This window comes from Pyrus communis, chromosome 10 (assembly GCF_041283825.1).
Source record: "Pyrus communis isolate YQ-2024b chromosome 10, ASM4128382v1, whole genome shotgun sequence".
In the NCBI taxonomy this organism is placed as follows: Eukaryota; Viridiplantae; Streptophyta; class Magnoliopsida; order Rosales; family Rosaceae; genus Pyrus; species Pyrus communis.
In genome coordinates this window covers 4,637,595-4,708,359 of record NC_142574.1, presented here as the reverse complement: position 1 = coordinate 4,708,359, position 70,765 = coordinate 4,637,595, and the positions used below count along the sequence as shown (strand labels likewise).

At 37.5% G+C, this 70,765-nt stretch overlaps 6 protein-coding genes and 3 pseudogenes across 7 annotated transcripts; 4 read left to right on the top strand and 5 right to left on the bottom strand.

Annotated features, from left to right (window-relative positions):
- Positions 1-11,962: 11,962 nt before the first annotated feature.
- On the top strand, positions 11,963-16,775 carry LOC137728089 (non-functional NADPH-dependent codeinone reductase 2-like; annotated as a pseudogene).
- Positions 16,776-17,503: 728 nt separating this feature from the next.
- LOC148693401 (uncharacterized) lies at positions 17,504-20,303 on the top strand. The gene is made up of 2 exons (XM_088678187.1): positions 17,504-19,459; positions 19,837-20,303. The coding sequence occupies exons 1-2, from the start codon at positions 18,007-18,009 to the stop codon at positions 19,875-19,877; spliced, it is 1,494 nt and encodes a 497-aa protein (XP_088534313.1). The 5' UTR covers positions 17,504-18,006; the 3' UTR covers positions 19,878-20,303.
- A 3,834-nt stretch (positions 20,304-24,137) lies between these two features.
- Positions 24,138-25,565, bottom strand: LOC137728088 (anthocyanidin 3-O-glucosyltransferase UFGT pseudogene; annotated as a pseudogene).
- A 5,283-nt stretch (positions 25,566-30,848) lies between these two features.
- LOC137728879 (NAD(P)H-dependent 6'-deoxychalcone synthase-like) lies at positions 30,849-32,387 on the top strand (annotated as a pseudogene).
- A 155-nt stretch (positions 32,388-32,542) lies between these two features.
- Positions 32,543-36,705, bottom strand: LOC137728878 (GATA transcription factor 24). Its single transcript, XM_068467672.2, has 7 exons — positions 36,258-36,705; positions 36,036-36,119; positions 35,786-35,919; positions 34,494-34,604; positions 34,237-34,342; positions 33,054-33,125; positions 32,543-32,931 (listed from the first exon to the last, which is right to left on the bottom strand). The coding sequence occupies exons 1-7, from the start codon at positions 36,525-36,527 to the stop codon at positions 32,824-32,826; spliced, it is 885 nt and encodes a 294-aa protein (XP_068323773.2). The 5' UTR covers positions 36,528-36,705; the 3' UTR covers positions 32,543-32,823.
- A 2,884-nt stretch (positions 36,706-39,589) lies between these two features.
- LOC137728880 (costars family protein) lies at positions 39,590-41,090 on the top strand. Its single transcript, XM_068467675.2, has 2 exons — positions 39,590-39,771; positions 40,732-41,090. Exons 1-2 carry the CDS (start codon positions 39,691-39,693, stop codon positions 40,942-40,944), a joined length of 294 nt encoding a protein of 97 aa, XP_068323776.1. The 5' UTR covers positions 39,590-39,690; the 3' UTR covers positions 40,945-41,090.
- Positions 41,091-41,707: 617 nt separating this feature from the next.
- On the bottom strand, positions 41,708-48,579 carry LOC137729862 (KH domain-containing protein HEN4). 2 transcript variants are annotated; one of them, XM_068468909.2, is made up of 7 exons: positions 47,563-48,579; positions 44,488-44,919; positions 44,131-44,406; positions 43,691-43,987; positions 43,542-43,606; positions 42,759-42,873; positions 41,708-42,212 (listed from the first exon to the last, which is right to left on the bottom strand). In XM_068468909.2, exons 1-7 carry the CDS (start codon positions 48,202-48,204, stop codon positions 42,075-42,077), a joined length of 1,965 nt encoding a protein of 654 aa, XP_068325010.2. In that variant the 5' UTR covers positions 48,205-48,579; the 3' UTR covers positions 41,708-42,074. The 2 variants fall into 2 exon arrangements, with proteins under 2 accessions (XP_068325010.2, XP_068325011.2); XM_068468910.2 differs by having other exon boundaries at positions 42,759-42,870; positions 47,563-48,562.
- Positions 48,580-50,427: 1,848 nt separating this feature from the next.
- Positions 50,428-57,905, bottom strand: LOC137729247 (protein EXECUTER 1, chloroplastic). The gene is made up of 12 exons (XM_068468116.2): positions 57,315-57,905; positions 57,061-57,177; positions 56,897-56,962; positions 56,620-56,726; positions 55,745-55,826; positions 53,479-54,198; positions 53,261-53,384; positions 52,387-52,556; positions 52,041-52,115; positions 51,808-51,900; positions 51,545-51,692; positions 50,428-50,724 (listed from the first exon to the last, which is right to left on the bottom strand). The coding sequence occupies exons 1-11, from the start codon at positions 57,702-57,704 to the stop codon at positions 51,600-51,602; spliced, it is 2,037 nt and encodes a 678-aa protein (XP_068324217.2). The 5' UTR covers positions 57,705-57,905; the 3' UTR covers positions 50,428-50,724; positions 51,545-51,599.
- Positions 57,906-58,907: 1,002 nt separating this feature from the next.
- On the bottom strand, positions 58,908-62,014 carry BETA-UP (beta-ureidopropionase). The gene is made up of 6 exons (XM_068467773.2): positions 61,508-62,014; positions 60,737-60,844; positions 60,254-60,442; positions 59,927-60,154; positions 59,620-59,844; positions 58,908-59,429 (listed from the first exon to the last, which is right to left on the bottom strand). The coding sequence occupies exons 1-6, from the start codon at positions 61,628-61,630 to the stop codon at positions 59,064-59,066; spliced, it is 1,239 nt and encodes a 412-aa protein (XP_068323874.2). The 5' UTR covers positions 61,631-62,014; the 3' UTR covers positions 58,908-59,063.
- Positions 62,015-70,765: the final 8,751 nt, after the last annotated feature.

Sequence of the window (70,765 nt, the reverse complement as noted above, 5' to 3'; positions counted from 1 at the left end):
GGAAAACGCTCTTTCTTCAAATATACTCACACTAGATCACCTTCATCAGATTTCTTCACACGGCGATGTTTATCGGCAGCTTCTTTGTACTTGATATTGCTGTCTTCAAGCTTTTTCCACACTTCTTCACGTATTCTGGCCATGGATACAGCAAAATCTTCAGCCTTTTTCGGTTTTGGTAATGAAGAGTTTGGAATGGGAGCAAGGTCAAGATAATGTGTTGGAGTCCTCCTATAAACAATCTCAAAATGACTCTTTCCGGTAGAACGGTTTACAACGTAATTATAAAAAAAACTCAGCTTGAGAAAGAGTCATGTCCCATTGCTTTGGTTTCTTGGCTGCCAATGCTCTGAGCAGATTGCCTAATGTTCTGTTAACCACTTCGGTCTGGCCATCAGTTTGAGGGTGATAAGCACTACTATACAACAAATTAGTGCCAAATCTACCCCCACAAGTGTTTCCAAATATGACTAAAGAACTTGGTATCCCTATCTGAAACAATAGATTTTGGAATACCGTGATGTTTAACCACTTCTTTGAAATATAGATCAGCAACATAGGAGGCATCCATAATATTCTTACGCGGAACAAAATGAGCCATCTTGGAGAAGCGATCAACAACAACAAAGATGGAGTCATTTCCTCTTTGAGTCCTTGGCAAACCAACCACAAAATCCTTGCCAATATCCTCCCATGGAGCATTGGGAGGTGGTAAGAGGGTGTAAGCACCAGTATTCTGTGATTGGCCTTTGCATATATATTTGACAAATTCTGCACCTTTTCACATAGCGAGTCACATTCCTATAGATTGTAGGCTAATAATACTTATCTTTTACAAGACAGATTGTCTTGTCTCTCCCAAAATGCCCACCTAAACCTCTCGAATGCAGTTCCTTGATTATATATTTCCCAAAATGAGCATTTAGGAATGCACATACATGCTTCCTTAAAAAGAAAACCATCTTGGACAAGGTAATCCTTATGATGTCCTTCCTTGCGAAACTCCCAAACCTTCCCAAAATCAGTATCACCAACATGCATTTCTTTAATGTTATCAAAGCCTTTCAGCTGAACACGGAAGGTATTGAGAAGTGACAACCGTTTGCTAAGAGCATCCGCAACTTGGTTGCATCTCCCATTCTTATGCCTTATTACAAAAGTATACTCTTGTAGAAATGCAACCCAATTGGCATGTTTTCTATTCAAGTTTCCTTGGTTGTTTATGTGTTTGAGAGCCTCGTGATCAGAATTCAAGATAAATGCCCTTTGAATAAGATAAGGCCACCAAGGACGAAGTGAATGAACAATGGAATAGAATTCCAGATCATAAATGGAACAATTCTTCTTTGCTTCATTTAATTTTTGGCTAGGGAAAGCTACTGGATGACCTTCTTTGCTGAGTACACCGCCTATTCCCACATGGGATGCATCATAATCAACTTCAAATACTTTCTCGAAGTCAGGCAAAGATTGTACATGAGCGTTGGTCAATTTTTCTTTCACAAGCTGAAAACTCTTCGCAACTTCCTTACTCCACTTGAATTCCTCCTTCATACAATCTGTCAAAGGGGCCGAAATAGAGCTAAAATTTCTAATGAATTGATGATAAAATGAAGGTAGCCCATGAAAGCTCTTTACATCCTGCAAGCTGTTTGGTGTGGGCCAATCTTTGATAGCTCTGATTTTCTCTTCATCCATTTTCAGACTTGTAGAAGTTACGACAAAGCCTAGGAAAACTAGGCTTTCGATCATGAAAGAACATTTCTTGAGGTTCACATAAAACTTCTCCTTTCTCAGAACAGTTAACACAACCTTCAAATGTTCCATATGGTTTCTTTCATCAACGTTATAAATGAGTATATAGTCAAAGTAGACAACGACAAATTTACCAATGAAAGAGCACGGTGCTTGATTCATTACCCTCATAAAGGTGCTCGGGGCATTAGAGAGCCCAAATGGCATAACAAGCCACTCGAAGAGGCCCTCACGCGTCTTGAAGACAGTCTTCCATCATCACCAGGTTTAATTTAGATTTAGTGGTACCCACTTCGAAGATCAATCTTGATTGCTTTGGCACCAACAAGCATGTCGAACATATCATCAATCCTCAAAATAGGGAACCTGTATTTGATAGTGATTCGATTGATAGCACGACTGTCTGTACACATACGCCATGTGTTATCGGTCTTTGGAGTAAGCAAAGCTGGTACCATACACGAACTCATGCTTTCTCTGATATAACCTTTCTCAAGCAATTCTGAAACTTGTCTTTTCAGCTCCTCGTGCTCTTTAGGACTCATGCGGTAGTGAGCTTTGTTTGGAAGGTTTGAACCAGAAATCAAATCTACTTGGTGATAGATGTCTCTAAGTAGGGGAAGACCACTAGGCAACTCATCCGAGATAAAATCTTTGAATTCGTCCAAGACAAGCTCTACTTTTCTAGAGACATTTGTGGATTTCCCTGCTTCCTTAGCAACCAACATATACATAATACCTATATCTTCACTTTCTTTTAAGAATTTGGACAAAGTAAGACAATGGTTACCTTTCTCTTGCTGGATTTTTGGAATAGCTGCTTCCTCCTTGCCAGGTAAGAGAACAATCTCACTTTTTCCCATTGGAAAGGTATAGGTGTTTTTGTGACCATCATAGGCAGTGCGCCTATCAAATTTCCATGGTCTTCCTAGGAGTATGTGACAAATATCCATAGAAACTACATCACACCAAACTTGGTCCTTGTAATTCTTCCCCATTGAAAATGAAACAAGACATCTCCAGGAAACTTTTACCTCATTTCCTTTCTTGAACCACGCGATTCGATAAGGTCGTGGATGTGGTCCCGTTTGGAGCTTCAGTTTATCTATCATGTCTTGAGAAACAATATTTTCACAACTGCCACCATCAATTACAAGAGTACACACCTTGCCATGAGATTTGCAACATGTCTTGAAAATGCTTGATTGGAGCCAGTCTTCATTTGATTCTGACTTGGGAATGGAAAGCACTTGAGCAATCACCAAACTGGAAAGCACTCGATCAATCACCAAACTCTCACCAATTTCAGGTTCAATTTCCTCACGTTCCACATCATTGTCCTCATCAAAATTAGGCTGAACAGAATCATCAAAGTATTCAGGCTCGTGGTCTTTATAGCCAAAACGCACTCGTGTATCAACTGGCCGCTTTGGGCAACTCTTGTATTGATGACCGGTTTGGCCACCCTTGTAACAAGAACTAGAGTCGTTGGTATTATTTCTTTGACTTCTCGCAGCTGCACCATGATTTGCAGTGAGTTGTTCCTCAGTTTCTTAGATATCATTACATGCTGACAACTTGTAAAACTCTTCGGTATACTCCATGATTCTTAGTTTCCTGACGAAGGTTGAATTGTGAAAAACTATATTGAGTGAAGTCTGGTGGGAGAAATTGCTCTTGCAATCTTGTTTTCATCTTTTCCCAAGAGGAAATCTTAGGCTTTCCTTTACATAGCCGCATCTCTTGGACCTTATCCCACCATGTAGACGTATAGCCACGAAGTCTTGTTGCAACCAACTTGACTTGTTGATGTTCAGGTATGTCCTTATAGGAAAAAAACTTCTCAATGACACTAAGCCACTCAAGAAACTCTTCAGGAATCAGCCGACCATGAAACTCTGGCAAATCAATTTTGATTGTGTCAAAGTCACGGGTGAATCTTTTAGCACGACCTCTTTCATGTCTGCCAAATGGATTTTGGTCAGATTCATCACTTGAATAACCTTGACTTGATCCTCCACACTTGCTGTGAGCATTTTGGCATTCAAGTTGCAAGGTTGCAACTCTTGAATTTCATCGTCTCTCTCATCCCTGTGATTTTCTAGACCATGGTTACCTTTCATTCCTCTACCTTTCCTTGTTGCCATTTAGAAACAAATGGGCATAAGCAAACCCAAAGAGCGTAATGAAGCTCTGGTACCAGATAATGGAGGTTGGTGATAGAGAAAGGACTTTACTGAAATCTGGAATACAACTTTGAAGGAAAAACAATTAAAGAATACTATCTGCTTACATACACTTCAAAATTCAAAATCCCCTGCTGTCTCTAATGTTCGGAGTACTTAGAAAGCCTAGCCACCAACCGTAATAACTACAAACACAAGTTCCTAGCCCACTATAGCATAGTAAATGACCATTACGAGATGACGGCACAATTCCTAATTAAAACACCACTTGTAGGAAATTAAGTTACTAGGAAGTATTAAATCGAATTTGAACCAGCCACCAAACTACATTAATGGCACTGCATCATTTTGCCTATAAAAGATTGAAGAGTAAAAGAAAGAAGAGAAGTGAGAAACATAAGGAGGAAAAGAAAGAAAAGATAAAATGAACAGAGAAAAGAAAGAAGAGCTAGAAAGAAAGGAAAGAAAGAAGATAGATGCAAAAGAAAATACCAGTGAACCAGGCTAGAGAGAAGAGAGAAAACAGTGAGAGTTATTTTGTATTTCTATTATTTCAAATAATGAAGCCCCAAATGCGTAGACATATTTGCCAAACCTCGTAAATACTATGTCTTATTTACTTTATTCCATTGCACACATGTTCTCAATTTCATAACAATCACTAGATTTTACAATAATTTTTTGGAATTTTAGATTTATTTCTAGTTTTTCCTTTTGATCTTGTACAGCACTCCATAGAAGCCCAGCAGCCTCTGCTGCAATCCTTTTGAAGGCTCTAGCCTTCTCCCTCATATTTTTCCTTGTTCACTTCCCAAAATCAGCTCCAAGCTCTTGAGCACTCCTGGCTTTGTGAGTATTCCACCCTCAATTTGAGATTGCTATTCAGGAGCGTGGGATTTATCTCTTGATAGGAATTCAAGACGAGCTGTCATTTGATGCAGCACTCGCCCCATTTAACTTAGTATTTGTGACAAAAGAAAATCACATGGAACTACTTCTTCAGATACGTCCGCAATGTGCATTGTGGACAGCCTTGGAACAATTTCCAAAGTATTATCTTTTTGCAAAGGGATCGTCGTCGTTACCATCACCATTAGCTATTTGGTTATCACTATCGAGGCCAACATAATTTGGAAAGAGCTCGTGGCGGATAAGACCAGTGTAAATGTGAGCAGAGAGGTTGCATGGCATGGGTATCCAAAGATGAATCCATGCAACACCCTAATTCTGAGCCATCTCTCTAGCAAAGACCAAGAATGCATCTGTAATCAAACAAGTAACCTTCTTGCCTGTCTCTGCCACCGCCTTCTCTATTCCAATTTTGTAATTTGCAAGTGTGGCCTTGAGGAATAACTCCAGTACTACCTCCATTGGATGCCCTTTCAAGACATGATTTTTTGGCACACCATCTAACACATTGTAGTGTTTTATGTTGCTAGGAATGTTGGATTCTGATTTTTCTAAAAAAAACAAGTTATTTGATCCTTTTGAGTTGAGGAACACATATGTTGGGATGTGCTGTTAGCTAGCCTGTAAAGATGAAGATGCCACATCATGACTATAGTTTGTTATTAGTTTGTTACAACTTAATTAGTTACAATGTAAATAGCCAAAGGCTATGTATTAGTGGTTGTATCATTCATTGATGACTTAATGAGAATATACACTTTTCTTCTTCACTAAGAAAAGCTCTCTGGAAAACTTGGGTTTCTATATGGTATCTTTCACCTTTTGCCTCATGGCCGATTCGATCGTCTCTTCCGCTTCGCATCTCTCATTCTCGATCGATTTCTTACATCAAATTGCAATGCCTTCTCCCTCTATTCTTTTTCCCCACATGAATCTCTTCAAAATTCATCCCCAAAGCATTCGTCAAACCCTAATTTGTTGAATTCGTATGCTTTTCTCACAATTCAAAACATCGGAAGCATGGTTCCAATTAAGCTCAAGTGGTCTAACTATCTCCCATAGTGTGCTTTATTTGCACTGATTCTCCAGTGGTACGAACTTCTCAACATTGTTAAAGGTATTGAATCATGCTCGTCGCCGTTTATTCCAAATCGCTCTATCAACCCTGCTTTCGAAATCTAGTACGAGAAAGATCAAAATCTTCTAATTTGGCTGAATTCTACATTCTCGGAAGATATAATTTTGTTTATAGTTGGTGTCTCTTCTTCTTGAGATCCTTGGATCAAGCTTGAGCAATGACTCGATGGTGTTTCTGATGCTCATGATCATCAGCTTCAATCTTGCCTTCAGTCAATTTAGAAAGGTTCTCAATCTATGGTGGATTATCTTCAATAATTGAAAGAAATCTCATATTCTCTCTCAGCTTCAGGTGCACTTGTCTCTGATCGCGATCTAATGACGGCTACAATTGCTGGATTGCAATATGAGTTCGAATCATTCATCGATTCTATCATGTTACGACTCTCCTCAACGCCTTTGGATGAGTTACATGGTCTTTTACTCACAAATGAGCCTTCAGTGTCTCGTCGTAAGAAGCTTTCTTCCTTTAGCATTGAGCCTTTTCAGGCGTTCTCTGTTTAAGCTAAACCGCCTCTTCTCCCAACTCAGCCACCTCAAGTCTATGCTGCTCAAAATCAGAATTCTTTTTTATTCAACTCCAATCGTGGAAGAAATCATAATCGGGGCAATCAATTCAACAATACAAATTGTTATAGAAACAATCGAGGTCACAGAGGCAATTATAGTGGAAATTCCTCCAATCGAAATCAAAATCAAGGGTTTCGTAACTCTTCCTCCTCTGCAAAATCATGTTCCTTGCCAAATATGTGGATCTACAAGCCATGAAGCAATCGATTGCTTTGATCGCATGAACCTTGACATTTCTGGTTGAATTCCTCTTGCCAAACTTGCAGCAATGTGTGCTCATTATAGCTCCAAGCCTTCTACATCTTGGCTTCTTGATTCTGGGGCTACCTCTTATATTACCAATGACATTGCCAACATTTCTTCACCAACACCCTACACTGGAAAGGACAATGTTTACATAGGTGATGGTAAAGGTTTGTTTATTCAACATATTGGGTCTTCTTCATTGCACTATTCTAATGTTGCTTTTAAATTGAGCAATGTGCTTCATGTTCCTCAAATGAAATATAATTTGTTATTTTCATACCAATTTCTTAAAGAAAACTATTGTGCCTTGACTTTTGACTTTGATGGATCAATTGTAAAAGGTCGTTATACGGGGATGACGCTTTTGCAGGGTCCAGTTAAAGACGGTTTCTACCTTTTGCAAAGTTGTCACTCCACTGGTTCATTTCCTAACTCCTCTCAAGCTTTTGTTAGTACTAAAGGTTCAATAAACCTCTGGCATAGCCGGCTGTGACATTATTCCTTAACCATATTTCGAAGAGTAGTAACTAGTAATAAGCTTGCCATTCATGGTACAACATTTGTTGATTTCTTTTGCTCTAAGTTTGTTATAGCTAAGAATCATAAACTGCCTTTTGGACCATCAACTTCTCATAGTTTAGAACTCTTGCACTGTGACTTGTGGGGTCCAGCTCATGTACCTTCAGTGAGTGGCTTTAGGTATTATTTTCTCATTGTTGATGATTTTAGCAAATATAGTGGGTGTTTTCCTTTGAAGGCAAAATTAGATGTGCATTATACTTTTGTATTGTTCAAAGCTTATGTTGAAAATATTGTTGGAAATAAAATCAAGACTTTACGTTCAGATTCAGGGGGTGAGTTTACTAGTTTGTGTTTCAAATCTTTTCTCAATTCTCATGGCATTGTTCATCAGTTAAGTTGTCCACACACACCACAACATAATGGTTGTGTGGAAAGGAAACATAGGCATCTTATTGAGAAAGCTAGAACTTTGTTGGTTGAATTAAGTGTTCCTCATCAATACTGGGTTAAAGCCTTGACCATTGCAATTTCCCTTATCAATAGGCTGCTTATATCTGGACAAACTAAGTCACATTGGGAGTTGTTGTTTCACAAATATCCAGATTATTCAAAGCTTAAGGTATTTGGTTGCAGCTGCTATCCATGATTAAAACCATATATTTCTTCTAAGCTTGATGGGAAAAACAAGAAATGTGTTTTCTTGGGCTATAGCTTACAACACAAAGACTATAGGTGCTTGGATTTGGAAACAAATTGTGTCTATATCTCCAGGCGTGTCATATTTGATGAAGTCACATTTCCATTTAAAGATGTCAAACCTATCTCATCATTTGTTGATCATTCCTCATCTCTTTCATCACATATTGACCTACAATTCACTTATCTCAATCCTTCTCCATCACAACCTTGTGTTCCACATCATGATCTGTCTTCAACTTCAAGTTTGTCATCATCTCAAGCTATGCAACCTGATTCTCCTATCCAACCCACTCAGTTTATATAACATGTGCACTCTTTCCAAACTGCACAAAATGTTCACCCTATGGTTACTAGATCCAAAAAAGGAATCTACAAGCCTAAAGCTTTAACTGCCACTAAGTATACACTACCTTATTCTACAGAAATCATTCCAAATACCTATCTTCAAGCTTCTAAATCTGAACATTGGAGGTTGGCAATGCACAGTGAGTTCATTGTTCTCTTGTCAACTGGCACCTGAGCTTTTGTACCTTCTTTCACTTCTCAAAATGTGGTTGGATGCAAATAGGTTTTTCGAATAAAAAAGAACCTTGATAGGTCCATTAAGAGATATAAAGCACACCATGTGGCTAAAGGTTTTCATCAAAATGAAAGTCTTGATTACCAAAAGACCTTTAGTCCAGTTGCAAAGCCAGTGACTATTAGGCTTCTATTAACATTTGCAGTTCATTTTAATTGGTTTCTAAACCAGTTGGATATAAGCAATGCATTCCTTCATGGTGGCTTAAAAGAATAAGTCTTTATGACACAACCTCCTGGTTTTCAAGATCCCAGCACGCCACATCATGTTTTAAGCTCAAAAAGTCCCTTTATGGACTTAAACAAGCTCCAAGAGCTTGGTTTGACAAATTATTTCAAACTCTCAAATCTTTGGGATTTAATCAGTCTTCATCTAATGCATCTCTTTTTGTGTTTCAAGCTCCAACATTGGTTATAGTTTTGGTTTATGTGGATGATATTCTAGTTAATGGACTTGATTCTAATATCTGCAAGCAGTTCATTCACAAATTAAGCACTCTATTTTCTGTCAAAGATCTGGGGCCATTGCATTATTTTCTAGGATTGGATGTTCAAAGAACCACTAATGCTTTGTTTCTTCATCAAAGCAAATATTTGCTTGATTTGCTCCAGAAAACTAACATGGATGGAGCTAAACCATGTTGTACTCCTCTTAGTTGTACAAAGTTATATCACAGTGGTGAATTACTTGCCAACCCAACTGAATATCAATCACTTGTAGGTGCTCTGCAATATTTACCTTGGACCAGACCTGATATTTCATTTGCAATTAACCAGGTCTGCCAATTCATGCATGCCTCTAATGTTCTTCATATCCATGCAACTAAACGCGTTCTTCGATTTCTCAAAGGTACACTCTCACATGGACTCTGGTTTAGAAAGAGCTCTATACACTTGTCAGCCTATTCTGATGCAAATTGGGCTAGTTGTACTTTTGACAGAAGGTCAACTAGTGGTTCTTGTATTTTTCTAGGCACAAATCTCATCAGCTGGAGTGCCAAAAAGCAATCCACATTAGCTCGTTCATCCACTGAAGCAGAGTATAGGTCCTTGGCTCACACTGCTACAGAGGTTAATTGGACATGCAAAGCACTCAAAGACTTTGGGTTTCTTTCCTCTCAAAAGCCTACTCTCTGGTGCGACAATATATATGTCATTTCTCTTGCATCTAATCCCATTTTCCATGCTAGAACTAAGCATGTCAAAATTGATTATCATTATATCCGGGAGTTAGTTCTTGCCAATTTGGTTAAGTTCAGTATGTTTGTAGTCATGATCAAATTGCAGATATACATGCAAAGTCATTGTCCAAGAATAGGTTTTTGTTCTTACAGTCCAAGCCTTCACTTGGAACCTTTGACTCTTCCAAGTCTAGCTTGAGGGGGTGTAAAGATGAAGATGTCACATCATGACTATAGTTTGTTATTAGTTTGTTACTTGTTTGTTACAATGTAATTAGTTTTAGTCAGTTACAACGTAAATAACCAAGGGCTATTTATTAGTGGTTGTATCATTCATTGATGACTTAATGTGAATATACACTTTTCTTCTTCACTAAGAAAAGCTCTCTGGAAAACTTGGGTTTCTATAGACTGCACACCAAGTTAAGCAGGGGCTCAATATGGCCACCAAATGGAAATGCAAGAATAGCAACATGCCGTTGCTTCGAGCTTTCGATCACGGACATAACTGATGATTGAATGAGGAAAGGTTAAGAAATTTGGATTGACATCCTACTAACAGATTGGATGGATTTTCAAGAAGAATGTTTTTTGAAATGTTCAACAAACTATATATAAGAATATTTTGGAGATTTATTTCTAACTAGTTTTGTTTAAGGGTTTTATGGCTTCAAAGAAACTCAAGAGAGACAAGAACATTTCAAATGATGAGATGAAACTCATACCATGAATCCAATCACTAGTAGAGGGAATATAGAATCAGTTTGCTATTAGTCTGAATTAGTTAGGAGAAATATATACACTTTTTATGTTTCAAATGCCATATCACATGTGTCATTTAGTTCATATCACTAATGGGTCTTTAATTTGCCGGGGCTTTTTTTTATTCTTTTTATTTTTGTGGCAGATGGAGATATTTCATTACTAACATGAAGGTGTCAAATTTGTATATCTTTTCGAATAACCAATTTCTTGATCTGAAGAGGAATTCGAATAACCAATAATTAAGGTAAACACATGCTACGTCGGTTACCACAAAAAATAAGCCCCGCATGCACATATTTACCACAAAGACGACAAATTTGTATCCGTAGCATTTCTTTACCATTACCATTGTCACTATACTAATGTAAATTACATATACCAATTTTTTCAATTAAATAAAAAAAAGGTTTAACAATTTGTCTCTTGGCAAATGATATATGAGTTCATTAGTAACACTTAACAACCAGTTTTTAGTTTAATGATAGTTATCTCTAGTTGACTAAAAAAGATTTAAGGTTTTAATTGATACGAATAGAATATTTTTATTTGTGACTAGTTCGATACCTAAGATTAAGAGCAATGACATTCATTTGACATATATAGGAGAGGATCAGAGTTGTTGAAGTGCAAGAGATGGCAGCCTCACTAGAAAATCACATAAAACTACTTTTTTTTTAAAAGCTAAAAAACTGAAAGAAATAAAATGGTAAATCGGAAACATTCACTTTTACTTTATTCAGCCGTTCTTAACTTAGCCTGAATAATAACATAATCAATTATCCTAAAGCCCTCGTTGGAGGAGAGTTTTTTATTTTTGGAAAAGACATAGTAGGAGAGTGTTTTTTTTATTTTTATTTTATTTATAGAACAATCAATATTATCTATATTAGGAGAAGGGGATGAGCTTATTTTTGGCTTTGTGTAAAAATATTATCCTAAACCTTTTATGTAAAACAGATGTGAAAAAAAAGCTAGTTTTTCAAAGCTGGGTTTTGCAACTTTGTGTCTTGGACTTTTTTTCACCCAAAACTGTAAAAAAAAACTGAAGTTGAATGTTTACCAAACATAAAAAAGCTCCCAATTTTTTTGATAGCCATTTTTTTTCAGAATCACCTCAGTACCAAACTAGGGCTTACATAATACTATTTTCTATTTCCAACCAAATTCATTTAGACATTTAAAAGCAACATTAATTAGTTTAATACTAAAATAATGAAAATTAGTGCAAAATGTCACTTGTAATAAAAAGGAGAAAAAAAATTCAAGGGAGGCTAAAATGCTTCTATGAGTCTTCCCAGCCCCCGGAAGAGATGGATTACCATGGTTTGCCACCAATTGTCCCTTTTTTTTAGAGAAAAAAAAAAGAGAAAAAAAAAAAATAAAAATGTACATTTCAAATAAAAGAAACAAAAGATGGCAAATGCACCAGATGTGTTGGCAACTACAAACAAAATCCCAGAGGTGGTGCTAGCATCGTTGACCAGCCCGAGGAGCATATGCCCCTCTATTGGCTTCGGCACAGCAACGAACAAGTTCGAGCCTCATGTTCTGAAAACAACGGTTGTGGAGGCCATTCTTAAATTTCAAGTAGACGGGTCATGGACCCACTCCAACAACATCGATACTGTCCTCACTTGGCCACCTGCTCAATCCGTTAGGTGTGGGGTTTTAATATAAAAGGTCTCGGTGATAGTTAGAGTGCAGCAATTCTATTTAAAGGGCTTGTTTTCAAGCCTTTTGGCCGATGTGGGACAGAGGAATTTTAACACTCCCCTGCATTTGAGACCCTATTTTATGGGTCATAAGTGAAGTTTCACACATCGGCAAACCACGTGGAGCCAAGCCAGGGCTCACCCGTTTGCTCTGGGCCAATGGCATGTGACATCTCTTGGCCTATGTGGAGCCATGTCGGGGCTCACCCATTCGTGCGGGCCAAAGGGGACCCACCCGTTCACGTGGATGTACAGACCCGTCTCCTGGCTTTGATACCATCGTAAATTTCAAGTAGACAGGTCATGGACCCACTCCAACAATACCAATATTGTCCCCACTTGGCCACCTGCTCAATCCGTCAGGTGTGGGGTTTTAATACAAAATGCCTCAGTAATAATTAGAGTGAGGTAATTTTATTTAAAGGGCTTGTTCTTAAGCCTTTTGGCTGATGTGGGACAGAGAAATTCTAACAGCCATCAAGCTCGGTTACAGACATTTTGATACGGCTTCTATGTACGGTTCTGAGCAGACTCTAGGATAAGCCATCCAAGAAGCACTTGGACTTGGTCTGATTGCTTCTTGAGACCAAGTCTTCGTCACTTCAAAATTATGGATTACCGATGCTCATCCTCATCTTGTTGTTCCTGCCTTGCACAAATCACTTCAATGAGTACTCTACTCTCACTATTTTTCATATTTCAAGCATGGGAGTTTTTGTGTTTTGCAGCAATGCAAAATCAATGTAACATGAAAGAAGCGCACTACTTATCTCAGTTGCAAGAGACATCGATATTGTTGTGCCTTGGCTGATTATCTTCACCAACATACAAACCCACAGTTGAATAGTTTAAAATACGAGAAATAAAGACATCGAGAAATTTACGAGGTTCGGCAAAAACCTGCCTACGTCCTCGGAGAGATATTGCTCTTCACTATGAGAAAAACAGTACAAGTTATACATGAGTTAAATCGACATAACCCAATCCCATATCCCTTGTACACCCACTCACAGAATTTTCCCAAGAGCCTCACTCTACCCCAAGAGTTCTTTCACAAGAGATCTTTCACTCTAGCTCTCTTGATTTCTCTCACCCGTGCCCATGGTAGAGCCAAATGCTCTCACCATCTCTTTGGATACTTTCCCTCTACCAAACCTTCTCCCTCAGCAAGCATTTAAATAAAAATCAGCTCCTTTTCTTCTACCCGAAAGCCAAATAATTATGGCTTTGAAAAAGCCACAAAACAAGGAACAAATCAAGCCACAAAATAAGGAACAAATCAAGCCACAAAACAAGGAAACATAATCCTCATCATGATGTTCCCTCATCAATATTGTTTTGTTTCCTAGCCTAATTTGGCCACTATCCAACAATCTCCACCTTGGCCAAATTCGAAATCATCACAGAGACTCGAATCAACACTCACCATAAACACCCAAAGTACAAACTAAGGACAATGGTAACTAAATCAAATTCCCCAAACTTTCTGGTACTCATAATGATCTCCACCTCGACTCAAACTGTACCAAAGTCCATTGGCCTTAAGTACCAGCATGCACACTCTGAATCAACCTCGTTGGTCCTGTTCCGATTCAGTCACTGCCAATGCATGTGCAGCTGCTGCAAGCAAAAAAAAAAAAAAAACATTTAGCTTCAGACAGGATCTCGACACATCCTCGTCTCCTCCAGCAGGTTTTCCTCCTCTTCATTGTCTGCAACTTGGAAACTTGTCAGTGCACCCATTTCCAGCAACACCCGTCGAGCCAGACAAACATTCCTCACACTTCTCATTCTTCAAGACCATCTCATCACCTGTGAATCCCATAGCTCCACCTGCTGCAAAACCCCTGCAACACTTGAGACTATACATCACCAGGAGATGTGTTGCTTCGAGTACCTAGAGGGCATACTCGAAGTCTTCCGCCACAAAATTGCTGCTACCTGGACCAAGATCATCCTTTCTTTTTCTCAAAGGACAATTTATCTTTTTATGCCCGAATTCTTTGCAGTCATAGCATTGTGGTCCCTTGCCTTTAGAGCTTGATTTGAACCTGCTGTCTCTCTCAAATCCTCCTCCCAATTTTCTTCCATGATTCCAACCTTGAACAGCTAAAGCAGTCTCGTGCCCACCATCAACAATGGTCTTCCTCTTTTGTGTATCATAAGACACCAAAGAAGCCTGCACCTGCTCCAAACTTACTGTATCTTTTCCATGCAATAAGGTTGTCACAAGATTCTCATACGAATCTGGAAGTGAGGTAAGAAGTAAGAGGGCTTTATCTTCTTCCTCAACCTTAACATCAACTTTCCTCAATTGATCCAAGTATCCATTGAACACATTCATGTGGTCCATGAGATTCCCGCCTTCATCCATCTTCAGCTTGTACAGCTTCCTCTTCAGATGTAACTTGTTGGTCAAACTCTTAGCAATATAGAGTTTTTCCAACTTCTCCCACAGTGCAGGCGCAGAATCTTCATCCATAACATTGTTGATAATGTTATCAGCTATGCAGTGTCGAATCGTGCTAACACAACGCGACTCCAGCTCCTCCCACTGGTCATCTGTCATTTCTTTAGGCTTCCCATCTTTTCCCTTCAAAGCTCTAACCAAGCCTTGTTGAGTCAAGACATCCTTTACTCTCATCTGCCAGAGAGTAAAACTGCCCTTCCCATTAAACTTCTCAACTGAAAACGACATGTTTGTAGTCATCATGGTGAATAATAAATCTGAACCTTCAATGAACCAAAGCTTCCAACAAAGCTCTGATACCAATTGTTGTGCCTTGACTGATTATCTTCACCAACATACAAACCCACAGTTGAATAGTTTAAAATACGAGAAATAAAGACACCGAGAAATTTACGAGGTTCGGCAAAAACCTGCCTACGTCCTCGGAGAGATATTGCTCTTCACTATGAGAAAAACAGTACAAGTTACACATGAGTTAAATCGACATAACCCAATCCCATATCCCTTGTACACCCACTCACAGAATTTTCCCAAGAGCCTCACTCTACCCCAAGAGTTCTTTCACAAGAGATCTTTCACTCTAGCTCTCTTGATTTCTCTCACCCGTGCCCATGGTAGAGCCAAATGCTCTCACCATCTCTTTGGATACTTTCCCTCTACCAAACCTTCTCCCTCGGCAAGCATTTAAATAAAAATCATCCCCTTTTCTTCTACCCGAAAGCCAAATAATTATGGCTTTGAAAAAGCCACAAAACAAGGAACAAATCAAGCCACAAAACAAGGAACAAATCAAGCCACAAAATAAGGAACAAATCAAGCCACAAAACAAGGAAACATAATCCTCATCATGATGTTCCCTCATCAATATTGTTTTGTTTCCTAGCCTAATTTGGCCACTATCCAACATATATGAAGAGCAAACATGACACTGAATATGGGTTATAAGGATTTCCCTTTGATTAAACCGGACAGCGCATTCATAATGGATGTGCACGTAAAGCCGAAATGTTATGGATAGAATCGCACCAAACCAACACATCGAAAGATCCCCGATCGAGCCACTAAAACACAACCTACTCGAGGCCCTAATGTAGATTGACCAGACATCAGCAAAAGCAACGTATCCATACAAAAAGCATAGTAAAAAAAAAAAAAAAAAAAAAAAAAAAAAAAAAAAAAAAAAGACAACTCTTCTAGGTAGAGAAGATGTAAATACTTTTAAGTTGTGTACAAGAATCTTCAACTGAAGTACCTAGACCTGTATCTCATTCACTGGCCCATCAGTGCTAAGTGAGGAACATTGGTGTACCCACTAAATGCAGGCTACCTTGTGCCCATGGACTTCAAGGCTGTGTGGGCAGCCATGGAAGAATGCCAGAGACTTGGCCTCACCAAATCCATTGGACTCGGTAATTTCTCTACCAAAAAGATTGAAAATATACTCTCCTTCACTACAATCCCTCCTTATGTGAATCAGGTCGAGATGAACCCGTTATGGCAACAAAAGAAGCTTAGAGATTTTTGCAAAGCCAATGGTATAATTGTGATTGCCTTTTCTCCTTTAGGTGGTATAGGGTCCTGTTGGGGCAGTAATCATGTTTTCGAAAGCAAAGTCCTTCAAGAGATCGCTGAGGAATAGGGAAAGACTATCGCTCAAGTAATTCTCTATTACCGCTTCATCATTTTCTTAATTTTTTTTGTTTTCGTGGAGGTGTCAATAACGATAAGGTTACTTGTTTTACAAGAATACAATGACAACTACGAAAAGAAATCCTAATCTAACAGTAAACAGACAATTGTGGTACTTTGGCAGGTACGTATTAGATGCGTGTATCAAGTAGGGGCAACACTTGCTGTTAAGAGCTACAACAAGGAGAGGTTGTAGCAAAATGTCGACATATTTGACTGGGAACTTTCCGAAACTGACATTGAGAAGATCAACCGAATCCTGCAACTCAAAATAATGCTTGGAGAAGACCTAGTTTCAGCAAATGGACCGTCACACTACAAGTCACTTGAAGATTTATGGGATGGAGAGCTATAAGCCTTTTGACCTCTGTTATGTTAGTACGCGTGGTGATGGGAGATTCGAATTTAGGTTATCTTTCAACATTAAGGAGAGAAATACTATCAGTAAACTAAGAGTTAGTTACAAAATAAACAAATTTTGAACGGGACAAGCATGGGGACTCCCTTGGCCATGGGAATTACAAAGATTGTTAGAACTGAATTCAAATTTCAAACTGAGAAATTTTGTAAAAGCTAATAAAATCCCTCTCACCCAACTGGACCTCCGCAATAAATATAGCGACCACATTTTATTTCGTACTCCATATAACTCAAAAAAGATTACATCGATAAACCCGAAAAGAATAAGATTGATCATTTGACCACTATACATCGATTACATTGATCATTTGACGAACCAAAAGGAAAATATTGCATGGATCACTTCACTAGTAATTAACTTTATGGATTATATTGTAGACAAGGAAGAACTGGCAAGAGAATTACCGCTGCTACTGCAAATGCTAGCTTCTAAATGGTCCCAATACTTAAGATTACACAAAATAAAGAGTTTTCAAACCAATTTATTTATAGCTCTAAGTCTCTAAACTGTATGTACTCTCGATTAGAGGATGCTATAGAGAAGGTATTGGATATACATGTGCCACATAAGGCAATTGCCACGTTAGCACTAGCTTTAGAGATAAGCTACTTTTAATATGTGGTATAAATAGGCTTTATATTTTTTCAGTCTGTAGAGTCGGTGCTATGTGTAAGAAGTGAATATCAGAGAAATACAATTCAGCTTTCTTTCTTCCTCTACAAGATTACTAGGGTTTATTTTTCTCACAGATTCTTCAACTCATACAAGAATGTTAAGATGGTATCCAGAGCCAGATATGCTTGCGCGATTGATTCTGGTTGTGTTCTTTCCGCTGCTCAGTGAGATTTTCTTGATTCTTTCTCTCGATTTAGGATTTCTGTTGTGAAGAAAATTTGGGGATTTTTTTTCGGATTTCTTGGATTCATTTGTGTTAAAGGCCGATGCCTCGATGAATCATCACATATTGTGTTTTTTTTAGTTGAAGATTTGATTGTTTTCTTGAAGGCCGATGCCAATTAATTTCATATTGGTTGATGAACTAAGGTCGATAACCAATTGTTCATCAAGATTGTAGATTCTTGTTGTTAAATTCTGTGTTTTGGAAGACGATTTCTCTGGGTTTTTTTTGTTCCCATTTTTGTGTGGTGTTCATTTCTACTCACGCATGATGACTGACTCGGTTAAACTTGAAAATCTTTTGGGAATGTTGACTATTAAGTTGAATGATGACAATTTCATCAAGTGGAACTTTCAATTCTGTTCTGTTCTTCGGGGGTATGATTTGTTTGATCATTTTACTGGTGCATCAGTTTGTCCTCCCAAATTTCTTATTACTCCTGAATTGGGGGTTACCAATGAAATTAGTACTGCCTATAAAGCTTGGGTTAAAACTGATATGGCTCTTTTGAGTCTTCTTATTGCCACTTTGAGTGATGATGCCATGGAATATGTTGTTGGTTGTAAAACTACTCATGAAGCTTGGACTGCCTTACAAGATAGATATATGTTTGTCTCGAGTGCTACTGTGAATCATTTGAAAGCTGAGTTACACACTATTCAGAAAGGCAGTGATAATGTTGATAAGTTTTTGTTGAGGTTGAAGACAATTAAAGACAAACTTATTGCAGTTGGTGAAAAGATTACAGACAATGATTTGGTTATTGCTGCATTGACTGGTTTACCTGCTGATTTTGATACGATCAGAATTGTGGTATTGGCCAGAGATACACCTATCTCGTTGAAAGAATTCAGGGCTCAACTCTTAGGGGCTGAAAAGATTATAGAAGCTAGGATGCAGTCTCTTGTTCACAGCATGGCAGCTATGTATGGTAATGGTTCTGTTCCATTTTCCTCTGGTGGTAATTCTGCATATCAATCAGTTTTACATGCATCCAGTTCTTCTATTGGTTCTGATTCTACGGTGCCACTTTCATCCAATGTTGGCTTTGGTCTTGTTGCTCCTGATTACTCTAATTCAGGTGGCTCAACTTCTCAAACTTGTCAGCCGTTTCCTCCTCCTAGTGCCAATGGTTTTAATGGGCCTAGAAATAGTTTTGGTAATCAGGGACCTCGGCCTTTTGGTCATAATACTGGCCATACTTCTTTTGGCAATACCTATAGTACTCAGTCTGGTCATAGTGGTTCTAATTCTTCTGGTCCTAACTATGGCAATTCATTTGGCGGTAATGGTTACAAAGGCAAAGGGAACGGTGGCTATCGACCTAAGTTCAATGGTAATCGCTCCGGTAATTACTGGTCAGGTAACACTACAACTAGACAGAATGTAGTTCCTGAATGTCAGATTTGTTCAAGGAAAGGACATACGGCAGTGACTTGTCTGTACAGAAATGAAAATCCTCCGGTTGTGCAAGAATGTCAGATTTGTGGTAAGAAGGGCCATATTGCCATTGATTGTAGACACAGGGGTAACTATGCTTACCAAGGGGCTCCTCCTCCTCCTTCTCTCAGTGCCAACTATGCTTTTCAAGATTATCCTTCTCAGTTCCAGTATCCTGTTGTTCCATCTCCAGTTCAGTTTCCTGACCTTTCTGGTTATCAAGGGGTTTCTCTCACTACTCCACAAGTTCCTCCAAATTTTCAAGCTTCTGTAAATCAAGGCCAGTCTTCTCTTATTTTATCTAGTTCTCAAGATCATGATGTTTCATCTGATATAACTGCTTTGAATGCACAAACTTCTTCTGGTGATGGTTCTTGGATTCTTGACACTGGTGCGTCACATCACATGAGTCCCAATGTTAATCTGTTAAATACAACTATTCCTTATACTGGAGATAAACGCATTATTGTTGGCAATGGTGAGGGTTTAACTGTCAACCACATTGGCACTGCCCTCTTACCTACATCTTCACATACTTTATGTCTTCGAAATGTCTTGCATGTGCCGATGTTAACGGTCAATTTGTTGTCTGTTCAGCAGTTGTGTAAAGACAATCACAATTGGTTTATTTGTGATGATACTCAGTTCTATGTGCAGGACAAAGCAACGGGGCTGATTCTTTACCAAGGAAAGAGTAACAATCGTGAGCTTTTTCGCATTCCTGTCCATATATTTCCCAAGGTGTTGACTCAAGATACTTCTTCCTGTTCTGCATTTGTTGGCAAAGCAGTTAAGTCATCTTTGTGGCATCACAGACTTGGACATCCTTCTAATGATGTCTTGACAGCAATGCTTCGGAGTTCAAATATTTCTTTTAGTCATGATGTACAGGATCAACCTTGTTCTCATTGTTTTAGTGGTAAAATGAGTAAATTACCATTTGTTGAACGACTAGATAGAGTTGAGATTCCTTTTCATAAGATTCACAGTGACGTTTGGGGTCCTTCACCAATAGCATCTATCGAAGGCTTCAGATATTATGTGTCATTTGTAGATGAAGCAACTCGGTTTGTATGGCTCTTTCCATTAATGAATAAATCAGAGGTTTTTGGTACATTTGTCAAGTTCTTTGCCTATGTTGCGAATCAATTTAACACAAAGATTAAGGTTTTACAATCTGATGGAGGAGGAGAATTTCTGAGCACTGCATTTAAGGATTATCTTGCTAATCATGGTGTTGTTCATTTTATTTCTTGTCCTTATACACCACAGCAGAATGGTTTAGTGGAAAGAAAGCATAGACACATCATAGAAACCGCTATTACTTTGTTGACAGCTGCCAGTCTTCCCCATAAGTTTTGGTATCATGCTGTGGCACATGCGGTGTTTTTAACAAATCGAATGCCTAGCAAGACTATTGGTATGGTTTCACCTTTTCAGAAGTTGTTTAATACTTTACCAGAGATTTCATCTTTAAAAGTCTTTGGTTCAGCCATTTATCCTTATCTCAGGCCATACAATGATCACAAGCTTCAACCAAGATCCACTCAATGTGTTTTTCTAGGTTACCTTTCTGGTTATAAAGGAGCTATTTGTTTTAACAGGTTGACACACAAGTTTGTTCTTTCTCGACATGTGCTACATGATGAGAATTGCTTTCCTTTTGCCACCACTCTTTCTAATACAAGGTGTTCTGATACTGGTGTGTCTTCCACTTCTAATTGTTCACGCCCTATTGTAGTTCATTTGGATGCCTTAAATCTGTCTCAATCTGGTATTGATTCTTCTGTTCAACCATCTAATGCATCTGTGTCCTCTTCATTAAGTCCACATGGCTTGGAGTCAACCTCTTCTCCTCATATTGTTGCTGGTGCTCCAGACCATCATATCAGCTCAAGTTCAGTTGCTTCTCAGTCTTGTTCTCTGTTACCTGTGCCTGCTTCCCTTCCACTGGAGGCTGATTTGTCTCAGTCTAGTTCTTCTATTTCTCAGGGAATTCAAACGAGACTCAAAACTGGTGCTATAACAAGGAGGGATTATTCTGCCCTTTCAGCAACATTTCCTGCAGTTCCATCACTCACTTTACATGAAGACACTCATTTTTCTGGCAGATTCACCTTCATTGCCGATATTACAGATTCTGCTGAACCTGCAACATTTAAACTTGCTTCTCAATTGCCTCAATGGCAATCTGCGATGCAAGATGAATATGATGCTCTTCAAAGCCAAGGTACATGGCTTCTAGTTCCTTCTCCTTCTGATAAAAACATCATTGGATGTAAGTGGGTGTATAAAATCAAGAGGAATCCTGATAGGACTATTTCTCGGTATAAAGCTCGACTTGTTGCTCAAGGTTTTAGTCAAGAAAAAGGCTTGGATTATACAGAGACCTTTAGTCCTGTGGTTCGGCACACAACTGTACGGATGATTCTTGCATTGGCTACAACTTATAAATGGTCTCTCCGACAACTTGATGTGAAAAACGCCTTTTTACATGGAGAGTTAAATGAGGAGGTGTACATGAAGCAACCTCCAGGGTTTGTCAATCCTCAATGTCCCACACATGTGTGTAAGTTGGTTAAGTCCTTGTATGGGCTTAAGCAAGCTCCACGAGCATGGAATGCTAAATTTACAGGTTACTTGGCAGCCGTGGGTTTTCATACTTCTTCCTCAGATTCTAGTCTTTTTGTTAAACGAGTGGGTACTGATGTGGTTATACTACTTCTCTATGTCGATGATATCATCCTTACAGGCTCCAATACTACTTTAATTCAATCTGTCATTGATGATCTTGCTGGGGTTTTTTCTCTCACGGACATGGGTCAATTAACATATTTTCTGGGTTTGCAAATCCAATACAAGTCCAATGGTGATATGTTTGTTCATCAGGAGAAGTATATTAAGGACTTGATTCATAAGGCAGGCATGGATAATTGTAAATCATGTGCTACTCCTTGCAAGCCTCATAGTTCTGTTTTGGTTGCTGAAGGGGAATTGTTGACAGACCCTACTTTGTACAGAAGCCTTGTTGGATCATTGCAATATCTAACCTTTACAAGGCCAGATATTGCTTTTGTGGTTAATACTGTGTGCCAATTTATGCATGCTCCTACTGATGTTCATCTTGGTTTGGTAAAGCGAATTATTCGGTTTTTACAAGGCACAATGAAATGTGGATTGACTTTTACTTCTAGTAGTGGGATTGATATCAGAGGTTATAGTGACTCTGATTGGGCTGCTGATGTTAATACCAGACGGTTTATCACAGGTTATGTTGTCTATCTTGGTGCCAATCCCATCTCCTGGCAATCCAAGAAACAAAGTTCTGTTTCTCGTAGTTCCACCGAAGCAGAATATAAAGCTCTTGCACATGCTGCTGCTGATATTGCCTGGGTTCGGATGATATTGTGTGATTTGTGTGCTACTGTTTCCAGTCCACCTCTTTTACTGTGTGATAATCAATCTGCCCTTGCATTGAGCTTGAATCCTATTCATCACTCACGGATCAAGCATTTAGAAACAGATTTTCACTTTGTCCGAGAGCGTGTTCAAAAAGGAGATATGGATGTGCAGTATGTGCCTACTCAAGACCAAATTGCAGATATACTTACCAAGGCTTTACATGGTCCCGATTTTCTTCGACATTGTAATAATCTTAATCTGGGATATCCCGGTTAAGATTGAGGGGGGATATTGGATATACATGTGCCACATAAGGCAATTGCCACGTTAGCACTAGCTTTAGAGATAAGCTACTTTTAATATGTGGTATAAATAGGCTTTATATTTTTTCAGTCTGTAGAGTCGGTGCTATGTGTAAGAAGTGAATATCAGAGAAATACAATTCAGCTTTCTTTCTTCCTCTACAAGATTACTAGGGTTTATTTTTCTCACAGATTCTTCAACTCATACAAGAATGTTAAGAGAAGGTAGATGCAGATTTCGGTCGTTTTTGCTTGCTGCTTGTGTTTTGTTCTGTTCTTCAGTTATTTAAGAGGCTTTTGCAGATATTTCTAGGGATTTAGGGGATGGAGTGCTTCATGTATCAAGTTTTTGAATCAGGGAAGTGATTTTGGATATGGGTTTTTCATGTTTAGCCGTTTCTTGCCAGTTTTCAACTTGTTGGGGTTGTTTTTGGTGTTTATTTTGGGGCTCAAGGTTTTGCAAGTTGGGTTCATTCGGAATTTTCTACGGAATTTTTATTTGATTTTAGAGGTAAATCAAGAGATTTCAGAAATCGGGTTTGTTCGAAGTGTGGTTTGGTGATGATGTCTGTTCTTCAAAGGTGGAATCATTGGAAACTTCGCCAAATGCAGATTGCTTGTTGTTAAGCAAAAATGTTAATGTAGAAGAGAGATCATGTCGGTATTAACGACGATGGTGATGGTGATGATATTGACAGTATTGGTTACGGCGAGGATGGGGAATTTGAAGAGTTTGCATTGAAAAAAAAAGTGATGAATATTGAGAAAGGTATGAATGTCATGATAATAAGCAATTAAGTATGATCATATCTGGACAATATTGTCAAAGAGAGTTGCTTAATAGGTTTGGTAGGTCTATTAGACCTTTTGCCTATCAAAGATTAAAGAATAAAAGAAAGAAAAGTGAGAAATGTACAGAGGAAAAGAAAGAAAAGATGAAAGGAAGAGAAAAGAAAGAAGAGATAGAAAGCAAAGAAAGAGGAGAGATGCAAAAGAAAATACTAGTGAACCAGGCTACACAGAAGAGAGAAAATAGTGAAAATTATTTTGTAATCCTATTATTTTAAATAATAAAGTCTCGAAGATGTAGGCACACTTGTCGAATCTCGTAAATATTGTGTCTCATTTACTTTATTTCGCTGCACACATCCTCAATTTCATAATAATCACTAAATTTTACAATAATTTTTAGAATTTTAGATTTATTTCTAGTTTTTCTTTTTGTTTGGATATCTATGAGACTTGTACCGTGCGCTAATGCAAAGAAATTACGTCCACGAAAGTTGTAAAATCTTGTACAGCACTCCCTAGAGGCCCAGCAGCCTCTGCTACTATTTCTTTGAGAGCTCTGGCCTTCTCCCTCATCTTCTTCCCTTGTTCACTTCCCAAAACCAACTCCAAGCTCTTGAGCACTCCACTCTTTGTGAGTATTCCGCCCTCAATTTTCACTCCGATCCCCCACACATCGTCCACCATCCGCCCGTTCATTCTTTGGTCTCCGAATAATGGCCTGCAGATCATTGGCACCCCATTTGCAACACTTTCATACACCGAATTTGTCCCGCTGTGCGTAATAAACACACCGATTGCAGTATGAGCCAACACTTGAGCTTGGGGTGCCCACGGCACTAGTTTTCCATGCTTGTATGTGATCTTTTCTACAAATGCGCTTGGCAATAGGTCCTTAAAATTGTCTTTGAGAGACCAAAGAAATGATACGCCGCTTACTTCCAATGCCTCTGCCAAGGCTATCATCTCATTCGGAGATGGAGCGCCGATAGTCCCAAAACAGATATATGTCACAGACGAAGCTGGTTGCTCATCTAACCACGAAAGGCAACCCGTGGCATCCGAACTTGATGGTGCAACCATTGGGACTGCTGGTAACGAGGCTGTGAGAAAACCTACGTTGAGTAACTTGGGGACCTTCGATTTGAGATCGTTATTCAGGAGCGTGGAATTTATCTCTTGATAGGAATTCAAGACAAGAGCTGTCATTTGATGCAGCACTCGCCCCATTTGACTTAGCATTTGTGACAAAAGTGAATCACATGGAACTACTTCTTCAGGTAAGTCCGCAATGTGCATTGCCGACAGCCCTGGAACAATTTCCAGTGTATTATCATTGTGCAAACGATGGTCGTCATTACCAATCTGGTTATCACTGTCGAGGCCAACATGATTTGGAAAGAGCTTGCTGCGGATAAGATCAGTGTAAATGTGAGCAGAGAGGTTGCATGGCATGGGTATCCAAAGAGGAATCCATGGAACACCCCAATTCTGAGCCATCTCTCCAGCAAAGACCAAGAATGCATCTGTAACCAAACAAGTAACCTTCTTGCCTGTCTCTGTCACCGCCTTCTCTATTCCAATTTTGTAATTTGCAGGTGTGGCCTTGAGGAATAGCTCCACTGCCTCCATTGGATGCCCTTTCAAGACATGATTTTTAGGTACACCATCTGACACATTGTAGTGTTTTATGTTGCTAGGAATGTTGGATTCTGATTTCTCCGAAAATAGCAGGTTATTTGATCCTTCTGAGTTGAGGAAAGAAAAACACATATCTGGGGATGTGCTGCTAGCTAGTCTGCACACCAAGTTAAGCAGGGGCTTAATGTGGCCACCAAATGGAAATGCAAGAACAGCAACATGCCGTTGCTCCGAGCTTTCGATCACGGACATAGTCGATGATTCAATGAGGAAAGGTTAAGAAATTTGGATCGAAATCCTACTAACAGAATGGATGGATTTTCAAGAAGAATGCCCCTTCAAGTGTTCAACAAACAATATATAAGAATGTGTTGGAGATTTATTTCTAACTGGTTTGTTTAATGGTTTTATGGCTTCAAAAAATTAAGAGAGACAAGAACGTTTCAAATGGTGTGATGAAACTCCTACCATGAATTCAATCACTATTAAAGGTGAAAAAAGTTGAGATTCTACCATAAAATCAATTAGTAATCGCCATAAGAGCAAAGTACAATACCCCGATGGACTGTAGCAAATAAAAAGTCTCAACTATATAACTACTTTCAGAAAAACTAAGGATTAATTAAATGCTAAATAAATTAATCAGTTCAAGAATTTAATAGTATTAAATTCCAACCCTTTAGTTTAGTCTACCCGCCGAATACTTTATGGCTCCGCCATTGTTGACAGTATTAGAAGTAACTCAACTTACTTATAAGCCCAGACAAGGTTCCTCATCCCATCAATGTGGGATCCATTTCGACAAAAAAAATAAAATAATGTGTGATCCATTCTCAACACATCCCCTCACATGTGGCAAATTTTCAAGTCTAACACATGGATAACACAATTCGAATGACATAGAGGACTTGTGGCCGTTAGGCTTCACACATAGGACAACTTGCTCAGATACTATGAAGAAAGTTGAGGTTCCACCATAAAACTAATTGGCAGTATGATGAGTAACTCAACTTACTTATAACCTATGCAAGATCATTTCTCCCATCAAGTTGGGATTCACTCTCAACGGAAGAAATATGTAGTATCAGTTTGCTATTAGCCTAGTATGCATCAATTAGAATGAGTATATACACATTCTATGTTTCAATGATACACCACATGCGATATTAAGTTCAAATCACTAATGGGTCTTTAATTTGCTTGGGCTTTTTTTTATCCTATTCTTTTGGCGGATATTTCATTAATCTCTATATATAAAGCAAATGATCTCTTTTGGGGTTATAAGCTTCATCGAAAATATTTGGACACAAATACCCTCAAAACAAAAAATTTCAAAAACAGCCCAAAATAATGCAGTGTATTTTTGTCACTTTTACAGTGTTTTTTTAATAATTAATTATTTTTGTGTAGTTTTTTTTTTAATTAGTACCTCACAATAGGCTAGTAATAATGTGATTCAATAAATTTTTCATTAAATATTATTTTATCTATTTTAAAGCACGTTCAAAACATCTTAAGAAACGTGTAATACCGGTTATAAAAAAGGTCTTTCGTACGGTCATAATAATGTAATTAAATTAGTTGTCAAATTATTGTTTTTTTTTTTTTTTGACAAACGATATTATCTACACTAAGATGGAGGGGGTGGGCTTAGCCTCACAATGGGCTAGCAATAATGTGATTCAATCAGTTGTTTATTAAATATTATTTTCTCTATTCTTAATGTGAATTCAATAGAATGTAGATGGAAATTGAAAGACCGATTTTATTATGTGAATTCAGCTGCTTTGATTGGTTTGTGAGGGGTTTTTTCTAGCATGATCTAAGATTATTCATTTACTTCAAATATTTGACTTTCCTTTTGTCAAGTCATGCATATAAATACATTTAAAATGTGTAAGTCGCGTGTAACATGCTGTGATTCAAAAAATACCTTATGCACGCGCGTGAGCTGACACACCCCGACCGAGATCGGAGCGTGCTGGCCGTCACACGAAGGTGACGTAGCCATGTGCACGTGCGGAAGCTAATAAAGTATTAATATATAAGTACGAATAATTAAAAACTAGCATACAAAGTACTAGAATAAGTGCCAGTAAGTGAGATACAATTTCAGAGCAGGTTTAAAGCAGCCCAATTAAAACAACAACAGTAGTACGCCCGAAGGCGACCCTACAATGGTGAGTGTCTGTCAGAACACCGGAAAGCCCTCAAGGGAAACCACCGCAACGGCTAAGCAACTAGAACCTGGAGGGGCGCAAAATAAAAGCGTGAGTGGGCAAAAACAAAGCTCTTTGAAAACCATTTAACAAAATACATTCTAACCCTTCGCCGTAAAACCTGTATACTTCCCAGATAAATAAACATATATACGTATGTATAACATCCAAACATGCTCAAGGGTATGCCAATCATGCTCAAGAATATGCCATGTCAAAACCTCATAATGAATGCAAGTGCTCAGGTATGAATCACATCAATAACATAACATCTGGCAGCCGGAGTCACCTAACGTGACCTGTACGGCTGCATATAGAGCTCAAATCTCACAATCAATAACTGAACCTGACCACGAGTCGGAACCACCTAAAGTGGTCTGTACGACAGGCCTGGGTGTAATACATATGTACGCTCTAGTGCTACGATCACGTGAAGACTGTGCGAATAATCGCGGGTCACCTACGAGTCGGAACCACCTAATGTGGTCTGTACGACAGGCATATGCACCTAACTTGGATCCAAGCTGAGCGTGTCGTGCGGGAGGTGAACATCACGTGAAGGACTGTGCCCTACTCTGGGCGGGAGCACTAACACCGGGGGTGCAGGTTATGAGCTCACTAAGCATCTCAAACTACTGCTGAATGTAAATATGAATATCACTTACTTGGCACTTACCTGTGCGTCCACAGCACCCAATATACATATGTATGTATGCCACTACTAATGTGTGCAATGATGCATAAACGATAATAATAACATGCATGGCATAAGGCAAATAACCCTTTGTAATCAATTTCTGGGAATATAAATGTATATAGGTATATACGGAAAACAAAAGCCCACTCACTGGTATGTAGAAGGGTCGTAGCCCCCCTGTCTCGCGTGTGCACGCTCGTCCTCGGGGTACGTGTCACCTAAATGCGAAACAACTATAAAAACGTTAACTTTAAAGCACATAACCCATTTCTCGTAATAACTTCTCATACATTGCTCAAAATGGACAAATGAATATACCAACGTGCTCTACTCAACCTCAGGATCACAACCATATTTTTAAAATAATTTTCCTCCGCCGCACGCGCCCCCACGCGCCGGCCAAGGCACGGACCTACGCGTCCCCACGCGCGGCCACGTGCCATGCACACTGACGGTGTCAACAGACGCCGTCAGGAATATTCCGTTAAACTGACGGAATATTCCGTTAAACCTAACTGATGCCGTTAACGGCGTCAGGAATATTCCGTCAACTTTGACGGAATATTCCGTCTCCTTCTCCAATCAGTCCCCGACGTCGGCGCCGTCGCCGTCGCCGGCACCGTCGCCAGAAAACCTGCAACTCACGATTTCTCGCTCGTTTTTCCACCTTTTTCCACGTTTCTTGCACCAAATGAAAGCCCTAAACTAGTAGAACATGTCCCAACAAGTTTTAAGGGCTAAAACTTACGCGATCTTACCTGTGCAAACAACCAAAACCGGCCAACTTCGAGCAGGACGATCCCGACGTCCAAATTCGTCCAACGAAGCACTCCGAGGCTCCTTAGGACACCACCAAGCTGCCTACGAGCTTAGAAATCCCAAAAACTCAATAAATAAACTTTGCATGAATAGTACTCAGCTCGGCCATTGACAAAACGACGTGAAAACGTTAGAGTTCCTACCTGAAAATGGTATGGTTGTGCTCGTCTCGACCACACGAGTTCAATGGTATCCTTAGCTTCTTCGATCTGTGAGGATTTGGTGGGTTGTGGGTTTGTCCGTACGTATTAAGGTGAACGGGAAGGGTGAGAGAGAGATGAGAGACAGAGACAGAGAGAGGGTGGAGAGAGACAGTGAATGTGCAGGTGTGTGTGTGGCCCAACACATGCCACAACACACAAAACAGCCCCACAACGTGACGAAAAACACACTAGGGGCAAAATTGTAATTTCACACGTACGTTTTAATAATCCCGGGACGGGATGTCACATGAGCACGTGCATGAAGGCTAGTAAGAACATAACAAAATACATTAAGTTGTCAAATTGATATATATATATATATATATATATATATTTTTTTTTTTTTTTTTTTTTTTTTTTTTGAGTAACTAATTTCTTGATCTGAAAAGAAATTCGAATAACCAGTAATTAAGTAAACTCATACTCTGTAGGCTATCATAAAAAATAAGCCCTGAAAGCACATTATACAGTGGCGAAGTCAGGATTAAATCATAATGGAGGCATAAAAGAAGCTCCAGATTCTACCAGAAATATTTAAAATGAAGATAATTCATTCCATTTAATCAGTTTGTGTAAGACACCTTTTTCCCCTGGCTTTCTAGCTAGTTTCCCTTGGGAATGAACCAACGGTCAAGAAATCTTCGTATAAGGTCATTCCAAATTGAAAGGGCTAAATATAACTCCATCCAAAATTATAGCATTGCAAAAAATTAATTTTAAATGAACGTGTTAGACCATACTCATATATCATCTTCAACCGAAGAGGCTAAACATAGCTCCCTTAATAGTTTATTAGTTTTAAGTTTATATTTTAAATTTATTGGTTAATTTAATTAAATTACCTTTGGAATTTTTAAATATACCTGTTGAATTTGAATCAATTACAGTTAGGTACCAAAAAAGGGCTAAGGGGGGCTACATTTGGCCAGACTGATAATCCTTTGGCTAAATAATGGTTTGGTGGGCTCTACAAAATTATAGCTCAGCCATCAGTTGAAGATGATTTTTTTTAGACAAATCATATCATATTTTGGCTTTTGTATCTTTAACCCTCCTGATTAGAGATGGCCTAAGGGGGTTAGGATTGGCTGATCGGTAAGGGATTGTAGTGATAATTGTCTCTATTTGACTAAAAAAAGTTTAAGATTTTGATTCACATGAATATAAAGATCATTTTTGTTTGTAATTGGCTCGATGCAACGATGCAGAAGAATAATGACATTCATTTGACATATACAGGAGAGGATCATAGTTGTAAAGTGCAGGAAGGAAGAAAGCAACCTCACTAGAAAATCACGTAAAACTAATTTTTAAAAAATTTAAAAAACTGAAAGAAAGAAAATGGCAAATTACTTCTTCAACCGTTCTTAACTCAGCCTAATTAATAACATAATCAATTATCCTAACAGCCTCATAGAGGAGAGTTACATAATCCTATTTTCGGTTTCCAACCAAGTTTGACAAAAAATATCCGACAATTAATTAATTTCAGACGTTTAAAAGCAACTTTATTTTATACCAAAAAAAGAAAAATTAGCTTAAAATATTACTTGTAATAACGAAGAAAAAAAAACATTTCATAGAGAAGAAACAAAAGATGGCGAATGCACCAGATGTGTTGGCAGCTGCAGACAAAATCCCAGAGGTGGTGCTGGCATCGGCGACCGGCTCGAGGAGCATGCCGGTGATTGGCTTCGGCACAGCAGCGGACAAGTTACAACCTCATGTTCTGAAAACAGCGGTTGTCGAAGCCATCAAGCTCGGTTACAGGCACTTTGATACGGCCTCTATGTACGGGTCTGAGCAGACTCTGGGAGAAGCCATCCAAGAAGCGTTTGGACTTGGTCTGGTTGCTTCTCGAGACCAAGTCTTCGTCACTTCAAAGTTATGGATTACTGATGCTCACCCCCATCTTGTTGTTCCTGCCTAGTACAAATCACTTCAGTGAGTACTCCGCTCTCACTATCTCATCACAATATTTATAATTTAGTTTTATTTTTTCATTAATTATTTCAAGCATTCAAAATTTTCTGTTTTGCTGCAATGCAAAAGCAATGTAACATGAAAAAGGGTACTACGTATCTCAATTGCAAGAGACATCGATATGAAAAACAAGCATGTCATTTGAATATGGATTAAAAACATTCCTCTTTGACTAATCTTGACATCACATTCATAATGAATGTGCAAGCAAAGCCGAAATGACATAGATAGAATCACACCCGAATCAACGCACCGAAAAATCCCCACTAAAACAAAACTTACTCGAGGCACTCATGTAGATAATATTATCCAGTGCTGAAAATGTAAATACTCTAAATTGTGTACAGAAATCTTCAACTGGAGTACCTAGACCTATATCTCATTCACTGGCCCATCAGTGCTAAGCCAGGAACATTGGTGTACCCACTGAATGCAGAGGACCTTACGCCCATGGACTTCAAGGCTGTGTGGGTAGCCATGGAAGGATGCCAGAGACTCGGCCTCACCAAATCCATTGGACTCAGCAATTTCTCTACCAAAAAGATTGAAAATATACTCTCTTTCGCTACGATTCGTCCTTCCGTGAATCAGGTCGAGATGAACCCGTTATGGCAACAAAAGAAGCTTAGAGATTTCTGCAAAGCCAATGGTATAATTGTGACTGCATTTTCTCCTTTGGGTGGCATAGGGTCGTGCTGGGGCAGTAATCATGTTTTCGAAAGTAAAGTCCTTCAGGAGATCGCGAAGGAACAGGGAAAGACTATCGCTCAAGTAATGCTCTATTACCTTGTCATTCATTTTCTTTAATTTGTTACAAGGAGGTGGCAATGACGGTAAGGTTACTTGCTTTACAAGAATACAAAGACAACTAGGAGAAGAAATCCCACCCTAACCCTAAACACACAATTGGTACTTTTGGCAGGTATGTATTAGATGGGTGTATCAAGCAGGAGCAACACTTGCTGTTAAGAGCTACAACAAGGAGAGGTTGAAGCAAAATGTCGACATCTTTGACTGGGAGCTTTCCGAAAATGACATTGAGAAGATCAACCAAATCCCGCAGCGCAAAATGATGCTTAGAGAAGACCTAGTTTCAACGAACGGCCCATCGCCATACAAGTCACTTGAAGATTTGTGGGATGGAGAGCTATAAGAATTTTAACCTTTGTTATGTTAGCATGCAGAGTGATGGGAGATTGAAATTTAGGTTTTCTTTCAACGTTGAGGAGAGAAATACTATCACTAGACTAAGAATTAGTCTAGTGATACATTGATCATTTGGGCGCTACACATCGATTACATTGATCATTTGACGAACCAAAAGAAAAGATTGCATTGATCACTAGTAGTTAACTTTATGGATTATAATGTAGACAAGGAAGAACCGGGAAGGGTATTACCACTGCTACTGCAAATGCTAGCTTCTAAATGGTCCCAATACTTAAGATTACACAAAATAAAGGGTTTTCAAACCAACTTATTTATAGCTCTAAGTCCCTAATCTGTATGTACTCTCGATGACATACTTCTTCCATCTACATCCTCTGTAATAATACAGCAAACAGAAAACAGCCAGGCTGCAAGGGACTTCACAATTTCCTGTCTACGGTCATGGCTGGATTATCGCCATTAGCTGAGGAAGGGGCAACGTTGGCACCCATGGCTACAACATCAGAGTCTTGAACTTCGCCGTTACTCTGATTTACAACAACACAAAATGAATCCATGAAGAAAATTCCAGATATAAAAAAATAAAAATAAAAATAAAAAATAAAAAACTTTCCTTATCATTTTTCAGGGGGTGCTTGAGGTGATGTACCTGTTCAATTCCTTTTAAAGAAGGATCGTGGATACCTACATTTAAAACCTTAGGAACACCTGTTAGAGATCCCTGCAAAATGTTGAGCATACACTGAGATGAGTGAATAATCACCAGCAATCACTTTCGATAAAGTTTCAGTATCCGCAACCAACAAAGCTGCCAACTCCATCATATTTATAGTACACAAATGAGATGCAAGGTGGCTGAAATGGTCTTAGCCTAACGATTGGTAAACATACTCCTTTAACATTGTTTCCATTTTTTCGTTCAAAAGATTCAAAAACATTGTTCAACAATGCATTTTATAGAGGGCAATTATTCTACAAGTCAGGTCCAGTTTCGCCATACACTTGAACTAATTAATCCACATGCTTATCTCTAATTCTCTATCCATCCATTAGGGGTGGGTTGAAAGCATGAAGTCTTACATCGGGACATTCTAAGCTTTTCATTTCAGTATATAACAATTAAAGTCTCTCCGATTATTGGTAACTTGCCAGCCAGCTATTTTCTTTTATTTCAGGACTGAAATTTTGCAAGCTGACAAAAATTTGTTTTGTTCTGACCTTGGACACATTGTCCACTACATTGGTGTAAAGGTTGCGATTAATAAAAGTTTCTTTTTTTTCAAAGGAAAACATTCCCACTGCAGGTGTTTGTCACAACCGTGGAATGAAGTGTAAAGGAATAGAAATGGTCACTTATTTCAACTAAGAACTTGTAGACCACAGAGTTGTTCTCTGCTAAGGTTCCCAACAGGAAGTTCTTAGGATTGATATAAACGACTGAAATGCTTTAAGATGCTCTAAGGACACTTGTTACACAGAGGAAAAGTGACATAAGCGGTTAAGAAGAAATTAGAATTTAACCCCAACCTCTCAAAACACTTTAAGTAGGTAAGTGAAACAAAAGAATGCAGAAGTGGAGATCACGTAAAGAATCAATTTCTTAATGTGCATTCATTACTTGATGTTTCTTGTGTGGCTATAAGTATGTTGTCTCTCATAATTAGATGGATCTGTTCTCTCTCATTTACACGTCTGAATATTCCACAAGGCAGTTATGACAACGCAAACAATATAATGTCTAATTTGCACTCATATATAACTTTTTAAATATGCATACATAGTAAAGAGGATTAAAAGACAATAATAACTAAGGATTTATAAATCCTACAAACCTTGTTGGCCCATTTCAGCCCACATGCATTACATAGAGTCCTTGGACCTGCTGGGCCACGACGCATCATTGGAGTTGACTTTGAGCTTATCCCACAGTGTGTGCACCTGAAAAGGCATTAATCATTATTTTTCAGAACACAGAGGATTTTAGTATTTGTCTTGAAATAACAAATACACAATTAGAGTACAACAAAAATAAAAATCTAATTGTACTAAAAACATAATCAGCAATATGAGAATAATGAATGACACTCACGAAGTTTCCCGCATGCTTTCATCTTGACCAGAGGCCTGTATTGATGAAGCAGGACCTCCATCATCGGAACTAGCCTTGGACGATGTAAATTGACCCTTTTTACGCTGCATTCTGAAATATGTACACACCATATAATTAAAGTTGGCTAGGACAAAAAGGACTCTGAAATAACACAAACGTCAAGTCATTAAAGAAAAAGGCATAGGAGTAAGGGACAAGTGGTTTTCCATTAATATTTGCCTTATGCTATCTATCAGGTCTATGATAACTACATAAATCATGACCTTCATTTTCATTTCATATCCATGTCATTTGCACTGTGCTATTGAATGAGATAACCTTTACATTTCATTTTAACAGTACTCAACTGAAGAAAGAAAGAAAAAAATCATATACAAAATATCTACCATCCAACCAGTCTTTTGACACACAGATTCTTATGCGCTACGAACTTATGGTAATTGTCCTGACATGAGGTTATCAAAATGTCTAAAAAATCTAAACTATTCAATAAGTGAAGACAACATGAAAAAGAAGGGAGGATTATTTCCTCACTGTCCTATTGCTTTAGATTGTGGATGAAGTTGTGTTTAGCGGAGGACTGACGTGGTAATTCCAGCTGATCGTGTATCTACTTCCTGGGAGATACTTAACTCTTTGGGGGGAGGAAAAAAAGAAACAGTTACATGGAACCGTGCAGTGTTGGCCTAGTTTGGGTTGGAGGAGAAACATAAGAAGTTTTGAAAATTATAGAGAAGTGGTCGACGTTTCCTCAGATGAAGTAAGGTTGTGATCGTTTGGGCTTCAGTTTCTTCTGAGTTTTGGTAATTATCATCTTACATTTTATTTTCAGACTCGAGGGTTGTTCTAAATTAATTTTAGGAATGTCTTTTTTCTCTCTGCAATTTAGCAAACTGAAAATAATATGAATAGTTGAATATTAAAAGATATATATGTACATGAATCTATACAACAAAAATTCCTCAAAGGAAGACATCTTACTATTCTTTAAAATAGTACAGATTGCTTGATGATGAGCATACAAACATCAAGACCATACGAACACTAATGACCGCAATTTACATATTATACCAATTCTCATTCTTCAGTATATATTTTGTCTCATAAAATAAAAACAACTATATTACCAGAAGCTGTGGTGGTAAACAGCGTTAAAAAACATGATATACATTTCCGAAGGAGACAGAGTGTCTGTGTGAGAGGAAGGAGAAACAATTTTCAATTATGAAAAGTTAAAGAAAATGATTAAACAAGTAATGATCTTGCCATACCTTAGTGCAACTTCTTTCCGGACGGTGTAACGGATTTTCTTATCAAAACAACGTTCTTTTCTCTTCTCGCGAAACCGACTTAAAGATGCAGCTCTCTGCGGTTGAATTGGCTTTGCAGGTAAGTCATTCATACCCTGGAAGAAAAGTCATTACAGCAGCAAAGTGAAAAGAAAAATAAAAGTTAAAACCAACCGAAAAACTACGATTTCGAGAAACTTGTCATGATTTATACATATCTAAAATTACGTACTTGCTGGTTAAGAGGAACCGGCCCCATGGAAGGAATGCCAGAAGGGATTTCATATCCACCCAAAAGTAGCAGTACCGCCTGCACCTGTGAAAGAGAACCACAAAAGCTCAAGCTCCTTATGCAACCCTTTCTCACAAGTTGATCAAAAATCAAACTTTCAGAGAAGAAGAAGGAAGACATTTCAGGAATGCCAAACTGGACAAGTTGAGCACTAAACCTTACCTTATCGGGCGAAACAGCGTCGAAGACATAAACTTCGCCCTGGAAGGACAGAGTAAGCTGATCAGAGGCACCGTTTGCGGCGGGCGGCGGAGGGTATTCGGAGCTGGGAAGGTAGAGTTGATTTGGAGGAATGGCGCTGCTATCTTCGAAGCGTATGTTAGGGTTGTCAATGGGCTCTTCAACGTCGTCGTCTTGGTCGTCAACTTGGTTACTCTGTGTGACTCCTCCTCCGGTGCTGTACATTGAATTCTGGTGATCAGATTCTGCCATTTCTGATACGAAAAATATTTAACCCAGAACCCAAAATTCAAAACGAGTCGTATCACGCGCAAATTATGAGTTGATTGAAAGCAATGGAACTTAATTGGGGAAATCCAAACCCTAATTTTGATTTCCTTGAACTCTTTTTTTATTAAAAAACACAACAACAAAATTTTATCTGAAAGCTGTAGAAAAGGAGGTGGGAGTTTGAGGTTGAGGAGGATGACCGGTTAAGAAAACGACCCTGCAATTCTGTCACATTTACAGGATATGCCACTGACTTGGACAATTATTTATTTTATTTATTTATTTTGTTTTTTAACAAGAGGACAATGTAAATTACTTGAAGTTAATTCACATAATGAGGTTTCGAACTTGCAGACTGCCGTAGCAAACTAGCCTACCCGCCATTGTTGGTGACTTTGCTAGGAACAAGATTTGGTACACTATGTGTTATAATACAAGTAGTTGAAAAAAAAATTCAATTATATTACTATTTGTATTATGACATTTAAAGTACCGGATCGTATTCCTGACACATTGAAAAATTTCTCATTTGTTAGAAGGTTATCTCGGGCTTGTACCGTAAAGAAGAAAATGAAGTCTTGGTGGGAGATGGATTGTCTGCCCTCCCATTTCCATACTCTCCTCATGTCCTCATGTAATGTTTGGTCACGGTTAAATCACGTCAACATTTTATAGTAAGAACTAGACTCAAAGCATCTCAAAGAAAAAAAGTGTCTTAGGAAATGCATTGTTCTTCCAGCAGCTCCAAGTGTTGGGGTTAACAATTTGTCGAAATTCTTTCTCCTATTAGTCGTTTTATTTTTGCCATATAAATATCTAATAAATTATTGTGCTTCTTCCTCGTTAGGATAAATATTTTTTGCTCTCACTATATCTTTTCCTTTTCTCCTGAAAAGTTTCATTTTCTATTTATCAAAAAGGTTAGTCTTACGTCTTCTAATATGGTTATTTGTGCAATGTTGGATTTTCTAATTTTTGTACTAAAGACAGTGGTAATGAAGAAAATGTGTTATGTAAAACTTTAATAATTTTTACTATTTGTTCATCAACTCGATCTAATTTTTATGCTAAATTTAATACTAACTGGATAACTAAATTATTTGTCTAAATTGAAATAATTTTTTTAGCTACTTATGATGCAAAATTTGTTAAACCAACTTGTTCCTTATCTAATTTACTAATTTCTTGTAAAGTTTGAATATATTTTCTATTGGTTCGAGAATCAGTGATCAAACAAATAACCTAAGAGTTGTTCAATTAACTTTTTAACTTTTTATGTACTAATTGAATTTTCTGGACTTTTAGTTTTAATTTCTCAACTATTTCTAAATGTACTTAGGTTTATATTTATGAGATCAATGAGCTCTTTTATTTATTTATTTATTTTCTCACTAGAAAATCTTTGAATACTTTCATTATTATTTTCTAATTGAGATGTAATATAATCTAAATTCTTAATAGAAAATTTTTATATATTGATTTAATAAACTATTATGCTTATTCTTGTTCTAGTTTATATTTTCTGTTTGACTAACAATAAGGTCTACAATATTATCTACTTGGGATTTTTTTTCACTATACAAAATATGATTGTGTTTCGTAAGTGAAAATAATAAACTAAACTATTTTGATCTAGAGTGGTTTTCTTTTTATGTTGTTCACTAATCTAAATGAAATAATCTATCATAAACTAGAACTTACCTTTTTATAAGTCTATTGCTAATTGGTTTTTTAAATACTCTCTTTCTCCTCCTAAAGTTTCTAAAGTATGAATATTTGCTTCTAATAACTTATGGTGAGTTTCTTTTACCTTGCTAGTAGAGTTTTGTTTCTTATGTTCTAAATATCTCTTATGCTAGTAATAGTAGAGTGTCTAGGACAATAAACTTCTGCTAATGGTTTGTAAAATGGATTACAAGGAAAAGTATAGAACATATTCATGCAAAATAAGTGGGTGTGTGATATCAGTTGTTTTGATAATTTATGTCCTCAATGTACTTTATTATTGTAATTATACTATTAAAATGCTAAAATAGGGATTTGATACCAAATTTGCATTGAGGCTTAGTTTAATAGTCAAATGACCATTATAACAAGTTAAGAACTAGATATAAAACCTTACACATGAAATTCGATGTGGTTCATATGAGGCCACAATGGCTAAACTCATAGGTACCAAGTATTGTACCCTTGTTAATGTCAAGTTTATCTTTATGGCAATCATTCAATTGTAACATAGTGCTCAAACAGAATATGATCGTCAGTTTAACAAGATAATAATATAACTACAATAGTATTTAGGCTGAAAGCCTACTTAAAGAAACACCCAAAAGAAAGAAAGAAAAAAAGAGCAATACAAGAGAGCAGAGGGTTGAAACATTTTCTCACTGTGTTATAATTGAATACAACATTCTTTGTATACAACTAAGTGCCTTGGTAGTTTGGTATTGTTTCTGGAGAAAAGAAACTGTTGCTACGAAATCTGCTCTTCCTTTTGCTAATGAGTTGGAACATATTCTTGGATTATTGTGATCTTGTTGGAACATTCGAACCTTTATGTAGGAGCTCGTGTGGTCTTTCTCATGCCTAGTTTTGCTATTTAGAAAAAAAGTGTTGTCCCATCATGAAATGTAGCCCAAATTTTGCTCATCTAGGCAAATTTTTTCTTGAATAAATCACACAAAAATATCAAATAATGTTAAATAAGAGTATAGATCTAGACAATTTTTACTTCGATAATTCTCATTCTCGTTAATTTAGTTTTGTTCATGATGATCAATTTGGAATGTTCTGGTTTAGATTTATTATTGAATAATTTTGTTTGGGTTATCAGCCTAGTTTTTCGACCAAAAAATATTAAACAAAGGTATGAGAAACTAAATAATGATGTGTTTTTGTTATTATTCTAAATTTCGTTTAGGCGGTGATTTTCACATTTTTTTTTACCTCACACATTTGATCCGACGGCTGAAACTTGATAAAAGTACATGGATAGCAACTTTATTTTTAATTTTTTTTACGTTATCCGAAGGCTAGAGATTAAGCAACTGGTGGGTTGTGATCCGGCCTTGAGTCTTTTTCCACACCCAACGCAGAAAACACAGACAAGGAGGATTGCAGAAGTGAAGCCATCAAATCATCAGCCATGAATGTAGAAGAAGAGGTCGAGCGTCTCAGAGAAGAAATCCAGAGGCTCGGCAAGCTCCAAGACGATGGTTCTTACAAGGTAACAACGCTCACACACAAACACCATCATGCAATCCAATCCCACTCTTTCCACCTCTCCTCTTCCTTTTTCTTACTGTTCATATGTAATTGCAATTGTAATGCTGCTCTAGAATTCGAATTACAAGTATTGATTTCACTGTTTGGATCTAGAAATTGTCGGGCCATGTCAATGCTGGATCTGTAATATTCTACTTGTTTACAAGTTTCTGATGGTATCATGGATCTTGGCTGAGTAATTGATCATTCATCAAAACATATAATTTCAAAAAAAAGACTCGAATCGATTGGTACTCAAGATGATATGATTTCCTTGTATTTTTACGCATTTCTTCGTGATTCGTATCAAGATGTTTGCTTCTTTTGATTCAACTTTGTAAATGTATTTCATCTTTTCAGTTGGTATGTGAAAAATGGGTAAATACAAAGCGTTCACAGGATGATAATTCAATTTTAAGTAGAAAAACTGTGACAAACGAGCATATATTAGCTTATAAATTTTGTGATTAGCAGACCTTTAATTTTAAAACGGACTGTATTAGAATCTTCTCTTCATTCTGCATCCCTCGCGTCGTAAAACCGCAATTTTCTTCCCATTTATCACTTGAGAGCGACGGAGAAAGAACTGACCTTGTCTGGATTGAAGGAAGCAATTATAGCTGATGCATTTTCAGGATAATTAAATTATTTGGTGTTTGATATGTTGCAAAATCATCGTCTGTCAATTCGGCTCATTTTGATTGTCAGATTTCTTCAGGTTTCTGTTATCTACTCTGCTGTTTGGGCTATGTCAGTTCAATGGCCTTAAAGAGTACAAAACTTTGACACACACACACCCACCAACAAGATTTATAACTATTTTTTAACGACCTTTTACTTGTGTACCTTAAGCTTCAATGTTTGTGTAAATCATCCTTCTGTTTCCTACAATGTATGAACATTTGGGGTGCTATTTCTGTAGGTCACATTTGGGGTGCTATTTAATGATGATAGATGTGCAAACATATTCGAAGCGTTGGTTGGGACGCTAAGAGCAGCAAAGAGGCGGAAATTTCTCACATACGACGGTGAGCTACTGCTGCAGGGTGTCCATGACAATGTGGAGATCATACTCAAACCAAAACCGGCAGCAGCGGCAGAGGCAACTACTGCAGTGCCAGTCGGGACAAGTTAGAAGTATCATGCACCTGTTTCAATTTCATGTATTGTCTGTGTGAAAGAGACTGTAAAATACTTTTGAGAGACCCATACTTGCCAGTTGAGTTGCCTCCATCTACTTGTATGCTTCCAGTAATTTAATGTGAGTGTTCATTTCAATAAGTTGAGCTAACAGAAACAAAGAGTCGAAGGGTCTAAGACGTCTAAGACTCCAAGGTCATCCTCTCTTGATCCTAAAACCATATGGATCATATTTTAGGCCTTTCACCGTGATTCAGGTGAATGTGATAACTATAGATAGGAATCAGGCATCTTGAGTTTAATTTCTTTAACATTACTATTACATTAGTATGAGTTCAATATATTGGCATCATTCTCACTTTTTCCGGCCTACTGTGAAAGGCCTTTAGCCGGCATAAACCTCTCTTGATCCTCTATTGTTTGTTTTATTTGTTGTGCTTTCGAACCCGTCTTACCTCTCCCCAAGAAGAAAAATGAAAAAAGTACGGGCACTGGCAAAGCAATATTTTAATCTACACTAGTTTACGAGAAAGAAAACTTGCACTCATGTGCCAAAGTATGAGCGTATGAGCACTGCCCTAAATAACTGACCTAACTCACGTTCACATGCTTTGAGAAATTCCCGCACTCGTTTCCTTTGTCTTATTCCGCCCTTTACCCAAACAAAACCCTAATCATTAACTCTTAATTCCACTGTCATCTAAATTAAGGAGAGGAATTATGCACATCAACACATCACCTTGTTAACCTTCACAGAATAATTGAAACACATTTTTTTTCTCTTTCAGAAGTGTCACATTACAATAAAATTTACATGGAGCAAAAAAGATTAATTCATTAAAAGACGGAGGTAACTAGGCAAAGGCTCTCTTGTCAAACTCTTTCCACATTGTTTCTGAAGAATACATAGTAAATCATGGCAGAATGACTTCTATATGCAACAAAATGACAAAGCCGATAGAGCAAAATTTACGTCGCTTAGTTCCGGATCGGCATTAAAAGGAACCCTGAAGGATGAATCTTCCTACCTAGCGCACAGTATTTGACAAAATCAAAACCCAATTGGTTACCAAGCAACCTGGTGGAATATCCTCCTGCAAACATGTCTCACAGACAAACTATTTGTCATGATGGTCCAGTAAGAATGAATGCATGTAGAAGGCTCTGTGCTGCCTGGGTTTCATCAGGTGTCCCAGATATGACAATAATCCTGTCAGTTGTTCCAGGACGGGGCTCATGCACAATGACCTTGGCACTAGAAATCTGATTCAACAGGGGAAAAAAGAAGGAAAAATACGAAAGATAAGTTTAAGTTGATGTAGAAACAGACGTGTGAAGTTTGAAACAGTATGCAACTGTGATATCCTTGAAGTTCATGATGGCGTTCACTACAAAGATACTCGGGTTCATCAGGTGTCCCATGTCTGCAACCCACCCCAATTCACGGTCCCAAGCATCTTATAACAACACAAGGCCCCTTCGCCCAAGCAAAAACAACTCTTATAACAACACAAGGCCCCTTCGCCCAAGAAAAAACAACTATTCTATGGCAACATAACTGTGTTCTTCCCAGCCACTTCAATGTGCCCTTAAATTTTGCACAATTCCTTATCAGGAATAAAATACTGATTAGAAATATAGTAGACATGGGAAGCCCTCAAAACATAATAGAGCCAAACTGGTTATGTTGAAGTTTGAAATCCAGCAAGCAAAAACCTTATAAAGAAGGGCGTGCTTGCTAGGTACACACGAAGAGCACGGTTTCCTTAAAACAAAATCAAAGAAGCAATATAAAATCATGATATATACCTGTCTCAGACGAGCCAAATTGGCACCATTCTCCCCATACACAGAGCCAATAACATTTTCAGGAACTATGATCTCTACAGTTGTATTTGTCACAACAGCAGATTTGCTCCCACTGCTATTACAAAAGGACAGAGTTCAAGAAACAAAAATAAAAACCAAACAAAAAATGGAAAGCGCATCCCATTAGAAACTTTTAAGTACATAATTGCACGAATTTTCAGTATCCATTTGAAACCGAATGAGGTGGGTGTTTCAATTAAGTGACAAATTGACGTGTGATATGGAATAATAGAGAGGTAACTAGTCTATGATTACTTTTAGGTGACAGTCCAGGGTATTTCAATTATTTATGAAATAAGGCTGTGCATGACAATTGACTAGCCTGAGCGGTCAAGTTCCTAGAAAGTGGAGAAATGTGAATCTAGATATAAATGTTTTTAACGCCTAATATCATTAGTTGATGTTAACTGCAAGAGCAAAGAGTGCAGTCCGTAAGGAAATTACTAACAATGTCTAATTTAACTACTAGCCGACTTTAATCCCAATATATTATACAAATTTCAGTTTCACTTCATATTCATAAATTCAGATACAGCCCACTAAATGGTAACTCAAGCCAGGAAAATCATAACGGAATGACCTCCTATCTAACAACTTTGTTCACACCAAGTAGCTCAGTTCTCACGATCTGAAGCTATTTACTCATGCTTCAAAACAACATCCATTTCATTTTCAGACCCATTTATAGCTTAGCAGCTTAGCCCAATCTCATAATTTTCTAACCTGCCAATATCTGTGCCACTTTTTAAAGAAGTCACACCCCTTCCAACATCTGTGAAAGCTGACATCTGCAATACAATCCGTAAATCAACTAAAATATAAAAAAACAAAATACAAAAAAATACAATTGAGACCATGTGAGAGAGACTTACCTGTGATGCCCATGGTCTTGGTGGGGAAGGATCTAAACTATGGGAAAGACCAAGATGATCCATATTTTGAATTAGTGTTGAATGACGGCTCAGATCACGAGTAACACCAACCGATGATGATGGCTGATATCCAATAGGATTCAGATCCCTGGGTCTTCCATAAGGACTTATATCGGTTAGCATGGATGAACTGCTCCTTCTTCCAGAATTACTTACTGTGCTGGAGAAAAGGTGATCTCGTAACCTACCAGTAATATTGTACAAAGCATCTTGCACATTTGAAAAATCCCCTGAAATCTGGGAAACAAATGATAAATACATGAGAAACTTGCAAGTTCATATCATCAACTTCAGATCCCTAAATATAACGAATTTCACCAATAGGACCAAATCGAAAACCAATTATTATCCCTTCCTTAAAGAATGTGATAACACCATACCTGTACAACTTCATCATTCTCTAAGGCACACTTCGGGACCTGGTCGCCCCCTACTATTCGTATACCAGTGCCAGTTGCCTTCCGGATCTCTGAAACTATCACACCCCCTTTTCCCAGCAAACAACCAACTTGGTTTGATGGAACTACAAGCCGTGCAGCAAGGGGTGACCCTTTATTTGAGCTTGAGTCTCGCCCCTTTTCAATGCCTGCCTCTACGGACCTTGAAAAGACAAGAACAGCAGCCTTTTGTGCTGGCGAGTACCTTGATTCAGGATTCTATAGAATATGAAGCAGATATAAGAAAAATATAGAGATTAAAAATAGGAAAAAGAAAAGAAAAAAGACAGAATGACAAACCTCCAATGCAGAAACAGTAATTAATCGTTCATCACACTCAGCCACAGAGGCAGCAACACTTATTGCAGCACCTGTCTCATTTTGAAGAGCCCTAACAATGGAACCCCCCCTTCCAATTACACCCCCAATCCTATCATTGGCACAAAGAATCCTGAAAGAAACTTCCTGTTGTTTTGTCTCAAGTGTGGGGATCCTTTCAGCCTCTCTTGATGATGGACGAACTCCTGAAACATAACTCATGGAGCCACTTGGCAAATTAAGCATTGAGTTCCTCTGTGAAAGATGATCTAAACGCAGATCAGGTAGAGTCTCACGAGGAACTGCCTCGGGCCTGCTTACACTCATCCTTGTCTTGTCAACTGGTGGATATTGTTGAAGACAGCCAGAAACAGCAATAAGTGCTTTCTTTACAGCCAAAATATCCCCTTCTATCTGCCACACCACTGAATCAATTTCCGGGGAAGAAAAAAAATTATGATGTTCTTTTTAATTAGTAAAGTACGCTAAGGTGGAGGTAAACAGACAATCAAGAACCAGAAGCATTAGTATAACATAAGGGAAAGGAATATTTTGTTTCTATTTTCTGTTAAAACAAACCTTAAAGGCAAGTGAAGTCAGAAGTTAAGCTACATAAATTGTACATACGTAAAAAGATCCTGAAAAAAATTGATGGCCTTTAACAACTATCAAGTTCATTCCGCCTATTTGGTACCTAATTCAATCCAGTCAACGGGCTATGGTTGAGGTCAAAATTAAGTATGCATGGCACACGCCCAACTAACCCAACTTAGCAGACCTACAACTGCCAGCCTTTGTATCAGTAACTGACAGATATTGTTACCATTTATAACCCCCTATAGATTTCATTCATTTTGATAAACGGTCATTAAAAGCCTAATTATAAGCAGAGCAGACATGATAAACCTTGGAACATTCTAAAAATAATTGTACATATGTATCCACCTTCCTCATCACTGATATATGTAGACTCCGCTTGTGTTATCACATTCTATCACATTGGTTCCAAATTAGCATCACAATTGTCAATATCCAATTGAAAACTTTTATTTCCAGAAATTACATTACCTAAATCAAGCTCTTTGTACCACTTTGGATGACAAAACGGATATTCTAGTTTTTCCCTTGTCTCTAACAATGTTTCGTCAGTATTCTACTTGCTATCTTCTTGGTATGTAAACCTTCAGCTCAGTTAGTATTCTATTGCTGTCTCCTTGGTATCAAGTCCTACTTCCAAAACAATTAGCCCAGATACAGTTCATTTCTATTTGTATATGTCACTGAAAACATGCGGAAAAAAACCTGAAACCACAAACAACTTTTGAAATTCAGCATAGCTACAGACTGCCATACTATCTTACTCAATGTTTTGGTCCTATTGGCAACAAAGTCAAGCAAAACTAAACTACACCTTTCCTAACCTACTAGTTCAGTCGCATATACTTACACTGAGTGCACCAACAAGTTTAGATCTCCACATAACCCTAAACAGAATTTACAAATCAAGTTCGAGAGTCCATACTAAATGGGACTAATTCACCACATCATACACAAATATCAATACCAACACAATGCAGGAGTCACTCAATCACAAACAATCTGACTAACTAAAACCTAAAACTCAATTCCCATTTCAGAAAAGCAAAGACACAACCTTTACCTCGATCATCTCGTCTGTGGCAGCAGCACACGCAGGTAACTTCTCATTCAAAACCCTAATTTTACACCCAGTTTCTTTCCTAATCTTCTCTACCACCTTCCCCCCCCCCCCCTCCCATCACTGACCCGACCTGCGCTGCCTCTGCCAAAAACCGGCAAGACACCACCCCAACCCCCGCCACAATCGCCCCTGTCTCCGCCGCAACTTTTAGAATCCTCTCGAACACTCTCAGAAGTGCCTCGTGCGCCTTGGAAACCTCAATCTCCTCTTCAAAACCACTGCCGCCACCATTATAGACATTGTTTAGAACTGGACTAGTTCTCAGGCAAGTGAAGTCAGAAGTTAAGCTACATAAATTGTACATACATAAGAAGATCCTGAAAAAAAATGATGGCCTTTAACAACTACCAAGTTCATTCCGCCTATTTGGTACCTAATTCAACCCAGTCAACGGCTATGGTTGAGATCAAAATTAAGTATGCAAATGGCACATGCCCAACTAACCCAACTTAGCAGATCTACAACTGCCAGCCTTTGTATCAGTAACTGACAGATATTGTTACCATTTATAACCCCCTAAAGATTTCATTCATTTTGATAAACAGTCATTAAAATCCTAATTATAAGCAGAGCAGACATGATAAACCTTGGAACATTCTAAAAGTAATCGTACATATGTATCCACCTCCCTCATCACTGATATCTGTAGAAACCGCTTGTGTTATCACATCCTATCACATTGGTTCCAAATTAGCATCATAATTGTCAATATCCAATTGAAAACTTTTATTTCCAGAAATTACATTACCTAAATCAATCTCTTCGTACCACTTTGGATGACAAAACAGATATTCTAGTTTTTCCCTTGTCTCTAACAATGTTTCGTCAGTATTCTACTTGCTATCTTCTTGGTATGTAAACCTTCAGCTCAGTTAGTATTCTATTACTGTCTTCTTGGTATCAAGTCCTACTTCAAAACAATTAGCCCAGATACAGTCCATTTCTATTTGTATATGTAACTGAAAACATGCGAAAAAACCCGAAACCACAAACAACTTTTGAAATTCAGCATAGCTACAGACTGCCATACTATCTTACTCAATGTTTTGGTCCTATTGGCAACAAAGTCGAGCAAAACTAAACTACACCTTTCCCAACCTACTAGTTCAGTCGCATATACATACACCGAGTGCACCAACAAGTTTCGATTTCCACATAACCCTAAACAGAACTTACAAATCAAGTTCGAGAGTCCATACTATATGGGACTAATTCACCACATCATACACAAATATCAATACCAAAACAATGCAGGAGTCACTCAATCACAAACAATCCGACTAACTAAAACATAAAACTCAATTCCCATTTCAGAAAAGCAAAGACACAACCTTTACCTCGATCATCTCGTCTGGGGCAGCAGCACAAGCAGGTAGCTTCTCATTCAAAATCCTAATTTTACACCCAGTTTCTTTCCTAATCTTCTCTACCACCTTCCCCCCCTTCCCTATCACTGACCCGACCTGCGCCGCCTCCGCCAAAACCCGGCACGAAACCACCCCAAACCCCGCCGCAATCGCCCCCGTCTCCGCTGCAACTTCCAGAATCCTCTCGAACACTCTCAGAAGCGCCTCCTGCGCCTTGGAAACCTCAATCTCCTCTTCAAAACCACCGCCGCCACCATTGTAGACATTGTTTAGAACTGGAGCTCTCAGCCATACCTTGGAGCCGATTGTGCTCGGAGCGATGACCACGACGACCCGGTCAGGGGATTCGACATGGGGTTCTTCGATTCGGATCTTGGCTCCGGTGGCTTGCTGGAGCTGCTTGATCACGCTACCGGACTTTCCGATGACGCCGCCGATGCGCGAGGCGTGGCAGAGCATACGGAAGGCGACGTGGGCGGGAGGGACGCTGATGGGAGGAGGAGGGGGCCTGGAGCGCTTGGAGGGTCCGTTTTCGAAGTTGGGGTTGAAGTCAGAAGACATTGTCGTCGATAGGGAACGCTTCGCTGGTAGAGAGAGAAAGGTGCTTCCCATAATACTCTCTCTCCCACTACAAAAAGTTTCGGTTTCGCTTACACACCCTCTCTCTCTCTCTCTCTATCTTTCTCTCTCTCTCTCTAAATATACATACCTGCTGCCGCTGCCGTTTTTCTCTCTCTAGGATCAGAAGTAGCTTCTCTCTCTTTCTCTCACTTACTCTCGTCTCCCCCAAGAGACCGGAGTCTTTGGTGTTGGGTTGCAGAAACTGGGGCTAATTCCCATCAGAACGAATATTTGAAGAACACTGTTAGAAAAGTTTTTTACGAATTTTCAGGAAACCATTAAATAATTTACAGATTTTATAGTTTTGTGAAATTTTCATCATCGTCTTGGTTGTAGGTTTTTTAATTCTGACAATTTAATTGGCTCAATTTCAATTAAAACGAATCCCTCTCAATCATCATGCTCCTCTTTTTACTTTTTCCGTATGGAAAAAACCAAACAAAAATAATGAAAAATGTTTGAAAATTTTAAATTTTAACGAAAATAATAAAATAATTGGTAAAATAAATAATATCAGAATTAATTTTTTAATGTAAAAATATAATTTTTTTAAACAGTATTGAAAGTTTTTTCTGTTAAAATTCTCAAAATTCAAACTTTAAAAAAAAAGAAAAATTATCGTTTGACTTCTTGAATACTTTAATTAAAGTTTATTCCTAAATTACTTTATCTGTTGATTCTATTTACTCTTTTGTCAAATCTAAAGGAAAGTTAAGCTGATTTGGTACTTAGGTTGATTCTGAAAAAAGTTGGTATCAAAAAAAGCTGGGAGTTGTTTTTGTGTTTGGTAAACATTCAGCTTCAGCTTTTTTTCATAGTTTTGGATGAAAAAAAGCCAAAAACAAGAAGCTGCAAAACTCAGCTTTGAAAAACTGGTTTTTTTTCACATCTGTTTTACATAAAAGTTTACCAAACACTATAATAATGCTTTTTTTTTTTCAAAAGTACTTTTACAAAAAAAGTTTACCAAACACTTTGCTGCTTTATTTCAAAGCTGCTTATTCTCACAGCACAGCAGAAGCAGCTTTTTTTCAAAGCACTGCAATACCAAATCAACCCTTAGTCATTCTTTCATCAATTTTTATTTAATTATAACGAATAATATAATTATGACATATAAAATCATAAGTTTTATCTCAGAAAGAAAAACAAAACATGAAGAGATGGGGTGGGGTGTAACAGAAGATGATGGGAGGAATCTGGGTTCTTTTTTTCTTTATCAAGAAAAAGATGAATCTGGGTTCCTTATTTAATTAATTTGAATTATATTCTAAAAATAAATAATAAGTGTCATAAGTCATCTTAGGTGTCAGATGTTAATCGGTGGTATTCCAGCTCAGCAACTATAGAAAAATTTCTCTTATTTTTTTAATTATTTTGTGCTCATGTGTCAAAATTTTATTGATAGTTAATTAGTTATAACTGATAAGTAATAATTAATAATGAAACGACTAATTTTCCCTTAAAATTGATAGAATTGATTTCACAATCTAACTGCAAGAGATTAATTGACTGATTTTTAGTAGTTCAAAGAGTTAATTTACTAAAAAAAATAGTTCAAGAAGTTATACCACAGCTTACCCAAAAAGAAAAAGCTCTTCCCTTTTGGTGTTTGATTTTCAATTTTGTGGGTACTTTGATCAACTGGCATGAGTTTTTAACTACGTTTGAATTTTCCTTTAAAACCTCATATTTGTGTATTTTTAAGGGTTAAAAATCTTCTCTCTTTTTCTTAAAATGTGATCAAATGATAACTTCGTCACGGCAGTTTATTTTTTCAAGAACTAAAAAACCTTATAGAAACATTTCATCATCTTCTAGTTACCATCATGTTATTCACAAACGCAAACCCAAGACTGCCGTGTTGGGGATTGTGCACTTCTGCACGTGACCCACACACCCCCTTTTGTAATGCTTCTTTATTTGGCATGGGTTCATCCTTACGGACCCAGACACGAGTTGCCTACCCCAACCTCTGATTTTATTAGCATGAAACCGCCGTTTCTTACTCCTTCGAAGAATGCAGTCGTTTATTCGCGCGCCTACGCCACATTCGATGATCCTCTTCAGGTTGCCAGAAACACTCATCCTCAGGTAAATCAGACAGAACATGTCTCTACACAGTAACACAATGCTTCTGTGCTGGTCAGTGGTAAAAAGAAAGAGGAGCCAAAACAGCGAGCCAATTGTTTGGCTGCAGCGAAAAAACCCATGGGTCTCTAAATGGAGGAGTATTACTCGAGCTAAATGGAATATATACATGTGTGTGTGTGTTTTTATGCACGCACTTGTGCTCATCCGAATAAGTTTGAGAAGTACGCAGAATGTACTTGGTATACGTTGTTCTGAGGCTGCTTCGGAGGAGCGAAAGGTGCAATCGCACAGAGCTCCAAAACGTTGCGACGTTGCTTTGGAGCTATCTATTCTATTGCATTCCAAAGCTTCAGCGCAGTTGCTTTTGAGTTAACATGCTTGCAAATGCACCAGTAGACATAGTAAATATCTTCTAAACTGCATAACACAAGAGGCAGCAAAGGAAACCTTCATCAGAGGGGAATGCATCAACTATCATACTGGTGTTGTATTCAAATAACTTGTTATTCACATATTACATAGGAATACAATCACAAAGGAAAGCCTGCTAACGATGATTAGTAAATTCACGACGGATGTCCATACAAGAAAACCACCAAAACGTCCCTCCTTTCAAAGAGCATGGCTGGTTATAGTTGATGGGTTATAATAAGGCCACTGTCACATCCGCACATCACCTCTTATCAGCTCTTTAGAAAGAAATCCTACATAATACTATACCATGCTCACAACTAACTGTATATATAGTCTAAGCCTTTCCGCAGTATAATCTATTGCACCAACTCATCTACTCATTACACCACCCCAAATCTATTGCACCAACAATAAAAAAAAAACGTTAAATCTAGTAATGAAACATATAGGCCTGGTGCCTTAATATCCCCTTTTAAGTTTGATCGCCCCTCTTTTGAGATGATTAATACAAATTTCAGATAAGTACACTATAATCATATCGAACACCCCACCTTATGGTTTGTTACATTACGTATCAAAAGTTAATTACCAACTCAAATTAAAATGATGCTGTGTAATGTAGCAAAAAATTGTCACTGGAATTTAGAGAACTCCAATGTATGCAAGCAACTTTCAGGAGAACAGGGATTGAACTAACTCCCTAGACAAGATATGAGTTTATGACGAATTGCAGAGTTGATTAGCAGAAAACACAGCAACATTTGTGGTATTACTCTAAAATATCAATAGTTTGAATGAATAATTTTAATGAGAAAGAACTTACCCTACAAAATTTCGCAAAAATATCTATCAACTGCAATGTTATGTACAATGGAAAGCTACTCTTGAAGCCTCAACCGATTGAAGAACGCCAAGAAATGATCCTCAGGAGCCCAGTAAACAAATCCAACAACAGGTCCACCCTTAATGTACTGCAACAGTTTCATAAAGGTATATCATATAGTCACTATGCATTCTAGAGATACTGAATGAGTACTTTCTGAAATAAAAACACAGGAAAATATACAAAGCAGAGAAGTATAAAACCTTCCCGTCAAGAATAACAAGTTCACCATCGACCCATCGGGGATTGCGAAACCCTGGCTCAGCAAGCCTCCCCTGTCCTTTATATCGAGCAACCTGAGTTTCCAAAACAAATAAAAATCAAGAAAAGAAACTCTTCTGAAGAAAGGAAACACACGCACGCCAAGTGGACGAAAGATAAAGAAAAATAATAAGTGATCAGAAAATATTCTATCTAACAAGCTCTAAGACCATACCACTCCAAATTCTTCTGGTATAATCCCTTTATGAGGAAGCTGATATCCTTTCCCAATCTTTGCACGAAATGCCACCTGCAGAAACCAATTGATAAGGTACAAGGACCAAGTTTCAGAAAAACTAGGTAACTAGTCAATGAAAAACAAAACTTAAGCCCAAATGCTCATTCCAAAGTTGAGACCAGCGCTTTGGAATAACTAAGGTGGTTTCCAGTCAACCAAGTCTTAACAACTTGTATCAGCAAGAAAAATAGCCTACGAAGTTTTGTTTCAATACAAAATACCCTATGAGGTTTTATTTCAATATAATGTTATGAAGCTAGAAATAATAAAAAAATTAAATTACCTGGCCAGCAGGTACATAAGGATCCCCAGTAAGTTTTAAGGCTTCTACATATTCATAAAACTCAAGGTTTAGAGGCTCTTCAGTCCCTCCATCCTCTTTCCATTGACCAAATTTACGTCTCAGGTGAATAACTTCTGAGGTGTGGAGCCCATGAGCACCAATGTAAATCCCTGATAAAATGAACCTATGTGAGCTGAAGAGTTTATCAAGGATTCTAGAAACAAAACAGGGTAATCAACCAAAAGAACTTCTGCACAGCATCAAACATTACTTTTTTCTCTCCCTTTTTTCGGAGGAGGGAGAGATCAGAAACCAGATTTCAGTAATCAAAAGGTGGAAAAGAAAATAAATCCACTGAATTCAGAGTCTACAAACTAACAAGCTCCTACTAATAAAAGTATAATACAAGCAAGTTTGGCAATAAATCCTTTTAAAGAATAGCAACCCTCCGGTAATAAAAAGTTGTGTACAAAAAACTTCCCAAAATTATAAAGAGGGGAAAGGACAATATGCTTATTTGGGATATACCTAGAGTGATGGAAAAAGAGATTAGAGTGGGACATTAGATGAAAGGAAATTAAGTGTTACTTGGGAGATGGTTGCGGAGATCTCTATTAAACAGGCACATATGAGTCACATGAATATGGCTGGGATTCCAAGATAGTGATCAAGGGATGATGTCTCTGTCTATGGATACACAATTCTCAAGGGATCAACTTCTTTTTCTTCTTCTTGTCACTTTATGGTGGGACAAGGAGAAACAGTAAAATTTTGGGATGGATGTTGGGTTGGGGAAACAGATTTGTGCTCACTTTCCTCCTCGTTATAGCATCAAAAAGTGTAAAAGATAAAACATAATTTTGAAGAAAATCACCATTTAAAGGATCTGGAGAAGCCGGCATTTCAATGCGATTGAAAGTGGTTGTTCCTGACAGTGGTTGATGGTCATTAACCTGGCTGAGAGCAAGATTTATTAACTCGCCAACATCTTTGAGTACCTGATAGTCAAAACATAAAATAGAATAGCAAGAACTTTTAGTGTATAAACAGTGGTGGATGTTGTTCAAATTGTACAGTGAAAATTCAGCCCACCTTCTGTGGTATCTTCTCTTTACCCATGAACTTAGAGAGATCAAACATAACATTATCAATGCTTTGTTGACCTCCAAGTTTAGCTTTTTTATCCACAGAAGACTGTTCCCTTCCACGGGAATCCTGTTGGTTAATATCTTTCTCAACAGTAAAGGAAAATGATAAACGTCCCTTCTTCTCTATTTTAGCAGGTACTCGGAGCAAATTTTTAGTAGGCGGTCTGCTTGATAGTTTCTGCCCAAGACCACCAACAACAACTTTGACAGCAATTTCACGTCGTTCTGCATTTTGAATAATTCCAGGATCAGCATCCAGTTCAATGACATCTGTCTCTTCGTCACCTTCAACCTGTTCTTCATCTTCAGCATCTAAACTCTCTATTTCACTATCCTTATCTTCATCATCTTCCTCAATAATCTGTTCAATCACTTTCGATATTAGATCCCTGTCTACCTTCCCTGGTGAGGTCACTTTCAAAACCTTGACCTTCACATTAGGAATCATATCTCTCAAGAAACTTTGAAAACCAGAGATGTCCTCAGAAAGATCAGAGCCATCATCTGAATCATCACAATCTTCAGCATCTTCACTATCTGCAACAAATAGATCACCTTTTTCTTCAGTTGAATCAAAGGGATTCAAGCTGCCACTGGCATCCAATGATTTGGAGCTAACTCGTGAAGAATCCTGAAACACCCCTCCCTGCTTTAAATACACAGCCTGAAATTTATGGCATAGAAATATTAAGTACATTAGCTGCAAATTTCTAAGCATACAAATTGATAAATCATACTTGTGCATTAGACAAGCAATAAGTAATTAATGAAATACCACTTCAAAATTATCATTTGTTATTCCAATCCTATTTCACACCGAAGAATAATTTAAGTCTTCACTAACTTACACCAAATGCCATTGCTTATATATTAAAACCAGACTGGATCGACACAAATATAGGATTGACCAGGAACTAGAACAACTGGCCACTTCATTAACTAACCCCCAAAACGGGTTTGGTCAGTTGAACCAACATTAAACAAAATTGTTATTAAGAAAAGTAACCTCTTCCATATCTAGAGACTGATAGGCAACTTGAAGCACAAACTGTACCCATAGTTCTTCCACACTACACCTTTATAATACTCTAATGTCCTATTCCTTTCCAGACAAATGATCCAATTACCACTAAGAGCTGCATCCTCACAGGATTTTACCCTTCATTCCACCACCAAAAGGAAAAGGTCTTTTGTTTTCAGTCAATAATGTGCAACATCCTGCTGGAACCACACAGCTCACCCTGCCTCACCGAATAATTTTGACCATAACCTACAGCTAGTGGACAGTGCACAAGTAAATCATCAGCACTTTCTCCCTTCTCCTTACACAGATTTTTTTGGGAAAACAAATGTTAATTGTCATAAAAGTCAGAATTTTATTTTTGAAAATTTTCATTTGACAAAATCTAAAAAGTATTCAACAATCTAAATTTTTGTAGTTGAATATTCAACACTACAATTAAAATACTGATGTGCGTATATTATGTCATTCTAATTGAACCTCCAAACTGGCCCTGGTCAAACCTCTACGCTTGCCCATCCCTCTTCTGTTTTGAAGATAATATAGTTCGGCAACATAACGATATCATCCTATGAATCTAGACAGCACATTCAAATTAGTCAACGGTCCAAACTCAGTTTGTCAAAATAACCATCTTATGGTGCCAGACTATCCGGCAAGATAAAATTTCATAATTCAAGATTTCATCGACCATGGATTTCAGATGCATGTGATAACAGATTCTTTATATAAATAAAATACCCGAATCTGTGTATTTGATGAAGAACACTCAAAGGCATCTTACCATTATTTGTTTTGGGATCTTGTGTGATTTTTATATGTTTAAAAATCCTACCCTTTTTTGTTGTGGAACATTACTTACTCTTTTATATTTCGTCCATTATGTTTCACTGCTTGTTATTATTGAAGATTAAAGGTTTCTCTTAGGGTTTGCTGCCTAAATGAAATTTTTTTAATGTAAGATTTTGAAGGGGCAGGTTTTGAGAAGCAATATTGAAAAAGAGAGTTCTCTTCTATTTTCCTATGGTTCTTGACATTTTTCAAAGGCATGCAAAGTAATTAAGTCAAAACAGTCCCAAGCATTTACTGGAAAATGCAAGCCTATTATTGCCCATTTTAAATTTCAACCACTAGAAAGTTGTAATTTATGCATTAGATTAAACTAAAAAATTCTACATGACAAGATTACCTGCTGTCTGTATTCACCATTCTTATTTGCTGTTAAATAAATCTCAAAGAGTGGGACACCAGCTGCAGCAGTAGCAAGCTCCCTGAAGAAGATGAAAGTTAATAAAAAAATACATATTGCAGGAAGAACCAGTAGTGTGCAGAATGGAAAAATCCGTTCTGCAGAAATTACTTGAAACCCAAAGTAAAATTTTAAATGGAAACTACATAAGAATATATAAGTCTTAACAAAACCAGAAGTACAACAAAAAATGAGACATGAGAAGTATTCCATAAATATATCTTATACAGTGTTTTGGGTTAATCGTGGTGGAGAACCGCCTAATAGCCTTGCTGATGTAATGATGATTTCGGGTTAATCGCGGCAGAGCACCGCCTAAACCACTTTTTAGATTACTGGTGATAAGTAGGGACATGCACGGGGAATTTTTAAAACAGTATCTTGCTCCTAGTATAATCAGATCCAATTCAGTAGCATCCCTTGTTTTTAGACTCCTGTTCTTTTTTGGCGAGAACATATGCAAAGCCACTCAGACAAACTAGCATCTAAAATGGGTATAGATAAAAGTCAGCTTAAGAAAAGGAAAAAGGGGTTATCCCAGGCCCTCATAAATCTTCACGAACAATAAACAAATAAGATGCTGAAAATCAATTCATTAGTCTTCGTCAGTTTGGATTCCCCTATGCTAACATGCATCGACTCTTTGTCTTCTCAACCCCCATACTTCTCCCCACTGCTTCATATTAAACCTTTAGGTCTTACTTTTTATTGGTTGAGAAGCTAGTGTTACCAAATAACCAATTCTCTGCTGGTCTTGGTTACAACAAAAAACAAAAGGTACACCATAAATTAAACAAACAAAGCAAAAAACTTACCAGGGACTGTAACTCCTTGCGACATATCTTCCATGCTCCGCAGTTACTCGAATAATTATGCCACGGGGATCCTTCTTATCTTTAGAAAGACCAGCCCACCAACCCACCTAGAACCCAAAATTGGAAGTACACATATAATTAAACCAAGCGCAGTTTTATCAATGCCCAATTGAAATTCGACAACCCAAACACACTTAATCCAAATGCATCAAACTGAAACACAGGTACATTTTCACATTAGTAATCAGAAACTCATTTCCTTGTTGAATTGACTAACCAATCCGGCACCAGCATTATCTCGGAAAAATGCGGCGTCCTGGTATCGTTCTTCCTGTATAGCTCTCTGAAATTTGAAATCGAACAAAATCTCTTTTCAGAGAATGAAAACCAAAATTAGAGTGCAAACAAAGAAGGTAAGTGAAGGGAGGTAAAAGCACATACATTGAGATGAGAAATGACTCTTCCAACGACGTCGTTTGCAGCTGCAGCGGCAATTGCAACTTTGAGCCTCGCAGCATCCTCAAAGTCCTGTGCATATACAGCCCGACCCAACTGCAACTGTTCAAGTTTCAAACACAAAATTCACATAAATAAGCAAAATCATCATCGCTTGTAGATATATAAATACACATATACATATATATATATATATATAGAGAGAGAGAGAGAGAAGGAATTGTTGTAAAAGTAGAGACCTTGAGAAGGGAGACAAGGCGCTCTTGTTGTTCGACCTCTAAGAAATGGCGGCGCCAGCGATCCCAGTCCCAATCAAGGTCGTCGGTCTGAAACGATGCGGATTGGGCGTCTGGTTGTGGTCTAAAATTGACGCAAGAATCGAGGCCTTTGACGGCGTTTTTGATGAGGTTCTGGAGCGCAGAGTCCCATCTCCATTGAGTTGAGTCGGAGGAGGAAGAAGGGGTCTTCTGGCATTGGCAGAGGGACGAATCGGGAAACCTCGAGGAGAAGGTGGTTTGGGAATGGGAGGAAGGGTAGAATGCTCTTTTGGCGACGGAGGAGGGGTATGGTTTGAGGTTGGGGAAGTTGAGCTTGTGAGGACTTGGGGTGGGAGCAGATACGGAAGCCATTGATACAGCACAGAGAGAGAGAGAGAGAGAGAGAGAGAGAGAGGAGGATATGTGTTGCGTTGGTGCGTGCGCGCGTCTTGTTTTTGTGCATGAAAAAGAGGGGCGAGAGGGGCCGCTGTGGCCGCCAAACTAGTGGATAAGGTCGTCTTACACACTCGTGATGTTCAATTGGCAGAACAACATGAAAACAATAAACCAATCATTTATGAAATTCAAATAGATTTTTTATAATAAATGATATCATAGAGAGGTAAACTAAGTCTCATAATAAATTAGTAATGATGTAATTCAAATTCTTCTTTATCGATAATTGAACCTAAAACCTTTCACTTACAATTTGTAACATGAGAAAAAAAATTTAGATCTAATAAGTTGTACATAAAAATATTACGGTGGTCAGAACACTCAAATAGAAAACTTGTAACGCAGTATATGCGGCTGAAAATAATGTCAATTATTTATTCAAAAGCAAGCAACCAAAAGAAAAAAAGGTTTTTCAAAATTTTAACAGTAAAATCTTTATTTTTGTGCTTTTTTACCAAATATTTAATAGTTAAAAATTTTAGAATCTCAATTTACAAAACACTAAAAAAAATTCAAAGTTTATAATAAGATCATAAGGAGGAATTCTTTTATGCGCTACTCTGTAGATAATACAACGTGCTACAACAGCACGGTGACATGGTATATCCATTTGATTTTGTACATTAGAATTTCTCCAAAAAAAAAAAGAGTTTTAATCCTCGTCGGATCCTCTTTATGAGGATTTTAAGACTTCATAAATTGTGTCCGTTCATCGTACATCGTGTAGTTAGAAATCATTTTAAATATTTTTATTTAAACGATAAACGGACACAATTCACGAATTCCCAAAATTCTTACCAAAAGGATTCGGAGAAGATGCTTTAGGCTCAAAATGTACACCTCTATCTTGGGGGATAAAGCAAAAAGGACCAACCCGCTCCACCAGCCGAATCGAACTAATTCACCCAGTTTGTTTCGGTTTTTAACTCAAATTTGTAATTTTTAGACTAAACTTTAGTTAGGCCTAAACCCAATTAAGCAGTTTTACTACCTATATTGATTTGGTGTTGATGATGGTGATTTTCATCCCTTCTCGTCTTTTTTTCGACTGCTCATGTATACTTTTGCATTTGTTTTAGTCAATCTTCACCGTCCACTTCCAGAACTGCTCACGGGCTATTGAAGAAAACTTCAGTTGGAAGTATCTGTAAGAACTGGATTCTACAGATACCCAACATTTTTATTTTGAAACTGAAGAGAAATGGATTCTTACAAATGCATTTTTTGAAATCACATGTTACATGTTCAGATTGCATGCCTACTTGAAACTAAAACTCAGGGAGACTTCTTATGCAACAAGGGATCGCAAATGACTTGGGGCTCAAAATCCGGCTTCACGTAACGAGCAAGCAGGTCTGCATACAGGTCATAACGAGCAGTCATTCGGAATCCCCACTTGTCTTTTAACTGCCTGCAGAGGTTGAGGTCCATGTCCGAGATCAACAAGCCATCCCTATGGCGTGAAAGAGATGGAGTGCACGAGGCATCTGGGGCTGAAACATGGCTGGATCCATAGAAATGCCCAAAATCTGCATGCCCTGGCTTCCCATCACCAGAAGTGAATGGATTTGGGAAAACCTCAGTTCCTACACGGTTGATTGATCCAACAAAGTAGCTATTTGCAATTGCAGCGTTACGAGCCTATAACACAGAACAGTCCAACCGTGTGTTAGTTGATGACTACGGGAAGAAATAGTGGACCCTATAAAATGAAGAATGAGTAAACACTAAACAGTAACTTAGTTCAGGCCAGACGGATTTGCAGATTAAAAGAGAGAAATTAAAGCAAAGCAGTGACGCGTGAAAATGAAACAGATGAGCAATAGTTAACCTCAATGGGCCACATTGGTTCACTGAGTTCACCCACAGTGGCGGAAGGGTTGAAAACAATCTCTGCACCATTCAAGCCAAATGCTAACCAATTCAAAGGATGATGCCTTCCATAGCATATATTAACAGCAATTTTTCCATAAGCCGTCTCGAACACTGGATGCCCAGTATTCCCTTCCATATAATAAGTACTCTCGTTGAAGTCGCCAACTCTTGGTATATGGTTCTGTCAGCTACCATTCTTCAGTATGCATTAAACAGAAAAGATATAACGTATAACATAAAAACAGATAAACTAATTCGCTTACCTTTCGGTGCTTGCCAATTATGTTTCCATTATTACCAATTATGACTGCAGTGTTCCAGATAGTATCTCCATGATTGACATCTCTCTCAAGAATTGGACTTATAATGACCATGTTATACTTCCTTGCAAGATCCTGGATAAATCGCGTTGATTCCCCATCTACAGGCTCTGCAAATTCACACCACCTCTTCTCCCGCGTGCAAAAGGCAAACGGCATCGTCCATGCTTCCTGTGTTAAATTGAAATGAATTCGCTTGGAATTATCAGACACCAGTAGAAATTAAATCAGAAAGAGTTTCACCCAACATGGCACAAGGGCATGACCAACCTGCAAGCATAACACGTTGACACCTGAAGCACCTGCAGCATCAATTATTGGCTTTACTTTCTCAAAGATTGCCCTCTTCTGGTCCGAAAAGTGGGCAGTAGTTGGAAGAGCAATTGAGTTTTGAATGAGACCAACCCTAACTATTCGGGGTTCTCTCAACAACTCTTTGTCAGCAAGAAAGCAGTAGGCCTGAAAGAATAGATAAAAAAATTCAGACCAGTCAGGGAGAAATTGATTTCAGGATAAGCCATATGAAAGTGCACAAGTATAAAAACTCCATTACATTTGCATAAAAGAAAAGCTCAATGAGCTAAGGGGTAACAAAGAGATGATTTCCATAACAATTTCGAGACTCAATACGCCTTGATGTACTTTTGCAAATTGCAGTGAGAGCCTTAGCAGACCTCCATTGATTATGAATTACTCGTATGTGAACGGTACAGTTATGCCATCGCAAAAAAAAAGTTAAGAGTAACTTCCTACCTGGAGGTCAAAATCATGTCCTGAAGAGAGAGCCTTAGCAGATTCTGGGAGAGAAATTGTTTCAAGTGCCTTGCCGCAATTCAGACCCAAAAGAATACGGCTGACTTCCTGAAAAAGTTAATTGCATCATAAAAAATGATAAGCCATAACATGTCCGAGTCCGTTCAATGCAAAATAACAAATAAAACCAACTATCACGGAAGAGATATAATCTGATTTATACGGAAACTGCAAGAATTTTAATTCACTCCGGGATCAGTATTTAGAAATTCAATTCCCGAAAGGGAAACGAGAAACAGAAGAATACAATAACATTACAACAACAACCACCACCACCAAACAACAACAACCAAGCCTTATCTTGCTAAGCGAGGTCCGCTGTATGAATTTTTTTATGCCATTACACATCCAATTTTTTTTCAGGTAGCAACCATGCCAAACAAGCAAATTAACAGCCAATTTAATGTAAATGGTATTTAGAGTCGAGAGAGATACTATATTCTAAATAAATGTGACGAACAAAGGTTTGTGCACTCGAGTTTGAATTTCCCTTCCCGTAGTCTTAGACAATCGTTTCACTTGTATAAAAGGAAGGATATGAACAACTGGATTAGCTGAGTTATTTTCCGATTTGGTAATGAACAGAACAATCCACCGTGCAAATCTGAAAAGCAGATCCTGATCGGAATCGTTGAGCCACTCCAGAATCGATAGGCAGCCCAGCCCAGAAATATTGAAAGAATGAATCAAATAAATGAGAAAATGGATCACCTGGAAGAGATGGGGTTTGAGATTGGCGCTCAAGAGGTGATGGAGTGAGTCGTACCCACAAACGGAACCCTCACGAGAAGAAGCCTCGTCAACTTTTCCATCGATGGCGTCTGTTTTCTCCATTATTCGTCTCTCTCCTCTTCTTCCTCCTCTGGATTTTTGACTGCAGACCGCAAACTGCGGAGTAGTAGTAGGTGATACGTTTCTCCAGGTGCTGCTGGTGCTGATGATTATTAAATTATTCAAATTGTCTGACAAACTTGAAACTTACAAAAAACCGATTCCGCTCCTATGAATATTCTAACGGAATTGGATCCTCTCCGTGACAATGCTTCGGGATCTACTGACCGGACATCATAGATGGTTAGATTTTGATTTAAAGTTTATAATCATTATAATTTTATAGAGACTCTCTGTCTGTTTTGATCCAACAATTCATGTTGTCCAATCGGTAAAATCCTGAGGCATTACCTCATAGAGGATCCAATTCCTTTTCTAACCTCTCCACGCTAATGCATTATTCGATTTTTTATATATATTTTTTATGCAACAAATAGAATAAATCAAATTAAATTTAAGAGGAATAAGAAAATGAAAACTAATGAAAAGTACGTTAAAAGTTTGCATTTTAACCAAAAATCATTCTATAATTTTATTTAATGATAAGGACAAAAAAAATAATAAAAACAAAAAATAACATCACAAAAGTGCGTGCATTGCAAATTCTGTAAACTTACCATATATATTGCAGCCTTACACCTTTTATTATTATTTTCTTTAGTAGCTTCAAACTCTAGCCTCATAGCCCCACGTGCCTCTTTCCTCTTTCTTTATTTCATGTTTAGGAGCTTTAATGATGATAGTTAGTACTTTCAATGCTCCCCTCATGTTCCCGCTCTTGTCATTTTCAACGAAAATGTAATAAACTATCTCACATAATAATCTTAACTAATGATTTCCTATTTGAACTTTTTGTAAGAATGGAATAGGCTCTCATCTTTCCAAAAATTAGAGAAAGACCTGTTATCTTCATACTTAAATGACTAATTGCTTTGGATGACATTTCTTAAAGAGATTCGACCATCATAATACTTTTGACGACATTCTCGTGTATAGAATAATTATTTGGGTTTGCTATTCATTGTTAGAATGTTCACGACTCATCCATTAATCAGTATAACAACTAATTGAAAAACACAACTAATCATTTGTATCTAGTTAATGTTGATGACATGCCTTTTCCAAGTTTATTTTTCAAACCATTGCCCACTAATTTCTTGGCCCCCAAAACCATAGATGTTAGTGTGCATTTTCTAGTTGAGCTTCATTTGTTGTCCATTGTTTTCTCTGCCATGGTTAATGAAATAGTGATAGTACCAGTGTTCAGTTTAATAAATAGTTAGTGTTTAGTTTACGAAATAGTGATAATATTAATGTTTAGTTTAAGAAATAGTCAATGTTCAGTTTACAAAATAGTGATAGTATTAGTATTCAGTTTAAGAAATAGCCAGTTTTCAGTTTAAGAAATAGTGATAATACTAGTGTTTGGTTTAAGAAATAGTTAGTGTTTTGCTTACAAAATAGTGATAATATAAGTGTTCGGTTTAAGAAATAGTTGGTGTTTAATTTACAAAATAATGATAGTACTAGTTTACAAATTAGTGATAGTAATAGTGTTCGGGTTAAGAAATAGTTAATGTTTAGTTTACGAAATAGTGATAGTATTAGTGTTCAGTTTAATAAATAGTCAGTTTTTAATTTACGAAATAGTCATTATTCAGTTTAAGAAATAGTGATAGTACTAATGTTCGGTTTAAGAGTTAGTCATTATTTGGTTTGAGAAATAGTTAGTGTTAAGTTCTAAATATAATCAGTGTTCGATTCTATAAATAATCAATGTTCAGTTGTAAAAATAACTAGTGGTAACATGACATGACACAAATTCAAAAAAAATTGTCCAGACTAAAGATAAAATCACTATTTCGAAATTGAAGTAAGCATTGGTTATCAAACTGAAAAATGAAAAATTTTCTTTATTTTTTGTCTTGTAAATATTTTTACTTAGTTTGATCCAAAAAAATTATGAAACAATAGTCAAATAAATATACAATAAAATAAAAAGTAAAAATTGTAATATTTATGGAGTGAGAGTAGAGTGATATGAGAGATGGGAGAAAAAAAAAAACTAATGAAAATTATTTGAAAACTTTGAGTTTTAATGATAAGGACAAAATAAAGGATAAAATGAATAGTAATATGATTGACTTTTTAGTGTTAAAATGTGGTTTAGTACCGCGGACTTTTCGTTAAAACTCTGCAAAAAAAATTGATGTGAATGTGTGAGTTGAGAGGAGAGAGAAATTTGACGGGAATATGTGAAAGAGGGGAGAGAGAGGAGCTAATAACAATGGAGGGAGAAAGAGAGAGGTAGGGAAAGTATGTGTGACTGAGCGATGAGACATGCGCGTCAGATTTTGTTTTTGATTTTTTTTTAATTATTATGTTAAATTTTTGTCCTTTTTTTTATTTATTAAAACTTAAGTATTTTTTATTAAAATTTAAACCCTCTTTATTAAATAAAGTTAGTGTATAATTTTTATTAATAAAAAGTTGAGAGAATTGATTTTCATTAAAGCTTCCTACAAAAGTGTGTATCCATTATTTTTCTCTTTTATATTGAAATTATAATCAATGGTTTTTTTTTTTTTTTTGAGAGCTTTATATGTAAAGACAAAAACTTTCACTATATTTCAAGAAACTTCACTAGTTTTTAAACATGTCAATGAGAAACAAAAACAACTAAACCGTCACCTAAAAACATGGAACTAATATTTTAAAATACAAACCATACCCCTAAGCCTTTATGAAACCAACCTTCATAACTCTAACAAAATTAATATGTGTCATAAACTCAACTCATCATCGACCATTTTTTCATAATCAGTTCAACTCGTCCTCGATTATTTTTGCAGAATCAGTTCAACCCGTCTTCAACCATTTGTGCAGAATCAGTTCAATCATTCTGTGATCATTTTTGCAGAATCAGTTCGATCAGTCATCGACCACTTTTGCAGATTCAGTTCAACCCATCATCCATCATTTTTGCAGAATCAATTAATCCCGTCCTCAATCTTGCAGAATCAGTTTATCCCGTCCTCGACCACTTTTGCAGAATCAGTTCAACTTGTTGTCATCATATATCACCATGCCTATGTGTGGACATTTGTTGTCATCCATTTAAAAACTCACCCATACACCAACTACTGTTTTCAAACTACTCAGCCTAGTATTGTTCTTAATGTTAGTAATTTAATAAAGTTGGTTACTTTTTTTATTTTAATTTTATAGCCAGTGAGTTGTGGATTTGAGATTCAATTCAACATTGGACAAACTAATACATAAAAAAAAAAATTAACAAAAAACAAATATTATCTTCAAAAGTAAACAAATTTCAACCATTTTGATCACAAGTGTCAACCACAGAGAAATCCAATCATCCAAAAAGTTTCTTTTTAAATTGTGACTATAAAACCACACTATTTATTGGATCTCTCAACAATGCATATTGCTTGAATGGTGCCCCCAAACAAAGAGAAATTATTCTAGGTTCCGGGCTCATTAGCTGACCTGGAGTCTACCAACCATACTTATCACCTGTTCATTTTTAACACCAACCCACTGCTTAAAGAAACATAAAAATATTTTGGGGTTTGCGCCCCACTCCTTCCTTTCTCCTTCTCCAGGAAACTGAAAGAACAAAAAAGATTTTTGCATTTACATTATTCAAAATCTATTTGATTTTAGAATTATGATGTCTCTTACAAATCATTTTTCAGTTGGCATGACTAGAGAAAAAGAAGCACAATGTACCAATTTCATATTTCAATATGAAGATTGGAGTTTCGGGTGGGTGTTCATGGTGGTGGGCATGATGTGGTTGTTGGGTGGAAGGAATCGATATCAAGTGGGTGATCTTGGGAGTGGCAGCGGCAGACATTTGGATGCAGGTGGTGGTGATTTTTACCCCTTTAGTTTCCTGGAGAAGGGAGAGAAAGGAAGGAGAGATAATGGGGCAATCCCCAATATGTTTTATTTTATAATTCTTTAAATTATGGGTTGTGTGAAAAATGAGGTGGTGGAATTCCGGTTGGTTAATGAGCCGGATGAATTGGAATCAATATTTCTTTAAAAAAAAAGAGAGAGAATAGAGCAATAAATGAAGAAATAAAAGTGTGAAAAAAGACCTTTTTACTATAAAAGATAATTTTGTAACTTACTCTCTAGAGAACAAAAAGGCAATAATGTCATATTTTACATGTATTAACTTTTGTCTCTCATTGTAATGTTTAAAAAGTATTGTCTCAATATACAATTAAGTACTAAAAGTATACTCTATGTGTAATTTTTCCTTTTTATTTTTATCTAAACAAATGATTTTTTTCATGAGGTATTTCACTACACATCGATGACAGACTATATGAGAGTTTCTATTTAGAGACTCTGACAGTCAACTTGGAGGAATATTCGAGTCTGTAACATATCTCTGGATGAAATAAACTTGGAATTTTGATAATATTCTGAATTTATAAAATGACATGCACCAATTCACTTGTTTAGAATCATAAATATAAAAAATTTAGAATTTATGCATGGAAAAAAAACTTGAATTTTGTGACCTCCAATTCTTAAATGTAGGAATTAAAATATTAAAAAATCATGGTTTATTTCGTTGTAGTATTGTTGCTTTTAATAGAAACCAAAAAAGTTATCTCCATTTTTGGAAGAGAAAAACCAAGGAAAAAAAATACCAAAAAAAAGAAGGCATTCCCACACGGTGGACTTGTTTCTAATTCAAAATTAACGGTGGACTCACTTTTTGAGTCCCTATCACATTTGAGGATTGCTTTGAGATATTCGACGAATTCCTATATATTAAGATACTTTGAGAACTTTTATTCCAATCCATTAGAAGCCTTTTCTTCTTTACTATTGTCGGAACTTTATTGATGATTTCCATTGGAGATGCTCTAATACTCTTCTCTATACAGCCTCTGTAACAACCCGTTCCAAATTTTACGTTTTTATTTTATTTTAAAAGCGTGAATTTACGAAATTGCTCTAGAGGCAAGGACTTTGACTTTTGTTGACCATCGACTTGAGAGATGTGGGACTTATTCTTTTAGCATATCCTCGTAGTACTCATTGGTACAAACGTATAGGCGAAAGCCATTTGCGAGTTCGGATTATAACGGTATAGTTATGGACATTTGAAATTAGTTATTTAAATATTTGAATTCCCTTCCTTGTGGGATTAGTGGACCAATTAAATTAAAGGGATAAGGAACCAATTAGAAGAAGAAGGGAAGCTTGCAGCCAATGAGAAAGAAAGAAGAAGAAAAAAAAAAAAAGAGGGGGGAAAGCTTCCCGTGCACCCATACCCGCACCACCGCGAGTCCATCTTCCAAGGCCGATTCCGGCCAACTCCGGTGGAGTTTTTGGATGCCACCACCACCATCTTGAAGCTCTCATTCCCCTCTACAAAACCCATCCAAGAACCACCTTGATTAACCATGGTGTGGGGCGGTTTGAGGCCACGAAAGTTGACGAAAATCAATGGTGCTCCGGCCACCCTTTTCGATTTTCCGGCAAATCCGCAAAGCGATGGCCGATGCCACCACTTGGGCTTTGTAGCCCATCATCCCAGGAGCAAAACCCAACCAACCTTGACCCCGTTGGACCACCGTAGACGACGAATCGACGTCGGGAAGTTTTAGGCACCCGTCGGCTTTGTGGGAAAAATTGACCATCTTCCGTCCACTTTTGGACTTCGTGGCAGGTATGAAAGTTTCTCCACTCACTGAGATATTCATTTCTGTGAAGTTTGAGAATTTTTAGAAATAATTGAATTTTCCGGCGAGTCGGGGCGGCCGACCGCCACCCGCGGCGGCGCGTGGCCAGTGGGCCGCCAATGCTATTTTTAGGCTATGTCAAATGTCTTGAATTCAGTTTTTTCATTTGAATGACGTAGGTTGATAGTTGGAACCTAAATTCGTTACGATACGTTACTTGATAAAAAAAGTGAATCGATGATCCGACCGTTGGATCGTCACCAAAATTGGATATATTATAATACGTAATATTTAAAATCATAGGAATTTATGGATCAGGAATCCGACTTACGGATCTTCCCGAATTGGATTTGTAAGTTAGTAAAATAAATGTTCACGGCCACTTGTTTTGGGCAATTGGCGGAGATCTAACCATTGGATCGTAATGAAATTTTAATATGTTATTCTAGAAATATATTTTGGATCGTTGGGAGTTTCGGATTGGAAATCTGATATGCGGATCTTCCGGGTCAAGTTATGCAGGGTTGTAAACCCTACCGTCGATCTTTGATCGACAGTTGACTTGTGGTCAATGGGTCTCAAACTATTTTAGAATGTCGTTGAGGTTGTGTTTTATGTGAATTACATATTCTACGGATAAGAGTTCTGAGATGTGATTTGATAATTGGTCACAGGGACCAATCATTCAGGACGCCTCGATGCGTGCGCTAGAGAATCATAGCGTGGACTCCAGGTGAGTGGATCTTTTCCTTTTTATCGTACATATTGTTGAGAGTTCTATCGACACTTTTAAATTGATTAGGCATATTACTTTCATAAATAATTATTGTGAATGCTTGAAGTACAATATGAACTACGAATGGCTTGATCCCTGTTCAGGGTACGTAGGCAGTCTAACGAGACGTTAGATGCATCCATAAAATATTTGAGACAAAAGCCTAACTTTGGGAAATTGAATAATGCGAAGGAAATTGATAAAAACACGTTTTAGTTTTGTGAATTAGTTAGTTAATTAGTGTTAATTGGGTTATCATGGATAATTATCTCTGAAAATAAGTAGTTCGGGAGTAGAGCGTTATTGATTGTACATTTCACACTATATAGTTTATAATTGAAAATGCTACAACATGGTTGAATGTTAGATTGCATCATGGTATATCCATATGTATACTACTTGCATATAATTATTGGGAATGCTTTCAAGTGCAAAGGTGGACGCAGGACACCCAGGTAAGCTTCAGGTGAGTACATGTTGATGTTAGTGATGGTAGTGAGTACGATTGTGTTGAGATATAGTATAGCTCATAAACCTGCACCCCGGTGTTAGTGCTCCCGCCCGTGGCCAGGGCACAATCCTTCACGTGATGTTCACCTCCTGCACCTCACGCTCACCTTGGATTCAAGGTAGGTGCACAGTCCTGTCGTACAGACCACTTTAGGTGGTTCCGACTCGTAGGTGACCCGCGATTATTCGCCCAGTCTTCACGTGATCGTAGCACTTATTTACACCCAGTCCTGTCGTACAGACCACTTTAGGTGGTTCCGACTCGTGTGCAGGTATACTTATTGAGCTATTGGCTAGCCAGGATTGATGAGATATGAATGAGTCGTACAGGTCACTATAGGTGACTCCGACTTATATGCTAGCCATGATTGATGAGATATGGATAAGTCGTACAGGTCACTATAGGTGACTCCGACTTATATGCTAGCCATGATTGATGAGATATGGATAAGTCGTACAGGTCACTATAAGTGACTCCGACTTATATGCAAGCCAGGATTGATAAGATATGGATAAGTCGTACAGGTCACTATAGGTGACTCCGACTTATATGCTAGCCGAGATTGATGAGATATGGATAAGTCGTACATGTCACTATAGGTGATTCCGACTTATATGCTAGCCATGATTGATGAGATATAGATAAGTTGTACATGTCATTTTAGATGACTCTGACTGATATATCACTTTGTATTGATTTAGTTCATTTGGCCTACTTATTAATGTATGGTGGAGTTGATGGCAAACCGTGGTTTTAGTCATTTCTGAGTATGGTTTGGATATATGTATATATGTTGTACTGTCTTATGGAAAACGATACGGGTTTTACATTTAGGGGCATTACTTTTAGAGAGGTAATAACTTTGGGAAGCTTGGTTTTATTGCTTACTCACACCTTCTGTTTGGTGCCCTCCAGGTTTTAGCTGCTGAGTTTGTATCGACAAGAATCTGTGGCGAATCTTAGTATTGTTGGATATTTCTGAGGGTATGATTCTTACCCACACTACTGTACCTTACTTATGCTCTGACATCGCGTGTGAAATGGGTTTGCTCCCACTCATAGCGCACTCTGGTACTTAGACACTTTTAGATTCAAATTTATTCACTTTTTCTACACTCTATCACATTTTATGGCTTCGTCACCGTCTAGGTGTCGGCCAGCACAGCTCGATTCAGGGTCTAAGTGGATTTTCTGGGTCGGGGTGTGTCAACCTCAATACTATGAATGTAAAGTTTTGTCCAAGCGGATTGAGAAAAAAATTGAGAGATGCCAATGTAAGACCTCTTTGTCACCACCACTACCTCATAAAACCTCTTTGTCATGGTCATGATCATCATTTCAATAATAAAAACTTAAAAATACTTATTAGTAAAATTAGTATTAAAAAGTCCATGGCAGCCACATAATTTTCAAAAATTCTAGCATTGAACTTTTTTAAAATTCTGCAAAAATCTATCATGTAACTTTTTTCTTTTTTGCAAAAGTATATAATTAAAAGTCTAAAATTTTATAGAGTACGTAATAATCAGTAAAAAATTAATGCATCCATGAAAGTCTATCACTTAAAAAAGTCAGACATCCATATTAATTTTAATAAATCTCCTATTGTGAAATTAAACGGCAGTTTAGTTACAAAAGATGGAAGAGATTTATTAAAGGGAAATTTTATTTAAACTCATACAACTCAAATTTATCTATAAATCCACACATTATAATTAAACTTAACCATTACTCGTGTTTATCCTACATTTATTTTGGCTAAAACCTAATAGTCTTATAGAGAAAAACAAGTTTTTTTGTTGGTGGATAGTGATTTTGAACTTTTGAATCTTCCAAGACTTAATTTATGAATTATTCAGGACAAACAATTATTCCTTTCAATTAATTTACATCCAAACATGACATAACAGGCTAAAGAACCCTAAAAGGGGCTCATATTTTAGCACATTAGAAGGTGAAATATCAACCAAGGCATCTAAGGCAAAGCATGATAAGCTGAAAGTGATTTGTGCAGGTGTGAATAACTATAAGAATAGGGGAGAAATCAGACAAAGATGAACACGCAAAAGTTTATAAAGTTGGTGGAGATATTTATGAACAAGACTAGGAAAGAGAAGAAAATT

Excerpts from the sequence above, each read along its gene's own strand:
- LOC148693401 (XM_088678187.1), top strand. The coding sequence starts at position 18,007 with ATGATGACTGACTCGGTTAAACTTGAAAATCTTTTGGGAATGTTGACT. Across the intron at positions 19,460-19,836 it reads TCAAGCTTCTGTAAATCAAG|GACAAAGCAACGGGGCTGAT; the intron begins GCCAGTCTTCTC and ends TTCTATGTGCAG.
- LOC137728878 (XM_068467672.2), bottom strand. The coding sequence starts at position 36,527 with ATGGCAGAATCTGATCACCAGAATTCAATGTACAGCACCGGAGGAGGA. Across the intron at positions 35,920-36,035 it reads CGGTTCCTCTTAACCAGCAA|GGTATGAATGACTTACCTGC; the intron begins GTACGTAATTTT and ends CTTTTCTTCCAG. Across the intron at positions 34,605-35,785 it reads CGGAAAGAAGTTGCACTAAG|AATGCAGCGTAAAAAGGGTC; the intron begins GTATGGCAAGAT and ends TACATATTTCAG.
- LOC137728880 (XM_068467675.2), top strand. The coding sequence starts at position 39,691 with ATGAATGTAGAAGAAGAGGTCGAGCGTCTCAGAGAAGAAATCCAGAGG. Across the intron at positions 39,772-40,731 it reads AAGACGATGGTTCTTACAAG|GTCACATTTGGGGTGCTATT; the intron begins GTAACAACGCTC and ends CTATTTCTGTAG.
- LOC137729862 (XM_068468909.2), bottom strand. The coding sequence starts at position 48,204 with ATGGGAAGCACCTTTCTCTCTCTACCAGCGAAGCGTTCCCTATCGACG. Across the intron at positions 42,874-43,541 it reads AGTGGCACAGATATTGGCAG|CAGTGGGAGCAAATCTGCTG; the intron begins GTTAGAAAATTA and ends CTTTTGTAATAG. Across the intron at positions 42,213-42,758 it reads ATTTGGCTCGTCTGAGACAG|ATTTCTAGTGCCAAGGTCAT; the intron begins GTATATATCATG and ends CTGTTGAATCAG.
- LOC137729247 (XM_068468116.2), bottom strand. The coding sequence starts at position 57,704 with ATGGCTTCCGTATCTGCTCCCACCCCAAGTCCTCACAAGCTCAACTTC. Across the intron at positions 56,727-56,896 it reads ATAATGCTGGTGCCGGATTG|GTGGGTTGGTGGGCTGGTCT; the intron begins GTTAGTCAATTC and ends TTTGGGTTCTAG. Across the intron at positions 51,901-52,040 it reads TACCAGAAGAATTTGGAGTG|GTTGCTCGATATAAAGGACA; the intron begins GTATGGTCTTAG and ends TTGGAAACTCAG.
- BETA-UP (XM_068467773.2), bottom strand. The coding sequence starts at position 61,630 with ATGGAGAAAACAGACGCCATCGATGGAAAAGTTGACGAGGCTTCTTCT. Across the intron at positions 60,845-61,507 it reads TCAAACCCCATCTCTTCCAG|GAAGTCAGCCGTATTCTTTT; the intron begins GTGATCCATTTT and ends TAACTTTTTCAG. Across the intron at positions 59,845-59,926 it reads TAATTGGCAAGCACCGAAAG|AACCATATACCAAGAGTTGG; the intron begins GTAAGCGAATTA and ends GGTAGCTGACAG.